Below are 72089 nucleotides of genomic sequence, written 5' to 3'. Positions count from 1 at the left end.
ATGTTCGAGACGTACTACGACATATTACGTTCACACTACGGCCACAACATCTCGCTTCTCTACACGGACACGGACAGCTTGGTGTACCACGTTCGCACAGCCGACGCATACGGGGATATAGCCACAGCTCCATTTTTGGTTAAACTCTTCGACACCTCGGGCTATCCCCAGCCGAACCAGTACGATATCCTGGCCCACAACAAGAAGGTTCCTGGCAAACTCAAAGACGAAAAGGACGGAGACGTGATTCTCGAATTTGCAGGTCTTCGCGCCAAGGCCTATACCATCAAAGCCGAGGGCAGCGTTACCAAGAAGGCGAAGGGTGTGGGCAGACAGGTGGTTCGGGAGCATCTCACATTCGAGGACTTCGTCGATTGCCTCAAAACCAGGTCGTCGATTCTAAGAGCAGAACAGCGCATCCAGAGCATCGACCATGTGTTGACCACCAACAAGGTGAGGAAGATTGCCCTGGATCCCAACGACGACAAGAGGTACGTCCTCGAGTGTGGAATCCACACACTGCCGTGGGGGCACTATCGCTTAGCAGAAAGCAAAACCTGCAACATATGCCCATCTTCAACAGAAGATTCATAAAAACAAAACAAAAAAAAAAAAAAAAAAAAATCATTTTGTTAGTCATTACAAAAAAAAAACACTGACTGTCATTACAAAAAATTTTGACCGTATTTTAAATAACCAGCATACCTATGAATCTTTTTGGTTTCCGAAAACAAACCAACATGGAGACTGTACACCACGCGACGACAGATCATGAATTTCTACCTTCCATGTTAACTAAACTCAACGGTCTACTGATTGTTCACCTTAACAGCATTTGGACGAAATTGGATGACGATGTAGGCAAGATGTTTTATGTCTTTAACAACAATTTACATTTTTACAAAATTCCGATTGATGGAAAACTTCAAATTGCCGTGAATCCGGAAAACGTAGGCGAAATCAAAATATCTACCGGCAAGAACATTTTTCGAATCAAGCACGACAAGATGCTTTCTAACATTACGTACGATGTTTCTGCAGGAGATTGTTTATACGTGGAACTCCTAGGAGATTACGACAAACTCATTCCTCTCTTCGTAGAATTACGAATCGTCTATCCTATTATAAATAACCGTTAACCAAAATGCCTAACGATATTTTCGGCAACACCAAGCGTGTAGACCACGCAGAAGAGATTCTCATGTTGGACGTCCGAATTAAAAAGTTGAGGAGCGATTTGATTGCTTTGCAGGAGACCTTAAACAAAAGTTTAGAGTCCGAGATTGCTACGCTCCAAACGCAATGTCTGGACCCCATTCTGAAAATCGATTCCGAACTGAAAACGCTCATAAAAAATTATGTCGACGTACCTTCTTACGACAACGTTCAAAATATACAGTTGAGCGTGGATAAGCTTCAAAATGATTTGGCCAAATTACAACAATTTCAATCGAAAAATGAAGATTTGGAAAAATTGAAACTCGAAATCGAAGAACGAACTTCCGCAATCGAAAAGAATTTCTCTGAACTTCAAACCGTCGTGAAGGATATTGATGTAGAACGCTTGCATGTTGTTGTTTCCAAATTACAAGAAGAATTCGCCAGCACGTTGGAAGAAATTAAATCCAAGTTACAGACTTTGGAAGATACCATGACGAACCTACCATCGTCAGACGAACTGCAGGTCATCGGCAAAAGCGTCGCGAACATAAAAATTCAATTGGAGGCTTATCAAGATTTCGAACACATTCAAACCACCATCGCTACGCTTCAGGCATCTCTGGAGTTGATCAACGAAGAAATTAAAAATATTCACGCTGAAGCAAACGCGTTGACGAGCATACAAGACACGTTGAGCACGGTTCAGCAGAAGATCGAATATTTAGAAAATTTGAACGTCGAAACGAACCTTGCTCATTTTCATCACGTACTGGACAACATACAGGGTGACTTGGAATCGTTACGGACGAGCGTACCTTCGAGCGAAGATTTGGAAAAATTGAAAACGGCGGTGACGGCACTATCCGATTCGAGCAACATCAAAAGTTCGTTGAGCGATCTCGAGAGTAGGGTTGCCAATCTCCCCACCTCCAAAGAATTGCACGCTTTGAAAAGAAGCATATCACGTATGCTGAAACGACTGGAAACGGAAACGGCAAACGTGGAACAGATTCGAGACGAACTTGCTTCGTTGGTGTCGACGCTGCCCACTTCGCAGAGCGTCGCCGACCTTCACACGCAGTTTACCGAGATGCGAAGCATCGTGAACGATCTCACCGAGAAGAGCTCGAAATTAAATCAAGTCGAGAACCTTCAGAGTATCGTCGTCAACATCAGAGATCAAGTTGGAGTGCTGGAATCCACGCAGGAATCGACGCTGGCCTCTTTCGGTGCCAAGTTGCAAGAACTCAACGAAAACTTCAAGCAGTTGAACGTGGAAGTGAAAATCAAACCGTCATTTTCAACAGTAACGGATACCATAGTCGAATATTTGTTGCCCGTACAAAATACACTGGGACAGCTTCACAGCAACCTCGTTAGCGTCGATACTAAATTCGCTAAACTGCATTCTCTGCAAGCCATCGAAATCAACAGCGTACCCAATCAACAGAGAATCTCCACGTTCGTTGAAGGTAACAAACTGTACATGTTGCATCCTTATCATCCGTACTACAAGTTTCTCCTCGATGGCACGATTCAGATAAACGAATTTTCGTACTGGTCTCACGGCAGAAAAGCTAGCGTTCCCACCATGACCTTGATATCGAATCGTGGTGTCCAGAAAGCAGGAAATATTCCTCTGGCACGTTGGAACGAAACGCGCAACATATATGAAATACACGAAGACGAAGATCTCACCGTTTTTGACGTGAGTGCCGGCGATAAGCTGATCATTCAAAACACGAGCGAAGTACCACCCTCTTTGAATCCCATCACGCTGGTACTTCTCTTCAAACGTAATCTCTAAAAAATGTCTAGGCAAGCCATCGTCGAAGAATTGCATAAACCTGCACGCCGCAACTACGAACGTTTGGCGGTGGTGACCAAGGGCATCGACGACCTCTGGCAAAGTGACCTCGTGGAGATGAGTAGCGGCAATCTAAAAAATGTGCATAAATTGAACAAGGGCAACAAGTATCTCCTCACCGTCATAGACACGTTTTCAAAATTCGCATGGGCTCTACCTTTGAAAGCCAAAACAGGAACGTGCGTCACGGAAGCATTCAAGACAATTTTTCGCGAAAGCAACAGACGACCTCGGTTTTTGCAAACAGACAATGGTAAAGAATTTTACAATACCGTATTCCAAAAGTTTATTCGGAAACACGACATTCGACATTATTCAACCTTCAGTCACATCAAAGCCAGCATCGTGGAAAGATTTAATCGAACCTTGAAAACACACATGTGGAAACGATTCACGCTTCGAGGAAATTACAAATGGGTCGACATACTGCCGGAACTCGTCGACACCTATAATAATACGGTACACAGAACGATAGGCATGAAGCCAGCTGACGTTACGAAATCTGACGAGCAGCGTTTAATTTCTACAGTTTACTGTCCAAAGTACACTCCCACGACTACCAAGAAATCAAAATTCAAAATTGGAGACCAGGTGAGGATCAGCAAATTCAAACACACCTTCGAGAAGGGGTTCACAAAAAATTGGAGCACGGAACTTTTTACGGTGGTTCGAGTTTTACCCGGAAACCGACACACGTATATAATAAAAGATAGTAGCGGTGAGATTTTGAAAGGAAGATTTTACGAAGAGGAACTCTCTAAAACAAAACATCCCGACACGTACCTCATCGAGAAAGTATTGCGTAGAAAAGGCGACAAACTGTTTGTCAAATGGCTGGGACTTCCGGAAAAGAGTTGGATCGATTCGAACGAAGTGATCTTGTAAGTACGTGGAACGTGGTGAAACGTCTACCGGATTCGGAAAGTCAAACAAAAAAAAAGAACGGCGAGTTGCTTCCCGACAGCATTCGCTGTCTGATCGTAGGTCCTTCAGAGTGTGGGAAAACAACACTGCTCGTGGACAATTTTCTCCTCGCACCGAATTGGTTAGATTGGAAGAACAGGCACCTCTACGTATTTTCGAAAAGTCTCGAACAAGCGAAATACAAGCAACTGATGAAACTGTACGATGGTCTGGACATTGCAACGTTCGCTTCGGAAATAAAACCCCTCCACGATTGTCGTGAAAATTCAGTCGTTGTGTTCGACGATGTCATCCTGGAAAATCAAAATGAAATTCGCAATTTTTTCACGCAAGGTCGTCACAAAGGAATAGATTGCTTCTTCCTAGCTCAAACGTTTTCCAAAATTCCAAAACAGTTAGTACGCGACAACGCTAATTTCATATGTTTGTTTCGTCAAGATCACACCAACCTCAAGCACGCGTACGATGACTACGTAGGCGGAGACATGAACTACAATCAATTTTTGGAACGCTGCTGCTCCCACTGTTGGAACAGTGACGATTTCGGATTCGCAACGATCGACATGACGAGGAAACCCAACAACGGAAAATACAGAAACAAAATCAACGACTTTCTAAACGTTGCAACGTTGTGAGAAACAACGTGTATAAATAACGCTATGACGAAACGAAAAATCGAAGACGAAAATCTCAAGTTGCGAAACTACCTCGCGAAACGCTTCAAAGGTTGGAAATCCGAGAATCGCGGATTCTACGAAGAGAAGAAACGTCAAGATCAACCTGTGATCGACGCCATCAGCGATCTAGGTAAAGAAATTAAAGGCGTCACGGAACAAAATAAAAATTTGATCAACGAACTCGTACCACTTGCAGCTAAAAGTTACACCGTACCCACGCCTATTTCGAGCATTCCTTCGACGCCGTTCGAACTAAGAGACGTACCGCCAGGACGTCGAGCCATAAGCAGCACGTCGTCGTCTTTGGATAAGATCGAGTTAGGACCTTTGGCACGAGACTACCTGAGCACGGGCAAGTTCGACAAGGATGAAGTGTTCGGATTGTATCCGAGCATGGAGAGTAACGAAGGCGGCGGTGTGGTATGGAAGATTGGGAAATCGAAGGTGACTTTTGAAGGCAACGACATTAAAGTTAATTTAGGCGATAAGAATAGCTGGAACAGGTATCCGGGTACGGTGGGACTGTGGGAACTCGTTGCCAAAAAGCAGCCGAAGGATTACACCGAAGAAGATTACCAGAGTTACAAGGAAATTCTGATCATGACGGACGCCTTGTACCAGAACAACGACGCTACGCAGAATAGGGTGAAATCGAGCAGCGGCGAAAAATACAGGAATCTCATCAAGCCGATATGGAACCAGGTGAAAACAGGCAGCGGCGTCAAACTCTACAACACGTTACCCAAAGAATTCGTTTGGGTGGACGACGTGCGCAAGCTCATAGACCGATTGTTGGTTATTGCAGGAGAGGAGAATGCAGGCAATCGTAATTTCTACAACGAGAAGGTTGGCATCGTGGACATGATCAGCACAAAACTTTCCAACTTCATCGTAAACGACGACAAGGGCATAGGGTACCTCATTAAAATCATCAACACGCTGCCTCCGAGATTCTGGAACGTGGCCGAAGGAAAGGGTCTCGTGAACGACATCATCAACAAGTTACCTTTCGAGATGCATTTACCTGGCTACCAGTACTGCGGACCGGGTACCAAACTCGAGAAAAGATTAAATAGAGGAGACAAGGGTGTAAATCCGTTGGACGCAGCATGCAAAAATCACGACATCGCCTACAACACCACTCGCACCGATCTGGATGCACGTCACGAAGCAGACAGAAAGTTAGAGCACGCAGCTTTCGAAAGATTCGTTAGCAGAGACGCTTCGCTGGGAGAAAGAGTTGCAGCACTGGGCACCACCATCGCCATGAACACAAAACAAAAACTTGGGTGGGGTATATAAATAACATACAGTAAAAAAAAAAAAAACATGTTTGGTATAACCGTCTTGCCACACGAACTGTTGTGTAAAATTTTTAAACACGCAGTAAACGGAGATGTTAATAAACTTTTAATCATAGCGAGATCAACACCGGAATTTCGCATCCCTTGTGAAATGGCTGTTAAGGATTATCTTCGGGGGATCAGTAGCATGAGGTGGGGTGATCTCGACACTCTTCTTTCGGCTGCAGGGGAAAAATTAAACAATAGGTTAGATGATCTGCACGAGGCGAGGAAGGGAAGAAGACGATACACTGATGATTGGCATAAGTCTAAACAAGAGACGGAAGATATCATCACGCACATCATTGCGTTTTCCGAAGCACGAACTTTCTTCCTCTAACGCACACACACAAAAAAAATCTTCGATGCAAATCGTGAAAAAAATATATATAAATAACACACATTGTAAAAAAATCTTTGGTATATATAAATAACACACATCGTGAAAAAAATTAAATTTCTCTAACACACACACTAAAAATTTCTCTTCTTCGATATGACGACTGAAAAAATAAGTGACCTCCAAGCATTAAAACAAATGCTAAATTTGTCAGTCGAATATGTAAAAATTCAGGAATTGGAAGTCGACAAACCTTACACGATAACTTCCGGTTCAATTGTTTCTACCCAGTATGGTCCCAAGGCGCGTCTGTTGCTCAATGCACAATACAGTTTATTTTTACCAGATCGATACGCTAACATGTTATCCGACGAGAAGCTAGCTATTTTAATCGAGAACAAAACTCAAATCGTGTACAAGGGTACAAAGGAACTTCTTGGTAAGAAAACAAAGCACGTAATAGAATTTGTGTAACGGCTCTGCACAGAGTATATTCTTGAAAAAAAAATTACACGGAACAAAAAAAATCTCAGAACATTTATATATAAATAACATACCGAAAAATATTACACAACAAAAAAAAATCTCAGAACATATATATAAATAACATACCGTGAAGATAACATATAGAGCATCAACATGAAGCCCAAAGGTGTCGTGTACCAGATACCATACTCCAATCTGAAAAATCTAGGTGCCCTCGATGGGTTACTTACCAAGAAACAACGCGAGAAGAAACGTTCTTGCTTGACGAAAGGACACGGAATGAAATTACTTCTCAGCACACCTCAATTAAGACGCTTGCAGCGTTCGCGGAAACAGCAAAAAATCGGAGGTTTCATATTCAGCATCCCAGCCATCCTGGCAGCATTGGGGGCCGTAGGAAGTTTGGCCGGCGGAAGTGCCGCCATCGCAAAAACCGTCATCGACTCGAAGAAGAACAAGGCCGAATTGGAAGAACAGAAACGTCACAACCTGGCTATGGAGAAGAAGGGGAAAGGTATAACCAAAAAACAAAAAAGCAACCTCGATGCTTTGAAGAAATATAAAAAAAAGAAGAAGCCCTGTCCAACTTCGATATTGAATCTCTAATCGAACTGTTGGGAATAAAAAACTTCAGGGGTGTTTTCATGTCCGATTCTCTACCCTCTGCTGTGAAGAAAAAAAAGTATGGCGTGGTCAACCTGGACAGTTACAAAAATCCTGGTACACATTGGATATGCTACCTCAAAATTGACGATGACAAAGCATTTGTTTTCGATTCGTTCGGTGGCACACCGCCTGCCAGGCTGGTGAAGTATCTCAGTGTTGCCAACCTCTACTACAATGACAAACGCATCCAGGGTTTCACCGATGTTAACTGCGGCCACCTATGCCTTTCCGTTCTCGCATACATGTCTAAAATAAATAACCCGTCGGTGGAACATTTTCAGAAAGCATTGTGGAATCTTAAATACGATGGGCGTGTTCCATCTTACGAGCGAATCTTCGATCCTGAAACTCACGCTGCACGACGACATCGTCTATCCTAAATCCGTAGCTCTGCGTGCATTCTACAGCATGTACCTCATACCTAACGTCACGCATCACAACAACAAAATTAGCGTCGGAAACGAACACATCGTCGTCACGCCAGGCCAATACAATCTTTCCACTTTGCAAGCTCAATTACCCAAAGGCACGTACCTTTCTCAAAATTCGGTCACGCACAGAGTGGAAATTGTGTCGGCGACGGAAACCATAAACCTGGGCACCATGGGAGAACTTTTAGGTTTCGAGAACGACACAAAACTCGAAGCTGGCATCAAGCACACGGCAACCAACATTCCTAAATTTCTGGCCATAGAGACTCTAAACGTTCACTGTAATGTGGCGGAAGGAATGATCACGAAATCCTCGGACGGGGGGTTGCTGGGAAGTCACAAGCAGACAGGAATCATAGCCACATTCAAACCCAGTTCCGAATTCATGGAACCGATCATCTACACGCCCTCTTCGCCGATCTATTTTCCAGTATGCCGCAACCGCATAGACGACATAGAGTTGGTGGTGACGAACGAGAAAGGAGAGGTGGTGGATTTCGCAGGTGCCACTACGACGGCCATCGTGGAGATCAACATATAATAAATAACACGCATAGTAAAAATGGAACAAATCGAAAGTTACGAATTGCAATCTTTCCCTCCCAACCGTCGCACGTTCGCCAATCTCAACGAAGCGAACAGGGAGATCGAATACGACGTGGACGTAGGCGATGGGTTCGTTCATCCTCACAGAGCGGACCTCTACCTTCAATTCGACGTGGTGAAGAAAGAAAGCGGAGAAGCGTTTCCACCCAATGCAAATTTGAAACTCGTGGACAACTTCGTGCCTCACCTATTCTCGCAGGTGGAGGTGAGGAAACACAACACCGTCATCGACAGAATAGACTATCCAGGTATCACGTCGACGGCAGTGGGAACATTGAAATTATCCAAAACGGACGCAACATACTATCAAGCGGGAGGATTCGAAGCGGGAACAAAAATATCGACTAAAAGTCACACGGTGCTCTTTCCCATGCGTCTGCTGCCGGGATTCTTCTCCGACTACAAAGAGATCATGTGGAAGGGAGGATTGCGCGTCACGTTTCGAAGAGCAGCCAACGACAACGACGCACTGATGCGATACACCAACTTGAACGCCGACGGCACACCGATAGCCAACACATTACCCGAAGCAGCCAAGTGCGTCATCCGAAGCATGGAATTGAGAATGCCGATCGTGGAATACGAAACAAACTACGCCCTCAAGTACAAAGCAGAGATCTTGAAGAGTCCGCAGGTACCGATTCACTTTCACGGTTACCAGTGCGTACAGAAGATGGCGTCGGGAAGTCACATGGAATTCGACGTGACGACACAGTTCAACAACATACAGTTCGACATGCCAGATTTCGTCGTGGTGCTCTTTCAGACCGGGCGCGATAACAATCAGGAAAAAGATTCCAGCAAATTCGACGACTGCAAGATCAAGAACGTTTATCTGAAGAATGGACGCAACGAAGTCTTCCCGCGCGAGAATTACAACCTCGACATGACCAAAGATGATTACCTCAAACTTTACGAAGCTTACACGGCTTACAAACGCGTAACCGAGGGAAGCGTGGACATGTACTACACTCCCAGCGAATTCAAAATCCGCAGGCCGATGTTCGTCATCAACACGACGAAGAGGAAGCAGGTGGTGGTCAACGATCGCACCAACATCAAGGTCGTCTGCGAGTTCCACGAAGCCTTGCCCGATGATACCGTGTGCAGCGTCATCCTGATTGCAGAGAAGTCTTTCGCGTACGACGTGAAGAACGAGAGGGTCACAGAGCAGTTTTAACAGGTTTAACATCTTTTTCTTGCACAAATAATAAGAGGCGCCAGCGCGCGCATGTGTGGCACATCGTTCCCGAGAGAGGTTTACAAAAAACCGTGTCCGGATTGGCAAGCGCTCCATCCTGTTCTCTCCCGTTGCTCTCGCGTGCACTCGAAGTCGCGTCCAAGTCGTCCGAATCTGCATGTCCCCTTGTAGTACGGCTGTCACTTTTCCCGCCAGGTGTCAGCCCGAACTTCACCCACCGCGCTCTGGGGCGCAAACAAACATGACAATGATTTCCACCTAACTACTCACATTAAAAATATAACACGCTATTTCATCATTTACGTTTTCTGCATTCAGTATTATCGATAAAATATTAAAATATAACTGAGTTTTACATCCTCTAATCAGTAAATATTGTCTGTACAAAGTGAAAGTTAGAATATGGCTGCCAAGCGCAGCGTCACAGCGAGTTCAAGCGTGCATCTGTCGCGCCTCCCTCCGACTCCACGTCTACCGCAAATTCGGACAACAGAGATTGGCTGAGTCCCGGATGGAACAGCGCTCTAGGTGACATCTGCTGCTGATTCGGACGCAGCCCTGGCCACTTCTATTAGTCAGTGTTGCCAACTCCCATTTGTAGGTTAGCTTCGCCTGTAAAATATCACATGGTGAAATATTCTTCAGGTAAGTTGGCAACATTGAATCGCAATTGATGTTACCAGTGTTGTCAACTTCTATTTGTAGGTTAGCTTCGCCTGTAAAATATCACATGGTGAAATATTCTTGAGGTGAGTTGGCAACACTGGCAACATCAATTGATGGCACTCAACCCGTGCACCTCCACTAGTCAGTGTTGCCAACTCCCATTCGTAGGTTATCTTTGCTTGTAAAATATCATATGGTGAAATATTCTTGGGGTGAGTTGGCAACACTGATCGCCAATTGATGGCACTCAACTGAGCTGATTACACTAATCAGTGTTGCTAACTCCCATTCGTAGGTTAGCTTCGCTTGTAAAATATCACATGGTGAAATATTCTTGGGGTGAGTTGGCAACACTGATCGCCAATTAATGCTGGTGAACCCGGCTACCTCCACTAATCCGTGTTGCCAACTCCCATTCGTAGGTTAGCTTCGCCTGTCAAATATCACATGGTGAAATATTCTTGAGGTAAGTTGGCAACACTGCGAGAAAACCTCAAGCGTTGCCAGCTCCTTGCTTGAGGTTAGGTTATACCCAAAAACAACCTTGGTGATTTTTTCGAGTGAGGAGTTGGCAACACTGTCGGTTGTTTAACTCGTCCTCCTCTCTCACTCTCTCTCTCTCTCTCCTTTTTTTGTAATAGGGTAAAAAATAGCTTAAAAAGTGATGCCAGAGCTTTTTCTGTCCATTTTTTCTTTCATTGTAGGTTAGTTTAGTGCGTAAAACGTCGTAAAATAAAAAGTAGGTCAAAGGACCCAGCCAGAACGAAGCATTCCACCTACTACTGTAAGTTAGCTTCGCCTGTAAAATATCACATGGTGAAATATTCTTGGGGTGAGCTGGCAACACTGCGAGAAAATGAGGCTCATGCCTTACGAGAGAAATCCATTAAGGCGAGCCTCACCGAGCCTCATTTTCGGGCGTGGAACCGGCACCACTGTACTACTGACGTCATTTCCTGCGGCGAAACAGCGCACGGCAGAGTTACAAGGAACACACAAATTTTGTGAAAATGACAAACTACCAACCACATCATTAGCTGTAAAACGAAGAGAGATACGCGTCGAGTAGACCGAACATCATAGCCTACCAGCCAAAAGATCAGCAGTCTTCTCAGGGGAAGGGGGAAGTGAACCAACGATATGAGAAATGGTAAAAATGTATTCAAAATGAAGTGTCAATATCGGATTTTATCTCACCCTACATGTCAAATATCAACAACAGTAAATTTTATTGGACTTACAGCTTACATGTGGCTGTTTACGCCGAGTTACATGTCAAATATTTGCAAATCTCGTTGCAAGGTTGATATTTACAGGTTTGTACCCAGATGCCTTGTGGTACTTTGTGCTGATAACGGAAGGTTCAAGTTGTTACATTACGGCTAAAACACGTGCAACCACAGTAACAATCTAATTATGAATCAATAGCGAATATACTGTCCTGTTCACAGTTGCAAACTATTACATGTGTATCCGGTGCGTAGATAAACACAGTCGTTGGGGAGCTTGTCAGGGCTCATAATGTCCTGAATATACATTATATTATGTGTTGCTTACCTTTGGAATTTTGAGTTCTTTCTTTTCTATTTTGTCATCTGTTCAGTGTGTCACAGACAACTAGTATCAGAAGGGCGAAATGGATAGACTAAATAGTAGATGCAAACTTGGTAACTAGATTATCAAATATTTGACATGTAAGCTGAGACAAAATTCGATATGACCACTTCCACTTGAATTCTATTTTCTTTCTACCATTTTTCGTATCGTTTGTTTACTTCCTGTTAGGTTACAGAACAAGTTTTCTCGTTTTGTTTTACGGTACATATTGTGGCTGATTGTAGCTATGTAATTTTACACAGAATATGTGTGTTTCTGGCAACTCTGGAACGCATCACTTCACGACGGGATATGACGTCACAAATGCAATCAAATTTTTTGTGTGGTTGTCAGTATTCAGGCGGTAAAACGTGATTCTTTGAACGACTGTAGAGCCGAAATGATGCACCAACGAGACAAAAGTTACTGAGAAAAGTTGTTTGTTGTGATGTCCTCTATACGAATCTGTGGTCCGTGGGCATCATGCATATATATACAGGGTGTCTCAAAAGTATAGCGCAAACTGACACAGGTGAAAGTACACGATAATAGAAGCAAAAAAGTCTCAGTAAACATCGGTCTGCAAACGAGCCGTTTTTGAGATAATCGTGAATGTGTGATTACAAGCCGCCACTGACTCCATTGTTTGTAAACGTCGTCCTAGTTGGTAAAATGCTAATTATGTGTGCGAAAGTGTGGGTACAACCCGTCACTGACTTCAGTTTTTGTAAACTTCGTCCTAGTTGGTAAAATACCAATAATACAGTATGAAAAATCAGGAGATCTCATTGCTTTTATTGAACATTCTACTTACTTTAACAAGGAATACAGCACTACTTTAGTATGTTCTGCGTTACAATTACTGTACACTCGTACCTGTTAAAGGAGGTGTTCAAAGTGTCGCCCTTGCATCTGGATGCAATACTGTACGCAATTCCGCATTGAGTTTCGAATTCTTTTCAACATCCCCGGATCATTTCAGAACTGGTCACAAGCATGTATTCTTTTGAGGTGACCCAAGACACAAAAATCGAAAGGATTTAGATCCGGTGACTTGGAGGCCACGTTACAGGCCCGCCTCGACTTATCCAGCTGTGATGATATCTGCGTGTTAGATGTCGTCTCACAGCATCAAAATGTGCCGGTGCTCCATCATACATGTACTTACCACATACTCTGACGTGGAACAAGGGAACATACTCAAGCAATCCTGGAAGATCATGCCGCAAAAAACGAAGGTACCTCTATCCATTGAGTCTTCTTGGAAGAATGTGTGGTCCAGTGAGACGACCACCTAGTACCCCTAACCACACATTCAATGAGAAACGTTGCTGATGTGGTGCCTCGTGAACAGCATGTGGGTTTAGTACACTCCAAACATGAGAATTATGAAAATTAAAATTACCATAGCGTGTGAACCCCGATTCGTCTGTAAATAAAATGTTACTTGCAAAATGGGGGTTGAGTACAACCTGTTGTAGCATCCACTGACAAAACGTCACTCTAGGAACACAATCCGTACCACCGAGACACAGAACCCGTTGGAGGTGGTAAGGGTAGAGTGAATTGCGATGTAAAATTCTCCATACACTACAGCGGCTTACTGGCACTTGTGCGGCAATTCTCCTCGTCGAGGTTCCTGGAGAGTGTTCTACTGCTTCCAACACCATATCCTCAACTTCAGGCGTAATGCGTGCAGGTCTACCTGCTCTCCTACCATGTTCGAAGCTCCCATGTTCTTTGAGGCGCTGATGTACCCTAGTAAATGTGCGACTCTCGGGGTGCCTTCGAGCAGGATATTTTTCTTGGTACAAGCGTCCAGCCTCCCGTGCATTGCCGTTAGCCAAACCATACACAAAAGGCACATCGGCATATTCTTCGTTGCTGTAAGGTTCCATTTTCACTGCGCAGTCCAGCACAACTGACTGACGATTAGACGGTATACTGATTGTATCCATACAACGTCACCTCTTGGAAATGTTCTGTTTGATTTCAACGCCACTCTTGGAAATGTTCTGTTTGATTTCAACGCCACCTCTCGGAAATGTTCTGTTTGATTACAACGCCACTCTTGGAAATGTTCTGTTTGATTTGAACGCCACTCTTGGAAATGTTCTGTTTGATTTCAACGCCACCTCTCGGAAATGTTCTGTTTGATTACAACGCCACTCTTGGAAATGTTCTGTTTGATTGCAACGCCACCTCTCCGAAATGTCCTGTTTGATTACAATGCCACCTCTCGGCAGGAGCGCCAACTTGTCAAAATTATTGGGGGGGGGGGGGCTCTGATCACTGAAATAAATTAATGAATGACTCACTCTCTCTCTCTTTTAAGTTTTGGCCTCAGTGTTCGGAATCTCATAAAAGCTCATGAATTCCTCAAAAATATCAAAATTTTTATTCACACTTGGAATGCAAAATATTAATTGTCCACGGATGGATATGTCACAAGTTTCGTCAACAATAATAGCGAAATGTTCCCGACTTTCAATATCTGATACCACGGAGCGCAAAACAGATCTCCCTAATATACCAATGATCTCGTTCTGAATGTCATGTGAGAGCCATTTGTAGCCTAAACGTCCCATCCACTCTCTTAGTTCATGCACATCGTCTTTTGAAACTCTTTTAGTAAAAAATTTAACAATACTCATAATTATATACTTAGTATACAGTAATAAGCCATGTGTTTTGCTGTCTCTGGTCATAGCCCCCCCACAAAGTTGATGGTTTAGCGGTCTCAGCCCCCCGCCCAAAGGCGATGGTCTAGTCTAGAACATTTCTAATGTGTATTTAAAGTTAAGTTCATGTGGCACAATTCAGAGTAAACTTTACAAGAGAAGGAAAATAATACATTAGATCCTCTAAAGCAAAATTATGTGGGGGCTCTTCCGCCACATCATTAACACTGAGGGAGCTCGAGCGCCCCAAGCCCCATTGAGTCGGCGCCTATTCCTCTCGGAAATGTTCTGTTTGATTACAACGCCACCTGTCGGAAATGTTCTGTTTTGTAAACAAAGAGCAAGCCTCGGATCGCGCAAGGAGTAAAGCACTCGGTGTTTACAAAATGCAATCAGTGACGGCTTCTAACCACACATTCGCACACATTAGCATTTTACCAACTAGGACGACGTTTACAAACAATGAAGTCAGTGGCGGCTTGTGATCACACATTCGCGATTATCTCGAAAACGGCTCGTTTGCAGACCCATGTTTACTGAGACTTTTTTGCTTCTGTTATCGTGTACTTTCAACTGTGTCAGTTTGCGCTATTTAAATCTAAATAATTGCTTGAATTTTCAACGTAGCATGCAATGTTGAGGCTGTACACTGCTACAAATTTCAATAGCACCGTCTAATTCGCTGCACTTCTTGACTCTCTCTGCACCCACGCGTCCAGTTGGGTGATTTCCAATGAGTTGGCAACCTGATTCCTTATGAGTTGGCAACCTGATTTCCTATGAGTTGGCAACCTTATTTCCTATGAGTTGTCAACGTGATTTCCTATGAGTTGGCAACCTGATTTACTATGAGTTGGCAACCTGATTTCTTAGGAGTTGGCAAACTTATTTCTATTCATAGCCTAGGACCACGTGACATAGTGAGATAGCCCAGATATTGGACTCAGTATACGCCACAGTTGGTACAGTCACCAACAGTAAAAATGTGGCACCGAGAACCTGAAAATTCGCTTAGTGCAAGGCGTTATGTGTGTTGTCTAACTCTACGCCGTTGGTAGAAGTTGCCATTGTAAATTTGGCATTAAAATCCACTTATCGCCGTACAGTTAGGCAACACACATGACTCCTTTGCATCGATCCAGGTGTCCAATTTCTATTGCCGGTGACTGTACCTTTGGGTGGCGTCTATAATTTTCTGCTATTAATGAGGAATGGAAGGATGTCAGTCACCTGAGTAAGGTGTAGCCAAATTGTCATTTGTGCGTGTTTAGCATTTTCTCGTGGCCTGGTGAGGGGTGTTCACGTCTTTTACTTGGGATGAAGCATGGGACAATATGGCATTTTCGACTATCATTGAAGCTTGTACCAGTGCACAGCCTCAAAGATTGAAATCTTTGAAGCATTTTAGACTGAGAACCAACTTTTCCCCTCATTTTCTTTCCCTATGTGCACTAATAACAGAGTTGTCCTATAGGATCGCAATTTTGAATCACCCTATGTCTGTTTGTGTGTGTGTGTGTTTGTGATCGACTCTCACAAACCGGGTTGAAGTCCCTACACTGTATGAAACTTCCTATTGTGAGTGTACATTCATTAATTTAATTAATCAGCATTAACTCTCATCATACCGATTAGCCGAAAGTGGTAGAAAAGTGATGAAAAATACAGCCACGAATTCTTCCAGCTTTCCCGCCTTTTACTCTGAAGAAAATTGTCAAGTTTTCTCCTCTTCCTTGGCACTCGTAAATGGTAAAATGAGAAGCATTTGCTTCAAAACTCAACAAACAAACTCTACGTACATTGAATTGATGGCAACAGGCTCTTGTTATCCAAGAATTTACGTTAGATTTCACTTTCAGTTTCGTTGCAAGCGACTCGGAGCGGTTCGTCCACAGTCGGGGAGTTCCGACCACGTCCCCAGGTGTTCAGGTGAGAGTGTTTTGGCCGGCTCGTCACGGCTCGGCTGAGTCCCACTCGGTAATATGTAGGTTAGTATAAAACCTGACTGGATAACCGGGCGCAACCCCACTCAAGATTTTTAAACCACAACGGCAGCGTGCAACGGGATCTGTGCAACTTGTGCGAAACCGGAAGTGATGAGGATGCAACTTTTAACGTGAGTGAAATGTGCCTGTTACTTAATTATCTGTAAATATCCGTAGGGTGGAATATCAACTGACTTCTGTTGGTAATTTCTATAGCGATGAGATGTTTTTCTTGCCAAGAAACAACAGGATAGCTGTGCCATGTTTGGAAGTGTAAGCTTGATATGTTAGTGTTGCGTGCGTATCTTTAATTTCTGTTTGTTTATACTTGTTCTGTCAGCCCTAATTGCGAAGTGATAGCGTAACGTCCAACGGCTTCTTGGTTCGACTCCTTGACAAGGCTGTGTTTGTGTTTGTGTCATTTCACATCGTTTGTTCTTCTCTTTTGGCTAATTGCATTGTCGAGGATGAATGAGATGATGAAGGAAGACTCATAAAGGAACGCATATGCACACACCAGGATTCGAACCTAGAACCGTCGAGATCGTGAGTTCACCACCTAACGCGGACGGCTGACGAAAAGAATGGAATTATTGTTCTGTTGTATATGTCACCAATACACCTTATGTTCCGTGTTCGAGTCCCGGTGTGTGCATGCATGTTCCATTTTTAAGTGTATTTATAACTTCCGCCATTAATTTATTACATAAAGGTTAGTACATCAACTTCTTCTGAAATTTAATAGGAGTTCATTAAATTACGTCATAATGTTTCATTTATTGGAACAATGAACTCTACTCTTTTTTTCATAACATATCCTTTAATTTACAATCTTTAATTTTTAACCTTATACATTTTCTATTTCTTTCTTTTATAAATGTTGTACTAAATTTATCAAGATACGGAGGCCGTAACACACTTAACTACAGAAGTGAAAAGGGGAGTTAAAGAAAATAAATGTATTACAAATACAATTAGTATTTGTTCCGAAATGTTAGGTAAGCAAATTATGATTGTGTAACTGATTCAAAAACGTGAGATAAACAATTCCATTTTCTGCACAGTATAAATCCGTCATATTTTATATTTAATCAATCTATTTATTCCTATAGATAATTATTCCCATCTTGTTTCGTGTAGTAAGGAATCACAGCTTCGATTCCCACACGAGTGTATCCAACGCATTTGAGTCAAGATTAGTCTTCCTGCAAAAAGTGAATTTCGAGACCATTGGGTTATTTAAACATTGACCTTTGGTTAAAACTGTTAATCTAATGTGCCGATAACATGGACAGGAGCAACCAGAAAACTATTGATGGAGATTTCAACAATTAAGTGTAATTATGAATGGAGCGAAATAACGAATTATATTACCCTGTTCTTCAAGAAAATTAAGTTCAAACTGGGAGGTTTGACCTCCGTTACCATCCCTTATCAGTGCTTCAATGTTGATTGACAGTCAATCATTTGGGGTTGTAAAGGGTTACCATCTCCACGTATCTTCCACGTAGTACACCCTGGACTGCATTTCGCAAACTAACGAGGCTCTGGCGTCAGGACTTACAGCCAGTATAATCCTGTGCATTGTATATATATGTTTGGGTTTGTCCATTCATCCTCACCGTCGCGATTATCCCAAAAGTAAGAGCAAGGCGAAGTAAAATATTATAACTCAATCAATCAATGATTTATTATATAGCAATAACTTCTCTAGTTCCTGGGAGAACTACCAACATTCTTCTCTGTGAACAATGACACCTGTAGAAGCAAAGAGAAATACAGGGTGTCCGAATTGAAACGCCCTAATTTCAACTGTCTGTAACTCCACATTTATTTGATGTATCCAAATGAATTATACATTAACGAATATACATAGTCCTGAAGTTTCTGTGAGCAAAGTAGTAATTAGTTCATTTATTCTAGTGCATTTCTACAGGCGCCTGAAATTACCTCTCTCGATTTGCTCTGTGGTGTCAAGGACATGTTGTATTCAACCAAAGTGACATCTATGGAACAGCTTCGTGAAAGGATTACAGTTGCCATTGGGATAACTACACACGCTACTGGTAACCAGGCGGGAAACAGATCGGCTGGACATCCTCCCTACGACTCGTGGGGTGCATGTAGAAATGTACTAAATGTACTCTTTGCTCGCAGAAACTTTAGGACTATATATATTCATTAATATATAATTCATTTGGATGCATCAAATATATGTCGAGTTACAGACAGTTGAAATTAGGGCGTTTCAATTCGGACACCCTGTATATTTCCTTGGACAAATATTATATATTTTCTTCCTTCAGTGTTCATTGTTCGTGCTTTGCATATATTTTTACTTTCTTACATATCTTATTCTCCTTAATTTTAGTCCATCTTTTTGCCTTCTGTTTTTTTGTCTTCTTTCTGCATTTTAGTCTTCTTTCTCACTATCTCTTTCTTCCATTCTCATTATCTCTTTTCATTCTCACTATTTTTTCCTTTCTCATTATCTCTTTTTCTGTCTCACTATCCCTTTCTTACTTTGTCACTATCTCCTTTCTTTCTCACTATTTCTTCTTTTCTAGCTATCTCTTTTTTCTTTCTTTGTTGTTATCCATTTCTTTCTTTCTCGCTATCTCTTTCTCCCCCTTCTCGCTATCTCTTCCTTTCTCGTTATCTCTCTCTATCTTTTTCCTTTCTCATAATTTTGTTCATGGTTTCGATCCTCACCTTGTCCTTCACTTTGTCTTACATTTTCATTCCTTTCTCGCTTCTTTCTTTGCCAATCTTAAATTTTAACTTTCTGAGTACCCTTTCTTCTCTATCCCTCAACTGTTTTTCGCCTCATGTTTTATAGCACACAGTAAACAACTGACTGGAGAGAAATTCTATCACCATCTATTTCCGCGGCCATTTACCGTAAAATAATTACCATGACCGTTTTTTAAGTTTTAATTGCTATTACAAGTTAACCTTAATTAACATTGCAATATGCAATAAATGTACCACAGAAAAAAACCTCAATGCATTAGTTCAAACAAAAAAAATGCATAAAGTCTGTAGCTTAGATGATTGTTTAAGTGCATCATCGAGAAAGATGCAGGAAGGTGCATCAATTTGCTGCATTGAAGTACATGTGAACATTGGGCCTTACCTTTACAAACGATACAAGATGCATCAAACTCCAAACCTGATTCTTGGCAAAAGTCAAAAGGCACACTTTAGTGCTTCAATCGATGCGTTTCTGGTGCATCAAACAGTCTTGATGCATTTTTTTGTGTGTGTAGGTGGATAGATTATCGCTTGTAAACGTTAATTATTCAACAGTTAAATAACACACGGTGTGTTATGCAATAATGAAGATTCGTGTAACATGCTAGTATTTTATTTATCTACAGAGCAAAAGGTGTGTGCAAATCCTTGATTACAACTCGTTCATAGAGTGCGCAAGTCCAGCGCGAATTTTGATGTTTAGCGGACACGCTTCAACATCTCAACCTTTTTAATGACGGTATGTGGGTAGATGACAGTCTGGATTTACCTTGACAAGTCTCCTTGTTCCATATTGGCTATCCTTAGACAATCTTAAAACCCAATGGCAAGAGATTTGTTAGACGTATTAGGAGATGCCCTGATTTATATATTATACGAGGTATCTGCATGTGTTTTTGGTAATAGTTTCTGTAAAGCTCCTTGTACGTACAGTTAGGATAAATAAGTTCCATGTTGCTTATTGATGATATAGACCCTAACCAAATAAGCTACATTTAGTACTGGTGACCGGGTATTAGAGAGGTATAGATTTTTTGAAACGACATTGATTTCTCACTGTTTGCTGTTCGACATTCTGGTTATGGTGAGAAAAGTACTACTCGTACCAGAAAAATCTTCAGTAAAATCCACCTTTAAGATATCAACGGCTCGGAGCACTAGTGACGTAACTCCATTCAAGACAGTTTTGAGAAAATGACATATTTAGATAGCTTAGTACTATACTTGGCTATGGTGCCTCTATGAGCAAGAATTCGAAACTTCAGAGACACTTATAGCACTGAAATGTTGATGCTTCTCAGTTCTAAGTTACACATGTAACTCAATTTTCATGAAATTTGGTGTTACTCCACTTGAGCCTGAACCCCTCATACGTATTTCAAGACTCCTTAAGCTTTCACCTACAGTTATACCATTGCACAGTATTTTACATCGTTTGAGACACCACACAGACAATTTACAAAACACATTTCCTTAAAATTTGATAAGCTTCTGTTCGAAGGTAGTTCACATTTGATTTTTCAAAAAAATAATAATAATCTGTGCACTAACTTTACCGAATTTCGCTTATTCCATTGTTTATAGTTATTTTTTTATATTTGCTCCTACGAAAATCCTACACCTCACAAGAAGCAATAGCCATGACATTTCTACTTTTGTCCTTTACATTCAGCGCATTCCATTGCCGAAGCGTGGCTATGACGTCATGTGATCTGATTGCACTTTCCTTTGCAACTTACGCAAGTGTGCTCTAGGGCAAGAAATCGCGTTAAAACAAAAACATCATTAACATTGATTTCAAAGTAAAGTTTAAGCATGTTTTACTCCTCTGCGGTTCAAATATACGTATATTACTATTTTATAATTTTTAACATGAATGTCAAATGATGTATTATAATTGGAGTTTTCGGTACTGATGTATTTATGTGGATGAGACCTTACAATTTCACAGCATATGTGATTTTCGGGGGAGAATATTTGGATACATAGCTAAATATATTGTTTATATTATAAATTATATGTTGTTTTGCATATATTAATAATATTAATTAAATATGTCAAGTTTACCCTTAGATATTCTAACCGTTTACATTTCAACTTTTTTCACCGGTTTGGTCAATGTTGTTGATCGAAAATAGACCAACATCTTTAGAATAAATAAAGGGTCAACTAGACACTGAATATTGTTCAGATAATGTAAAGTAAATATACAGTCACAATGTACATCTTAAGATGCCTTGAACACATATTAGGGAGAGGAATGTAAAGATTGGGTTCTAAACATTCAAAATCCTCGCCATGTATATAAGTGGTGTAATCAACAGCACACTCCAGCCGTCTTTACACCTCCTCCTCACACGTACGTATTTATTAGAGGCTGGGTAATCCCCAAAGCCAATCTATACAGGGACATTACTTAATTCCTCCACCATGGGAATCGAATCCAGGTCTCACGCGTGTCAGTCAGACTCCCTAGCGACAGAACTATCGCAGCTCAGGTCTGATAACAGTTTATACTAATTAAAGAACCAATGTCACCATGACACCAATAATATTTGATGAAATAAACAATTAGTTATTCCTAAGGCTGAGTGTTGGTCCTTTTTCCATGTAAATAACAAAGAAAAGTGGTCCTGCTTCGTGTAAATAACGAAATTAATTAATCTGAAAATGATTAGTGTTTTCAATTGCTTTAAGGTTTAAATGTTTGTGAATGCATATAATTAGCGTATTTCACCAACAAAAATTACTAGTAGCTACCTGCAGCCTATATTCTTCACAGACAAATGACGTCAAATTTTTCTACATTTGTAAAGCGTCACACACGTAACGCATTTTCGTTAATGCTTTTCCTTTATTCAGGTTATGTCACCATACTCAAGTTTGTTTACATTTGTTAGCAGGCATAATGCAAATCAAACTTATATAACATTTTCCATTTTAGTTATAAAGGAATTTATTCATACCCTTTCGGTATACTCTATTCATTTTCTCTGTATCGTTTTGCTATTTCAAATGATTATTTAATTGTTGCTTTATATTGTAATCTATATCATGGTATGTTGGAATGTTTGTGAGCAATTTCATTAAACGCACTAATTACTATATGATAGAAAACGTCGAAATCAGTAATCAAAATAAAAACCATGGAATGATGGAGTAGCATATTATTATGGAGCTTTAGTTCAGGACAATATGGGTACGTATCATAAATTTGCTTTCACATCAATAATTAAAAAGCATTCATTACTTTAGCGCAATATCAGGTGGTATCAGAAATTCGAATTCATAAGAATAAGATGCGTTTTCATTAGTCCGTCTAGTCTATATTGATATCTCTGCAAATCACAACGATATCGAGATGTAATACACACAGAGCCATCTGTTGAGGACTTTTGTTATTATTATAAATTATAATCATTTTCAAACTTATCAAAATAAAATAAGAGGTTAATATCCCCTTTTCATTCCTTATGGGTTCAATTTCAGAAAAATCCTTTCTTAGTGTGTGCTTACGTCATAAGAGGAAGTCACTCCTAAACTTTCAGTTCTCTAGGTCCAGAGATTTGCGTTGATGAGTTAGTGAGTGAGGACAAACTATTGTTAAACCGTCAAGCCCATGGCTCTATGCAGGCATGTACAGACAAAATGTATTGCGTTCAGTGTAACCCCACTATGACTAATAATACATTAATCATAATTATGAGTAATAATTTAACCTTTAGATTCTTTTATATTATAGAGAAGAGAATAGTTTGTAGGAAACAGTAACATGCATTATCATCAACGGAAGGGTTGAAAACGTATTACTAAATTGCTTATAAAGGTGTTCCAGGTTCGATACCCGGTGGAGGCACATAGTGGTTCCGATCCCACCTTAAACTGTAGGTCCAGTCCCGGTTAGCCTTACTGTGCACAAAGTGTACTTAAAACACCAAATCAATCAATCAATAAATAAATTGCTTATACTGACGGAGGAAAAAGTCATTTCTAAATTTCTGATTAATAGGAAGCCACTATTAAAAATATTTATATATTACAAACATTCACGAAAATCCTCCAATATGGACTTTCATGCTAAATTATTATAGATATATATGAATGACTCAATTAAATAAAAATATGTAAAGAATAATACAACAGTTCTATTAATACAATCCTTTAAAATTTTAGGTTTATATGATACTAAATGCTTTAGACTAAAATATGTAATCATGTAATCCCAACTCCAATAATTATTTATTCCTTTACACATTCTTCATCTTAAATTTTTTAAATTTTTCTGAAGTAATCTTTCAGAGCCTTGAAACAAGGAAAGCTGTATCTACTGTGACTTGTTCTTGATCGCGCGCGTTGAAGAAAACACTGCACTTAGACTCATTGGATTACTTTTAACATTAATGACCCTTCAGAAACAGGTTTTCACAACGTTTAACTACACGATAAATTAAAACCGCGCCATAAAATATAAAACGTTAATGGGGAAATGATACCATGATTGTGCTGTCTGAAAAGTGAGGTATACGTTCTGATATTTACTTAAAACAATTTATTCAACAAGGACAATGGAATTAAGAAAGATGCCTGCTTAATATCTAAAATTTGTAAACGAACCTCATGTGTATTACATGTTACTTATAAGATTGCAGTAATATGAATAGCTTTTACTAACTAACTAACTCTCTAGCCTTCCTAAACCCGAAGGTTCATGGCTGCAGCAACACAGGCCTTCCATCTGTCCCTATCTTGAGCAAGATCTATATACTCTTTTCCATCCCTACCAATTTCCTTTAGGTCCATCTCAACGTTGTCCCTTCATCTTCGTTTTGGCCTTCCTACAGGTCTCTTACCATCAGGTTTCCCAACAAGAATCCTGTAAATTCTATTTTACTCTCCCATTTGTGCCACATGGCCTGCCCACCTAAGTCTTCTTGATTTAATTATTCTAATAATATCTGGACATGAATACAAATTATGCAGTTCTAAATTATGTAACCTTCTCCACTCACCTGTCTCCTCATCCCTTTTAGGTTCAAATATTTTCCTAATGATATTATTTTCAAATACTCTCAATTTATGTTCTTCTTTCAATGTAAGGGACCAAGTTTCACACCCATATAATACTACAGGCAAAATTACTGTTTTGTATATTTTAACTTGTAGTTTATTAAATATTAAACAAAAAGATAAAATTTTATGAAGAGAGAAGTAACATGCATTTCCTGAATTAAACCTACTTTTTATTTCCTCTTTAATATAATTTTCATTTGTTAATATTACTCCTAAGTATTTGAATTTGGAAACTGGTTCAAACGAGTTGTTATCAATAATTAGATTTTGATTATTACCTAACACTTGGTTTCGGCCTGTAAGCAAGTATATTCAACATTAGTAACCGACAAATGTCAATAATCTATGTAAGCAAATTATAGTCTCCTATGTTCCTCCCATTGTCGTGGAATATATTTCTGGATTTGTATGAGTAACCATGTGCATGGACGTCCGCAGGATTTTTCCAAGGAAGTGTCAAGGAAGGTATTTTTTTCCAGGGTTTGCAAACAAGGCACATTTTCCCCCATGTTGTTCCCTCAAAAAACATTGCTTAAATTTGAATTTATCATATTCATGCAATAATTAACACATATTATTGTGGTTGAAATGAAATTATATGTGTCAAATATATATTTTTTGGTTGACTTTCATTTTCCACGGCCCCCTTGCCCCCCTTCCGGACGCCCATGACTATGTGTGCGAATACATATTATGGTTTTCTAGAAGCATATTTGTTTCAGTTCATGCAAATCCTGAGACATATTTTGCCTATAAACATTTTAGGCACATATTAGATACCTGTGTAAGTATACATATTCTGTGCTACAAGAAACATATTTCACTCAGCTGATACAAATCCTGAAACCAGTGGCGTGCCCAAGAGGGTGGGGGGTTGTTGGAAATCATAACGCTCCCTTCGGCCCAGCTTTTCTTTAAAGGAAAAAGAACGTCAAAAGCAGGAAAATATTGCAAAATGAGGACTGACCAGTAAAAACGTATACGTAATCCCCCGCCTCCCTCTTTCGAAATTCATGAGCACGCCACTGCCCGAAACTTATTGTGCCTGAATTTATTTTAGAAACGTTGGATTTGTATGAGAAGCACGTGTAAGCATACATATCTGTCCTTCCAGAATCATATTTACAAAGCATACAAATCATGGGACATAAATTGTGTCTAGAAAGATTATTAGATACGTAGAATGTGTGTGAAGAAACTTGTGTAAGGGCATACATATATTCTGTGCTTTACTAGAAGCATATTTATTCCAGTTTGTAAAAAAGCCCCAACACCGATTTCTTCTAGAACTTTTTTTTTTTCCAAAGCGTATTTAAAGTCCATTTAATGATCAGATGGGCTAATCAGGACGACCTACGGATCCGAGCCCTTTTGCAATTTGCCTCCACCGGAGATCGAACCGTGCTACGATGCCAGGGGTGCCGTGTTTGAATCCCGGCCTCATCACTCATCCCCATCTTCGCAAATTAGCCAAAAGTGGCACAAGAAACGAAGTAAAATAAAGCAAAGCAATCAATCAATCAATCAAACCTCCTGCTGCTGACGAAATGAAGGTTGGACGTTTATCTGTGGTGGTACTTTCGACATTCGGTCTTGAATCTTCCTTTCTACATACACTTATCCTAACTTGTATGCAACCATTTTAACTGTTTTGTGTCGTTTGTTGCGTTGTAGACAGTTATGTGCATCTACGGCTAAACAACGATAGCCTACGTCTAGACTTTTTTATATCGTAATCTATGTAAACAACATGGCATAAGGCGCTAGCTTAACCAAGGGTACTATAGCAGTATAACAATTATACAACGTACCAATTACTGAAGTGTGAAAAGTAACATGTGTACTCTTCGTTACAATTACAAACAATTTATGGATGACGAAAAGCACAACGGAACATATTATAGTGTTGTGTGGAAAAAAATCTTAATTTTGCCTCACGACTGCCATCTGTTGTTTGAATACAATTTAGCTTTTCACTACAGTTGATAATAGGGAATGAAAATAATTTTTGTTGTTGTAAATAAGATTCTTGTCAACTCGATGGGAACAAATATGATTGTAAATTCCACTTCCCTTTCACAAAAGCCCTGGAAATTAATTTTTAGTGTAGTTTATATTTTCTACGTAGTCTATGTAAACTACAGCCAATGTAATCTACGCGTAAATTACATGTAGAGGTAAACGTATAGTTTACGGCACATCACTGGTTGTAACTGATGAATGAAACATACTCAATTTTGGATAGCTCGACAATGGGATATTGTGCCACATTAAAAAATGGACATTTGACAAATATACGTGTTTGAAAAGTAGATTCCTTATTTGTTCTTATTAATTTTTTTTAAAGTAATGTATGAATTTAATACTTTCCTAAATCAATACGCCTATTCACAGCATTATACGTATATGGTTTATCAATATGCATCTTCTATCTTGCTTCAGAGTATCTTGTGTGACACATGTTACCTTATTTAGCATGTGTCAATACAATAAACATACAGAATAATGTGATTATTTGCCATACAAATGTTGATTGTCCTTACTGTGAAAGGTATGTTCACTAGTCTCAATGTACTGCTAGTTTAAACGCGATTGGCTAGTGTTCCTGGGTTCAAATCCTGACTAAGAAATGGATGTAGTTTGTTCTTAATCGTTCTGCCATTTCGACATTCACTATTTGTCCTCCCAGTTTCTATAATCCTACGAAGGTATGTGAAGGGATTGAAATAAATACAACAAACGAAAAGCGAATGACCACTGCATTAACTAAATCATTTCAGACGGAAGAGACAAAATAGTCTTGTAGTAACATTTTGTTTATTATTGTGTTTGTTCATTATTATTAAGCATATTTAAATGTTTTCCCGACAGTATAAGCCGTATTTTAGACTTACTAAAGTATAAACCAGTGCAACTTTTCAAATTTGATTAACAGAGAGATGTGTATCTAGTTCACCAATAGGCATATGAAGTATATTGGATATATGTCAAGACCTTCTTATCTATATACTGCTTACATTATTGCTACAAGATTTATTTAAATTAACCAATTTGCAGTGGCGTCGCGTGCGGTTCACATACGAGTGTTCACAATAATGTTTTTGTACTGAATGCAGATTTACTCCTCTCCCTTGCAACTTCATATTCAATTGAAAAGGTGAGAATAACAGTTCAATTTATTTTCAACAATTTTCCCCCAAAATCACGCTATATTTGAAGTAATATAAGAAGGACCTAGGGGAAATTGTCCCTCTCTCCCTTAAAACTCGCCAGGTTTAGTAAATTCTCGCTAAAGTTTGCAACTATGTAGCGCAGACAGTTTCGAGTCCCCCTAGACATGCTTTGTATATGCTGCACTCTGGTGCCGTAAGAAGTATTACCGCTTGCATCAGTGTTCGCACAGCAAAGTGAACATCTTCGGGATATAGTGGCCAACAGCCCGTTAGCTGCCAGCTCTATGCAACACGCACAGCAATTGTGTTCAACGCCCTCCGTGGAACACCGTAGAAGTCAGTGTTACCAACTATCTAGAAAAGTAATCGGACGGAAAGAAGTCGTGTCAGAGTAAATTGTGTGTAAATACTCGTACCACAAACAAAATATTCTTTCGAATAAATATACGCGCGCGCGCGCGTGTGTGTGTGTGTGCATTTCATATGTACGTAATTCAAGACATTCTACATGAGTGTTCACGTGCTCATGCGAACATTATCATGCGACGCGCCTGCCAATTTGATGAAATTGATGAAGGAACACTCACAAAGAACAACCATGCCCTGGCCGGGATTCGAACCCGTAAACCCTAGCGTCGTAGTACGCTGTGATAACCACTTCGCCACGGAGGTTGGCAAGAGGTTAAGGGAATAAACAACAACAACAATCTTCTCCAGAACTCTTTCTTCGTAATAAGTTTATAAATTCAATCCCCATAGAAGCATTTATCATTTACGCATACTGAAAAGCATACCCCATTGTTGCATGTCATCGCGTCCAATACCTCAAGTGACTGTAAGCTAGTTTTTGCTCCATTCAAGATCCAGTGTTCTGTTTACACGGAAGTGAGTGTAGCCGCAAACACTTGCGAGTGGGCGAAGGCAAGAGAAAGCGCTGGCGCCGACGGTGGACAGCTCGGTTTCAATGCAAGGAAACAGCCAAAAAAAAAGTGCGGGACTCCCGGGAACTTCAAGGCTAGAGGAATAATCTCATCGAAAGCATTGTCAACAAAACCTCTTTGTACGGGAAATTTTCCATATTGTTGGTAATCAGGATTTCGAGTATAGTGTGATACGTTCCAAGAAAGATGACCAGTTACTCATCTTGCAAACTAATTGTTTATATGGAAACGTACTTTCCTTGTAATCAAGATCTCTCGGCTTCGATACCCGGTGGAGGTTCATAGTGGTTCCGATTCCACTTTAAACTAGACTGTAGGTCTAGTCCCCACTAGCCCTTTTGTGCATAAAGTGGACTTTCAACAAAAACTCAAGATTTCGTCCACTGAGAATATAAATGTTCAATGTCCAACTTTTCATTTTTTCAGAAAAGCCCTTTAAAATTTGACATGATATATTTCTTGGAACTTTGTCACCATCGCGTTGAAAGTTTGGTTTGTGTCATTGCAAACGCTGATATATTGAAGCCCCTCAAAAAATAATTAATTATTGAACAATTGCAAGCAACACCCGCTTTGATTTGAGAGCGCCAGTGTTCTGTCTACCAGATTTAACACTGCATTCTGGAAACGAGATGGAGATGAAACAATTTCATTACAAATTTTCCATTCGGTAAAGTAAAAATAAATAATTCATATTTTTGGAAATCAATCAACTACTTTGATACCACTTATACAAAATGTTGTCTGTTAATAACAAAAGAAAGAACCAAAGACCACAACTATTGCTAAGCAGCTCCCACAAAGACTGAGGTTAGAATGAAAGTGGAATATCTCACACTCGGGTTGCGCTTGTGGTTGGTTGAGGAAATTGTGGTAAGGTTTCATTGGCTGTTCTAGTTTGCACTCTTGTGGCTGCTTCCAAATTCTACTGTACACATGGGTCAAAAAGACTCTCAATATATCAATATTTGTTGTATGTAGGCATCTGACAATTGCAGAGATGAAACAATTACATCCTAAATAGGCCACAACGAAAATATCTTGATTTGTTTAGAATTTGGAGATAGAACATTTACATTCTCAATGGACGATATGTTTATCTTATTTATTAGTCTAAATATTGACGTTATTTGTGTAAATAGGTTCATTAGGGGTTAAGTGGTGGAGCCTCCCCGATGGCGCAGTGGTAGCGTCGTCACCATCTAATCAAGAATCCCGGATTCGATTCCCGGTGGAGGTACATAGTGGTTCGGATCCCACTTTAAACTGTAGGTCCAGTCCCGATGTGGCCGCGGTGGCTCACTCGGAAACGCGTCTGACTACCATGCTAAAGGTTCCGGGTTTTATCCCCTGCCGGTTCAAATCCGGGAACTATTTTAACTTTGGAAGCGCCCCCGGCGCCCACCCAGCGTCGAATGACATGGGTACCTGGGGGAAACACTGGGGGTTAAACGCGGTCAGGGGCGTGATGCTGATCACATCAGCCCGCACTCACGACTGGATCAAGAAAGTGTGGGGCGTTACCCCCACACCCCCTATACGACTTCATGGCGTGGTGCTAAGCACAGGGGAGCACTTTACCTTTCTTTACCAGTCCCGATTAACCTTACTGTGCATAAAGTGGACTTAAAACACCAAATCAATCAATCAATCAAGTAAGCGGCGACATGGGCATTCCACAAGCTCCATACTCTTGTCAACTACAAATACAGCCTTAGATTACATTAAAATTACATGCTTTTGAACTAAAAATTTCTCTCCTTCCCTCCCGTACTCCCTCTCTCTCTCTCTCTTCCTCTCTCCAAGTATGATCAAAAATCCATTTTTTAAAGTTATCCGTAGCGGTATAGGACGGCTCCAAGATTAAAGAGTGGTGTGTTCCGTGAAGTTCACTAAGCAATGATCCGCATTTCTATTACTTTCAATCATAACTAACCTCTTAAAAGTCATATATTCAGTTAGTTCGACAGTAGCATCCAAAAGTTAAATATTAAACAAGGAGGCGTTCATCACTAATTTTCCCATGAACGAAAAATGTTGTCGCATTTTCCAGTTTCGAAACCAGCTAAAACTTATGAAGAAATTTTGATATATTGACTCAGAACTAGCGCTAAGTCCTTGAAACTCATATAATCTGTCATTTCCGTAATGTGATAACAAATTTCATTTTTATACAAGATTTTATAATTTCTCACTGAATGAAGAAATTTCTCAGAACATTGATCACATTCCATGTCAAGAAATGGGGTGTATTTAAGGGGAAACCTTCTGGGAAGGCACCCTGCCAGTCCAACAAGACTGTGTATCCTCTTTGGTGTTTTTTTTTCCCTTTGTCTTTATGTATATTGATTGCCTCTTTACAGCCTCAGCTAGTAATTGGTTATGGAGTTTTTTTGCCCCTCAGAGGCAGTATAGCTTTAGTAATTGATAAAAATTTATGACAGTATTGTTTTAGTGTCTGCGGGTCCAATCAAATGCCACCTGGCTCGGCCTCTCACACATAGAGGTCATGCAAATGACAGAGCAAGAAAGGAGAGGAACCAATGAATAAATGTGATGGCCAACCACTTTTTTCCTCTCCGCGTGCCATTGCGAATGGAAGAGCCTTCTGGCGAACAACCTTGTGAGCGATTGATACTTTTGGCAACCTGCCTGTCCCGACGGCTATGGGTGTATCTGCGTGTTAGGTCCGCCAACTTGTCTGTCCAGATGGGGCAGTACACGGACAATAAACTTGTTACATGGGAAGGGACGAATCAATTCACGAATTCCAAAAATGCAACGCGGCAACCTTGAAAACTTTCGAATACTCGTTGTGCTGTAACAAATATGTCGGACTTCGATCCCCCACTTTCGTTTCGAAAGGTTCCTGCGATTTGCGAAGATATGCTCGCAAATCCCGTCACTTCCGTGAATATTTTGAAGCCATTCACTCGTGAAACTGAAATTGCTGTATGTGTGAGGATTTCCATAACGGAAACTGACGTCACATTCACGGTATCTTGTATTATTATGTGACGTATTTGCAATTCCATTTCAATTGGGATAAGATTTATTTCCAATAAATGCAAATTTGTGTGTGTGCCAACCCACAAAGTATGCGGTTTCATTTCAGTTGCATCTGCTATCTTAGTTGTTATTTTTAGTTTTGGATGCTTTGAAATATTTACGTAGAATTCGGAAAATCGGCAATGTACCTTTAATTCCTATTTCTGTATGTTTAAGTTCACTCACGTCCCGCACCGTGGCGTTGCGGTCTAAGGTGTCGTTCCGGATACGTGACACGCGCAAGCTCGAGTCTCCTGAGGGAAGCGTAACAGCTTTTCTCCCAAGATTTCGGCCTGTGTATGGAACTGGTGGACATCCACCATCGTGAGGAAATTTGAGAGCTACGAATGAGTAGCGTAACCGGTCACGGAAACCTGCAACAGCGACTGGGGATTCATCGTGCTGACCACACGTCACCACCCCGGAACTGGTTTGTTGATCTCCCACCTTTGGGATTGAGTTAGTAGAATCAGGCGTTAGTGAGACTGGCAGTCGGTAGGAAGTAAGGCCCTGATCGTCAATGGGCTCTCACGCCACTGGTTATTATATTAAGTCTACTCACCCATAATCTATATACTGAAGGTTCCAGTTCGAGTCATAGTATCTTTGAGTATCCTTTCATCAATTTAATTTAATCATGACACTACGCAACAAATTATTTTTGTTAATCTGATTTTCTTTTTTTTAATTTTGTGCCTACTAATAGCGTATATAATATTGATATTGCTTTATTGTCAAAATTTACCACGTGAGGGAATTTTCTCGAAATGATGATCTGTGAAATATCCATGTGAATAATGTATGTGCATCAGTGCATTCTATGCCCTACATGTGAATGAGCATAAAATATCATAGTATTTAAAATTGAGATGGACTATTGGACACATTACCACCTAGTTTCATAGTGCTTCGTTCTCTTGGTAGAGATTTGCCAGAAGTGACCAAAAAATCGAAGTAAGAAAATCCGTTTTCTCCTCAATCTTAAAACCCTTTGCCTTACTTTTGTAATTTATAAGAAACTTTTCTAGCGTAACGCAACTCCCATGCTGCGTTTGGGATCGAACCAAGAACCTCTAGATTGAATTGGGTGATGTTGTTATTTCTCATTCATCTCTCAGATGGTTATCACTCGCTTGGCCTAAATGTGATAAATGCAAGAGGTTACATTTAAAGGAATGGCGATATAAATTAACTTAGGTTAGATATGGGTTTTATACTCTCCATGACTGAACCGATATGGATTGGTTAAGAAAAGGATATTACTTGCCTTACAAATAAATGAAGATTGTCATGTGCCAGTTTCGATGACACAATGAAAGTTGCAAGGAGGAATGGTTTCTCTGAATCGACGAGAGATGACAGCACGCTATATAAAGAGGAGCAAAGGAAATTATAAAAAACTTAGAGCGGAGAAGAGGGATTATATATATTATAGTAAATTGAGAAATATATAAAAGAAGAGTTCAAATACTATAAAAGAAATAAATAGAATGTTGTATATAGTAAATTAAAATAATTAAGAATATGGCCGTATATGAAACGTTTAGGAAAGTTATTAAGTAAGCGAACGAATTCAGAAATTATCTCTTTTTGATTCTCTGGCGAGGAGAACGTCGCTAGGTTTTGGTTGCTTGTTCTCGGTGGCGCTGTTGTCAAATTAGACGCCCCGAAGCACTTTACGGTTGCGCTCTTTATTAGTCGCACTGGGCCATCGGCAGCGCTTGTTATTAGCAATCCTGGTTATTTCCCTAGGTTGTTGTTTTAGGAGGAGGCGCTATTGTCAGATTAGACGCTCCTAAAAAATCCTCTATAGCTTTGGTTCAATTCTCTACAAGGAATGCAGCATAATGATTTGTCTATATTGTTGAGAAGAGATATGGTAAAGAGAAATATTTGCGATAAATGAGAGAAATAAGACTTTTTCCAGTGGCAAAGAAGAATAAAAGAAATAAGAATTTGCTGTGGAAAGAATAAATAGAAGAATTTATCGAGAATATCTCATCCGAATATAGAAGATAATAAGAATTGCTGCTGAAAGAAGAAATAAGAATTGATATGAATAGAGGAAATAAGAAACAGCGATGAATAAAAGGGGATGACTATTTTTTGTAAATAGAAGAAAGAGATTGTCATAAAAGGTAGAAGAAAGAAAAAGAAGATTGTCCTTTTACCAAAGAAAAGAAGTGGAAATTGAAGAAAGAAGAAGCCTTTATTTCCTATAGAAGAAATTGATGAAAGAAGAACGAGCCTTTCCATATGTTATCATAAAAGAAATAGTAAAAGAAGAAGAAGCCTTTTAAAAGAAGAAGAAGCCTTTTGATGATAAAAGAAGAAGAAGCCTTTTCGATAATAAAAGAAGAAGAAGCCCTTTAAAAGAAGAAGAAGCCTTTTGACAATAAAAGAAGAAGAAGCCTTTTCTATAATCAAGGAAGAAGAAGCCTTTTTCCTATAGAAGAAATAGATACAAGAAAAGAATACCTTTTCGAATATATATATATTCTCTGTATTTTGTATTGATTATCAGAATATAGATCCGCATTTAACCATATCCTCTTGGCTATAAAACGCTTTCTTATTTGGAATACTCGAATAAAGAACCTATCCCCTGAGATTAAGATATCTGTAGCCGTGGTAAATAACATGTAAGTACGTACCCCCAAGGTGCGTAGCATTAGTGGCGCCCATAACGTGGAGCCTTGCCTTACCTTAACTTACCCACGAATGAGAGGGACGTAGCAAGATTGTTCCAACACTTGTCCTCTCAAGTGTCACTTGTCTGATCTCCCTGTCAGACATCGATTCAATCACACACCATCGTCCAATAATCGTTCTCCACTTTGCTTCTCTCCCCGATGGCGTAGTGGTAACGTCATCGCCTTGTAGTTAAGGTGTCCCGGGTTCAATACCCGGTGGAGACACATAGTGGTTCAGTTCGAACTTTAAATTTTAAGTCGAGTCCCAGTTAGCCTATCTGTGCATAAAAGTGGACTTCAAACAAAATTCAAACATTCGTTACTTAGTGTCGTTTTTCTGCTACTTTTAGCTAATCGTGCCGATGAGGATGATTGATGATTAGATAAAATTAATGAAGGGACATTCACAAAGGACACTCGTGTTCATACAGGGATTCGAACCCGGAAATTTAAGTGGTGGGGTCGAAAGTCTACCACCTAGCATGATGGGCCACCGAAGCGACGAGCTGATGATTTGAAATCATGCATTGCACGGGATTCGAACCCAGGTCTCCTGATTTTTCTTGAACTTCAATTAAATGAAAATAAATCTTTGTCTAACTCTGTAACGAAACATTAATAATAAATAGTTAACCATTGACGATTCCTTTGTAACAAATGCGTCGCGACCGGGGGTCGAGCTGGTCAGTTGCCCTCTACCATGTCTCCGGAAAATCGCATCGTTTTTTCTTTCTTAATTAGAAAAATGAAAGCAAAGCTTATTATTTCTAGAGCCAATAGTAGAAATAAAGTCCAGTTAAAAGTTTTCCAGCAGATTATTGAAAATAGAAATTAGCCACTTCGAAAAATTTACTGTGAAATGCAGAAATCCTGTCAAAAGTACATATTTTTCACATTCTATCACTTAATCCAAAGAATTTATTGTTCTATGAGTTTTCAAAATTCCAAGAATGAGATATTTATGCGACAAATAACACAACCCTACATTTCATAACTAAAGTTTTAGTCTCTCTCTCTCTCTCTCTCTCTCTCCTACAAAAGTAGGACCCCCGTTTAGTTTTTCATCCCTGGTGTCATTATGGCATATTATTTCTATTAGAAATTTAATAAAATGGGTTCTTTGATATGTTTGCTAACGTTTTGAGTAACTTAATCCACCTTAAAGCGCATGATGCTTTGCCAGTAAGCATTTCTGTAAAAAGGGACGAAAAGTAACAACGGAGAAAAAGTGGCCAAAGTCGGACACCTCCTTTAACAAGTTCCAAAAATTGGAAAAGACGCAAAGAAATGTAATTATATGATATGTAGTAAATGAATTACATTTATTGAGCTTGCATAAAGAATATGGATGTACAGAAGTAATATAATACATACTACCAATATCCTAACTTCATCAATCACCCTTTCCATTTTTTGGACATCCCACCTGCATTGCCTTTTCCCTTGAACATCTGAAACAATATGTAAAAGGACTTTACTAACGAGTAACGACCCTTTGCTTCAATTACAATTGAAATGTTAGGCATTCATTGAGGGGTCCTACTTAGGGCATTTTACTCGTGGAGTCTTCTTGTTTATACAATAAAACCACACGTAACTTCAAACAAAACATTACCATAATTTCAAAGTACAATACTTACAAGTGTTTAAATTGTAACAAGATTGCTCTTAATTAGCAAAATTCCCACTGTTGTGCACCGATGTACAAACTTTCATTCACACAAATACAAGTCATGGCGGACTACAGCACCTGATACTTGCACGTTACTGCTGATACCTTCCCTACACAATCTTTTCGTTATTCTTGACGTGTTTCGCCCATTGCCACCACTTGGCAGCACCAACTTACGGAAACAGGAAGGGGGTCCAGGGAGTGGGGTCCAGGTTTGGTCATTTTCCTCTCTCTCTCTCTCTCTCTCTCTCTCTCTCTCTCTCTCTCTCTCTATATATATACATATATATATATATATATATATATATATATATATATATATATACTATATGCGTGTGTGTGTACCAGAAATGTACATAAAAGGCATGCAATTCATTATTACTGGTAATTTCTTTGCAAGGTCATTTCCATCAGAAAGTTACTGCAAAAAGAACTTACAATTGCTTTTCAAGGTCTAGTAACTGTGGCTCAGTTACGTTTAAAAAGTAACTATAGAATGATAACAAAAATGTTTAAGAAAACAGAACTGAAAATCGGTATCACAAGGAGTTCGATCGTAAGTAATATTATTTCCAGACAGTTTCATCTTCATAGTCTTCTCTATCAATGGTATTTACCTCCACACCCATCCCCCCTCAAAGTTACATGGCGAGGCAAACATGTGGATGTCTGGGATCTTCGTTTCATATCGACCTGTGCCCATGGCAATTGGCTTGTGATGTTTTGTTCTTCCGTGAGGCCGTTGGCTGGAGATTGTCCCAGGGAAAGTCTAAAGGTTCAAGGTTTTTTCGGAAGGCTGTGTTGTGCAGACACGAACGTCTGGAAGGGAAAAGGAAAGTCCCTTTGCCTAAATTGCTCTCTTTGTCTTCTGGAACATCCATGAATACCGAAAAAACTTTGTAAGGGAGGGAGGGGTCAGGCCGTTGATAAAACTTTAATATATATATATATATATATATACGTATATATATAACAATAATAATTATTATACATTAATAACTATTGTAAGCTAATAACAATAAACCCATTTGATTCCAATTTATTATTATTACTAATGTTTTATTATTATTTCCTTGACGAGATTTCTCAAACTCAATAACCTTCATCCTAATTAGTATTCAAAATGCAGAGGTTGCGCGAAACGTAGTAGAAAAAAGAACAAATGTATTTCACCTTAAGATTTGCATTAATCTCCCTCTAAAACTAACGGGATGTAACGCAACAGGTCTTTATATGGGAAGATCCGGGCATGTGAAAGCAAAGCGTCAATGGCAAAGTTATTAGTCAACCGGCTTCTTGCGATGCACTTCAGGAACATTAGTCCTTCAAGGCAGTGTTGCAACATGATGGGAAATTTCCCATTTGCAAGGAAATTTAAACAGATTTTTAAACCAAAAGGGGAAAGGAAAATTCTATGGAAAGTACCAAAATTTTAGGTGAGTATACTCATATATATTATATTTATATATCAGTGGCGTATACTGGGTCCAATATGGGCTATCTCACTATGTCACGTGGTCCTAGGCTATGGGTAGAAATAACTTTACCAACTCCTAAGAAATCAGGTTGTTAACTCGTAAGAAATCAGGTTGCCAACTCGTAGGAAGTCAGGTTGCCAACTCATGGGAAATCAGGTTGCCAACTCAAAGGAAATCAGGTTGCCAACTCTTAGGAAATCAGGTTGCCAACTCGTAGGAAGTCAGGTTGCCAACTCAAAGGAAATCAGGTTGCCAACTCATAGGAAATCAGGTTGCCAACTCAAAGGAAATCAGGTTGCCAACTCATAGGAAATCAGGTTGCCAACTCATAGGAAATCAGGTTGCCAACTCACAGGAAATCAGTTTGCCAACTCCAGGATCACCATCATCATTTCACTGATATGAATAATAATATTTACAATTTCTGTTCGATTTTCCTCCTGTATTTTGTTCTCTAGACTACAGGCTTCGCTGATTGCCTAGCTATCATAGAATATACGCTCCTGTTATATATTGTTTATTTTAAGTCACTTTGCTACATTGCAACGATAAGGATGAAAGAAGAACTTAAGAAATGGGTAATGTGCCTGACCAGGATTAAAGCCTGAGAGACCTTGCCCATGTGAATAATGTTTAACATTTTCGGTGTATGAAACATGGGCCAACGAAAGACAGCTCCTGTTACTGCTATTACTACTATTACCACTACTTTATTAGCTTAAATATTATTATTATAAGAGCCGTGGCAGTGTAGTGGTAGGGTGTCTGACTGCCACACGGGAGACCCTGGTTCCATTCCCGGGATGGCGATGTAAGTTCGGAATTTTTCCGGTCTTGTCCAAGCTAAAAGCGGCTCTGGGACTCACCCAGCCTACAATCAATAGGCACCTGGTGCAACTGTGGTGGGTAAAGGCGGCCGGAGCGTGGTGCTGGTCACATCACCTCCAAGATCGAGATCGAGAATGTGCCTTCATGACAGGGTGCTATATGCAAGGCGAACTTTGCCTTTTATCTTATTATCATCATTTAATGATTTCTTATGTGTGGGGAGAAACTGGGCGATAAAGGAGAAATTTCCCTTTGCAAATTATGTGCTGCATTTCTGGGAACACTGCTTCAAGGCCAGAATGCATCGAACGCTGCACCTGCAAAAAAAAGCTGCAGTCCCCGAGCGGCTGTTCATCATTGAGGGTACTTTCTCTCGGACGGCTGGAAATATGACATTCCAGCAGGGAATTGTTGTTCCTTGTAGTTATATGTTAATCAACAGGTTGGAGTGCTACGTGAAGCACCACAAAGGACTTCCTAGGCGGCGAAAGCTACTGCATTTTCTTCCACGCAGCAATACTCATTGAATTTAATAAGACTTAGGGCCGCATTTCCTTTAACATTTTTTCTAGCGCTTCCAAAAATGTTATAGCATTCTTTATTACCAGGGAACGGATTTTAAGGTGCAAACTTATGGTCGAGAGAGGTGAAAAAAAAGATTCTGAAAATGTTTTCCAAAAGGTGCACAAAAAAAAAGTGCTGGTAAAATATCTTTATTCAAGTCTAAACCAGTTACATTAACATTATTTATTCAACACCGTAGCAAATAATATAATATACTGTAAACATGGTTCAATTTATATAACACCATTTTAGCGCTCTTGTTCTGCTCTACAAAATGAGAGTATAGGATTTTATGTAGCTGCTCAAGAAGAGTGAAAATCACCTATTTTTCTATCCAATTTTTTAACAAAACATGAAAGAAAGGAAGGAAATGGTGCTGAAGCGTTAAAGAGGGGTTAAGAAGGGGATAAATGTGCTAATCTCATGAAAAGGTGCAACAAAGTGTGTTCATTTTACTTGATTCCATGTCCTAAAATACATATCTCAAACGATCGATATAAAAACAGCCATATTTTTTGTTAAGGTGCTGTACTTTAAAATCCGTTCCCTATTTGAAACTGACAATACATTACACGATAGCATTTCATGTAAGATTCATGTTAGGGCCTCCCCGATGCTGCAGTGGTACCGTCGTCGCCTTGTAATCAAGGGATCCCGGGTTCGATACCCGGTGGAGGCACATAGTGGCTCGGATCCCACTTTAAATTGTAGGTCCAGTCCCGATTAGCCTTTATGTGCATAAAGTGGACTTAAGACACCAAATCAAGCAACCATCCAAGATTCCTGTTAGAGATATGAAGCGTGGGAAGCAACATTAGGTATAGCATACAGCACACAATTTCTGCCCTGCGGCAGTGTCCGGCGTTTACAATTGTAACAACTAATGTATTCATACAACAGCTCTTGAGGACCAGGCCTACTACATATACACCGAATGTCGGCCTCACTCCCACATGCCTTAGCAGAGGTGGGCGGAAATCCAACCAATTACGAGGTGACGTGCGGTAAGCACAACGAACCCCCAGTCGTTGTAGGTTTCCATGGCCGGTTTACGCCACTCATTCGGAGCTCCCTAATTTCCTCACGATGGTGGGTGGCCCATAGACAAATAACCAAGGGGTGGCCACCGGTCCCGAAATCTCAGGAGAAAGGATTTACGCTTCCCCCATGTGCAAGTCCTATAACCGGTGTCCAACGGCCCAAATACAAACGTGCATATACGGACGTAAATCCGCTGCAAGTACTTTACGTCAGATTGCCGAGACATACACTGCGACTTATATATTTATCCGTAAACCCTTTCCTTGGAGCTCAGTTCTTTCAAGCACAAGCTATACCTGTTTTCTATAAGGGGGGTCCATCGACAGTCGAACTAATTTCGGGAACATGTCTCAGAAATTAAAGGACGCAGTGAATGATCACGGGATGCTGTTCCGACGGTCTTAGTAAAAACGACGATTTCATTGGGCCATGGATACACGTTATCCACCAAAACCTACAGTTTTTGGAAATAATTTTCAAGACAAGGACAGTATGTGTTAGGAACTTATACAGAGAGTGCCCACCAAGATTTCTTACAGATAGTGTTGCCCACGAGACGAGACTTTGGACTGTCTCGTCTCGTGGAGTCTCGTGGAATTGCTGTCTCGTCTCGAAAATATTCGTTTGTCTTATGACACATGGTCAATCTCGTCTCGTCTCGAATTTTTGGAAGCCTGTCCCGTCTCGTCCCGTGGGCAACACTACTTACAGAACAGTGTGCGACGAGGCTCAAATAAGATAGTGTGCGCCAACATTTTTTTAGAGACAAGTGTGTGAAAAGAGACACGATGGAGGAGAAGGTTGAAGCCGCAATACAGTTCAGAATGTGAGATAATACACCGTGTCACGATACGGTTCGAACCCTGAACAGTGTGGTATTGTACTATGTTATATACAGTCGTGTGTGGCAAAAGGTGCCAGTTGTGTTAAGAAAATTGAAAGAATTAGAGACAGAAGCAAGTTTCGGTTTGCATGTGTGTTACAAGTGTATCCGTTTTGTGTAAATATGTTAGGCTTATTTCTTTGTTTATTTAACACTAAAACCCCATCATTTGTTTCCATCATGTAGAAGAAGTAGAGGCTTAGAAACTGGTCATTGGTAATTGCAACGGGTCAGCAAGACCAGGTGCAGTTAGGTCAAGCCCGAGGCTTATAATTCTCCTAACTTCAGTGGCCGAATCCTGGAACAAACCGTTCAAATCTGTTGTAACCCTAATTGAAGAAGGTCCCACGGTTGTAATTCAAATATGGAGGCTTTATGGGTGACAGTACCTTATCATCCGCTTTGATATCACACCAAGACTGACGAGAAAGAATTTCCTCTTTATAGCTGGTTAACGAAAGGATGTCTTTCTTTATAGTGGTCAGATCAGGCTGCAAGTCACAAAATACAGGGAACCTCTCCCGGTATACTTGAGTCCAAGGCACGTTATCGGACAGCGGTCCGGCGGTTGAGAAACACTGCCTTTATACTGCACGGCTACGGTGCAGGACGTTTTACTTCTATTTCATATAATTAACCTAAATAGTTTGTATAATAATTTATGCATTGAAGAATCTTGGGTTTTTGTTAGAAGGGTATTGAATATTGAACACTGAAAGTTTGTATTATTCATACGTAAGATCAGAACTTTAATATTCATCTGTTATATGGAATATAACAGATACGGAAAAGTACACAGAATTAGTCCAATCAAGGTTTCTTAGATTTTAAAATATAAAGTTAAGGAAAGTTTACCCCACATTTGAACACTATGACAACCTAATACGTGATGAAAGTCGGTTTACAAAGCTGTGTCATGGGAGAACGTTACGGGAAATAATGTTCTTATGGAAATTGTTAAATCATGAAGTACCGGTAGATGCTGAACATTGATTTTCGAATCCCGTCTATAAAAAGTTGACGCAAGTACGCACATTTTCTTCTCAAGTATGCTAGATCGGAAATTAAAAAGAAATCTACATTGTGGAGAATGTACACCAGTTACAATAATTTGCTAATCAACAATAACACCATTGACATATTTTCTACGAGGGTCACTATTTATATTTTGAGCCTTGGCAACACTGATTGAAGTTACGCGCTATTTGACGTTTGCACGGAATCGTCTGGCATTATTGACCATAACGTACTTAAAATGTTTTGTCAATAGCTTCATTTGTGTTGTTTATGTTGCTTTGGAGATTGCGCGACAACAATAAAATGGAATTAACTCGTGAACATTTTCGTGCGATGATTTTTTACGATTTTCGACGTGGATTATCAAGACAAGAGTGCATCGATCAACTTACTTCCACATTTGGCGACGAAGCCCCATCCTTTGCCACTGTGAAACGCTGGCATAACAAATTTAATCGTGGCCGCCATTCGCTCACCGACGAGATTCGCGAAGGTCGTCCAAAATCAGTTGTTGTTCAAGAAAACATTGATGCTGTGCAAAACCTAATACTGCAAGATCGTCATGTGACATACTGTGAGATTGAGGCAACCATAGGCATTAGTTCCACCAGCATACATAAAATATTACTTGATCATTTAGCTGTGAGAAAGGTATATTCTCGTTGGATCCCACACAATTTGACAAAAACTCAAAAAGACGCTCGCGTCAATTGATGCAAACAAATGCTCAATAAATACAATCGTGGTGCTTCAAAAGACGTATATAAGATTGTAACAGGTGACGAATCATGGATATATGCATATGAGCTGGAACGTAAAAAGCAATCGACTGTATGGGTGTTTCAAGATTAACCCAATCCAACAAAAGTTGTTCGCGCTCGAAGCACATCGAAACAAATGGTCGCCTGTTTTTTCTGGAAAACTGGTTATGTGGCAACTGTGCCTTTAGAGGAACGTAGAACGGTCAACTCTGAATGGTGCACAACAATTTCTTTGCCAGAGGTCTTCGGTCAAATACGGAAAACAAACAAATGCCGTCGGATCATTCTTCATCAAGACAATGCCAGCTGTCACACATCTCGTCTAACAACCGACTTTATGAACAGTCAAAAAATCGAATTGATGGGTCATCCGCCGTACAGTCCTGATTTGGCACCCAATGACTTCTTCTTGTTCCCGAATGTCAAGAATAAATTGCGTGGACAACGATTTTCGTCGGCGGAAGACGCCGTTGATGCGTTCAAAAACCATATTATGGAGGTGTCTAAAGAAGATTGGAAAAACTGCTTTGACAAATGGTTCGAACGAATGCAAAAGTGTATTGACCATAAAGGAGAATACTTCGAAAAACAATAAAGCAGTTTTCAATGCCAAATTCCTGTTTTACCATTGTTAGGCTCAAAATATAAATAGTGACCCTCGTATGAACTTAAGGCTACTCAGTAAAGCCACCATTAACACACTCACCTTAAACACATAATCTGTTTATTAAATTGTATACTAAAAGTACAAACATATTGCACAAAATACATGTATCTGCCTTCACTATATAGATATATGGACTCTGTAATTAGATATATATCTGTTGAGTTTAATAAATAATAATTTAAAAAAATATTCAATACAGATAATTGTTGCAGGAAACCAAGCCAAATTTTCAGGATATGCCACTGTCGTGTACAGTATTTTTCCAGTTAAATTTCAATTCTGTTGGAAGGTAGTTTTCCTTATTCTGGGAGAAACAGTGTAGAATATTGTTTACTATTTAGTAATTTGACTTGTGACAGAAAAGAGTAAAAGTTGGCAACCGGACCTTCGCAGCAGAATCGTGCAAGTGCCCTGGGGTTAAACTTTCGATGCGACATTTCCACGTGCTGGAGTTACTCAACAGATATTTGCGATGACCCAATTCCGCCGGCCGCATCCACGGCAGACATTCCCTCCGCCTCGATAGCAACGCCACCTGCCGAGGAAAGCGGCGACACCCAGTCCTTCACCTTTCCTCCTGTAGGGTCAAAGTTTCGTCGCCCTCTGTCCCTTTCGATGTTCCTGCTCTGAGCGGAAGAAGTCGAAGGCTCTTCCGGTGTCCAGACCTTTCTAACTGCATTTTGCATTCACGTGCAGTAAAGCTGCCTCGTTTCCTTCCACTGCAGTTATGTTCCTGACCCAGAAGGAAATTTCCCTGTTGTATTCCAGAAATGTCCCTTTTCGACCTTAAAATTCCATGTTTAACAAAGTAAATAAATACCGCGTGATCCGTTTGAGATGTCAGAAAAGTAAACCATACCATACCATACCATACGACATATTGTGTGCGCTGTTGTGACGTGATCACCATCTTTGTTACCATGCCCATTAGCGCCGCCATGTGGCTGAAGTCTGTAAACCTCCACTCATTCGAAACTTACATCCTTTCTGCTTATATTACAACAAGCTGCTCGGAGATACGTTCATTAACCTCTTGTGTGTAAAGGTTTGCTTTTCTGACATCTCAAACGGATCACCCGGTAAATAAAAACTTATTAAGCCTAACCACAGACAAATTCAAGGGAGGTGCCTGCTAAGCCCACCACATCTTCTTTTTCGATTTTTCAACATTTATTAAAAAAATGAAAATAATTACATTTCTCCCTAAGGCGTTCCCAATCTTTCTGCATTACTTTTGTTTATAAAATCATAGAGGCAAACTTCACACGGTGGGCACTGGACGGTGTGTGTTCCGTTATGACACTCATGCCTGTAACAATTGGTTGGCAATGACGCTAATTTTTGTAAGTACTACATAACTGCAAGCCTGTAAACAAAAAAAGCAATGATGGAACATTATTTTTTTGTTTTAGGTTTTGTGAATGGTAAGGTATGTGTGACACTCATGCAATAATTGGTTCTTATTTTTTTATAAATGATGGTAATTCTTGTAATTATTATATAACTGCGCCTAACAACAAAGGAAGCGGTGATTCAATATCAAAATGGTTTATTTAATTTTAAAGATTTATGTGGACCTCATTCCGTTAAGTTTAAAGGTTTATACCGAGATTTCGATCTAGGAGGATGCATGAGCTATCTGTATTTTAGGAGGTGTGAAAGCTAATTTAGCATCAAATCAGGACTTTTGAACAATTTTATGAGTGCGTGTTACAAAATTTGAATTGAGATGTTGATTGTGGGGTAAATAAATATTGTACTTGTATTATGTATTTGATTTGTCTCCTTTTTATTAGGCATTAAATTTCCAAAATTTGTTTTACCTTGAATCTTCAGTATGATTGAAATTTTTAACTTGAAAGTTTTTACACTTTTCATCACAATAAATAAGTTCAGTTTAGATACGATAAGAGATACGATATTTCAGACTCTTATGCTAGGGTCAATAGGTAAGAATTTGCGGCTTCCTTTGATTTCAGTTTCATGACATCAGAATCCACCAATATATATATATAGAGTATAACACATCTTTAAAATCTTTTGTGAATCTAAAAATGTTATTTTTTTTTTAAGTTTGTCATCAGGTAACCCTACTTATACCGCAATAGGAGAGGAAAAAGAGAAGCAACCCTGAACTAATATCTCCTTTCTGTAATTTTCGGCTTCAAAATGACCCGTTTCTGGGAGAATTCTCTGCTAGGAATATCAGTAGGAAACGGATTTTAAGGTGCATCACCTTTCCAAAAATATAGCTGTTTTTATTCCGACCGTTTGAGATATTTATTTTAGGCCATGAAATCAAGTAAAATGAACACACTTTGTTGCACCTGTTTGTTAGATTAGCACATTTATTCCTCTTTTTACCCCTCTTTAATGCTTCAGCACCTTTTTCCTTCCTTTTCTTTCATGTTTTGTTAAAAAATTGGAAAGAAAAATAAATTATTTTCACTCTTCTTGAGCAGCTACATAAAATCCTATAGTCTCATTTTGTAGAGCAGAAGGTGTAATATATTCATTGCAGCCCCAATAGTTCCCAAGATATTAAGAGTAAGAACTTCTAGACTAACAGGAGTAAGTACTTCCAAACAATAAAATAGAGCATTAATTGTAAGGGTGTAGCAAAACCCGCGAGAGAAAACACAAACTTCAACAAAACCTATTCGGCAGAACCACAGCTCTCTCAGCGGTCCGCGCGCAACCACAGTTCTCTATGCGGTCCGCGCGCATTATAGTATGCAGAAGGTGCAGAAAAATAGAGCATTGTTTACTGACAGTAACTAATTCGTAATTATGTTATTTGCTACAGTGTGGAATAAAGAATGTTAATGTGTTTAGATCTGAATAAAGGCATTTTATTAGCACCTTTTTGAAAACATTTTTCAGAACCTTTTCCTTCCTTTTTCGACTATAATTTTGCTCCTTAAAATGTTTTAGCGGAAGGAGATAGTTGTGCAATGCCAACGGATAGACACGCACCGGGCGCACTCATATGGTATGACCGGAGATGTTCCGAAAATAAGCTAACACTCCTGACAATATCATTACTATCTTGAGCGTACTTGGTTGAATTATCCCTTGATTGGAAAAAGAAACGCTTGGATTCGCGCATTTGAACTATTAAAGAGATTATGATAACTGATTGTTCCAAAAGTATTTGAATATCAAATTCTGAATTATTTATCTGAATATCGAATCCTTCATTCATTATCAAATTTCGAATCCTGAATACTTTATCAGAATCTGGAATCCTAGATTTATTATCCGAATCTAGAATGCTGAATTCCTTATCTCAATATCATATTCCAGATTGATTTTCCAAATCTCGAATCTGGAGAAATTCTGAAATCTTTATTCGAATCTCGAATGTTTCCTTATGTGAATCTCAAATCCTGGACTTATAGGAATTTCGATTCCTGAATTCCTAGAAGAATTCCACTTATCATAAACGTTAATGACCGAATCACACAGAACTGGGTATCCAGTTAGTTGGCGCTGAACTATCTACCTGCCCGGATGTGATGGCTGCCTGGCTGGCTGCTTGACTGGCTTGGAGGAGTAGGACATGCTCTAATTGCTACTGGATTTCCTCGACTGGATTCTGTGGAAAAGCCAATGAGAGCAAAGTTTAGCCATGTGAAGATAATCTGTGAGTTTGCAAAGGAGAGGTTTTTGTCTGTGGTTTCCGAGTGTTGGATGTTTTTGTTAGTATCTCGATAAAGAAAAGTAATGAGATGACGTGCAGTGTATTCGTGTTGAGTTCATTAATATTTAGGTATTTATGAAAAGAGATGAAATGTGTACGTGACAAATATGATTAGCCGAAAATGAAAATCAAGTGTATTAAATGTATTATATATTATTATTATTATTATTATTATTATTTTGTGAATGAATCCTGAGAATCTCAGGTATGCATACCAGAGTTCATTAAAAACCTTGTTCGGTACGCATTGATTACCATACTTTTTCCGCGCCAATCTCTAGTCCATGCTTTACTTCTTTAATTTGTAATAAAAGCACAAAGCAGTAATTCTCCTACAACATTCTTCAAATTGCTCGTCCATCTTTACAGATTGTCTGCTCTGCGCAATGTCTTATGGGAACAAAAGCCTATCGACAATTACGGTAACAAGCAAATGGGTAGCCAGTCCAGAGCCAACTAAGACATTCCAACTGGAACTCCAGTTCCGTGTGATTCGGGCTTAACATTTATATTCTTCACTGGAAAATGCGTAGCGAATTCTGATCTATAAATCTAGAGGAACGTGCTGTGAGTGCTAATCACACGGCAACTTCACAATCCACTAGACATAGTAGCGGCATTTGAGTGTTTTTTGCTCACAAATCCAGGAGTTGCCTTGGCGATCTTTGCGGCAACAAAAAGAGGCAGAAACGCAATTAGGAACTTGTCACCTGTTCCAAGGTCACGCCACTGTTCCTGCGCCTCGCTTAGCCCCGGTAGCCTTCATCAATCACAGAAACAAGTTGGTCACGTGCCTCGTGTTCGGAAGTACACCTGGATGCCCTGGAAAGCATGCAACTTACAATATAAATGCAGGAAAAAGATATGCATCACTCTTCTCCCTTTCCCAACAGGAGAGAAATTTTGAATTGAAGCTCTCTTTATTGCAGAAGAAATAAGTATTTTAGCTAATGTATTGTCTTTACTCTCTTGAATTCTCTTGGCACGTTGATTGATTTTTAAATTATGACCACATCAGCACATAGGCTATTGCAGTGGCGTATACTGAATCCGAGATCTGGCCTATCTCACAATGTCCCGTGGTCCTAGGCTATGAATAGAAAAAAAATCAACTCCTAAGAAATCAGGTTGCCAACTCATAGGAAATCAGGTTGCCAACTTATAGAAAATCAGGTTGCCAACTCATAGAAATGGTTGTCAACTCATAGGAAATGAGGTTGCCAACTCATAGGAAATGAGGTTGCCAACTCATAAGAAATCAGGTTGCCAACTCATAAGAAATCAGGTTGCCAACTCCAGGATCAGCATCATCTCACTGATATGAATAATATTATTTACAATTTGTGACATGAATACAAATTATGTAGTTCTAAATTATGTAACCTTCTCCACTCACCTGTCTCCTCATCCCTTTTAGGTCCAAAGATTTTCCTAAGGATCTTATTTTCAAATACTCTCAATTTATGTTCCTCTTTCAATGTAAGTGACCAAGTTTCACATCCATATAATACTACAGGCAAAATTACTGTTTTGTATATTTTAACTTTTAGTTTCTTAGATATTAAACGAGAAGACAAAAGTTTATGAAGAGAGAAGTAACATGCATTTCCTGAATTAAGCCTACTTTTTATTTCCTCTTTAATATAATTTTTATTTGTTAATATTACTCCTAAGTATTTGAATTTGGAAACTGGTTCAAACGAGTTGTTATCAATAATTAGATTTTGATTATTACCTAACACTTGGTTTCGGCCTGTAAGCATATATTTAGTTTTCTCTTTGTTAACTTCCAAACCTATCTCTTTAGCAGTTTTGAAAAATATTTTAGCATTATTCTTAATTGTATTCACATCATCCCCCAGTAAGACTACGTCATCTGCATATGCTAACAACTGAGTCACACCATTTAATTTTAGTCATTCGTTAGTTTCTTTTACCTTCCTAACAGCATATTCTAAGGCAAAATTAAAGAGCAATGGAGATAAAGCCTTATGTCCGGCGTCCGGGAGGAATTTGAAAAATATCAGAGATGCCCTACATTTTGAGCGTCACATAATATCAATTAGGAAAATACGTGTTTCAGTTAAGTAACCCTATAGCCCTACAGCCCAACATTGGGCCCTGGCTTACCTACCGACTGCTGGCAATGTCTGCTTTTCTTACAGTCTTGTCAAGTTCAGAGCAGTAGTAGCTAGGGGGTTCCGAGAGTCGTCCCTCCATGTCGAACGATTGAATGAGAAACATTGTAAACGAGAATACCATGGCATCCCATTAATTTTTTGCGCGCTATTAAATGAATACTGTCTTAAATTTATATAAATTTGGATCGAAAAATTTCCTTGCTCGCTTCGCTCGCAATTTCTTTCTTTTCTGTAATGCATTGTGAATTGCCAGAGGGACAAGTAAGAACAACTAAGTACTTACTTCAGACAGTTGCTGCTATAAGAGCAACAAACAACAAAATAAATTTATGCAAGGGAAATTTCGGTTGTTTACAAACCAATAGGTGATTCTGGAAGTATTTTGAATGCTGATCACAGAAATTACATAGATTTTCCCTAGGTCAGGATTTCTCTTCACGTCACCAAGTTCAATAAACCCACAATATTATAACATTGAATTTTGAACATTTTGTGAAAGTAATTTTATGAGGGTACATAATCAAGGTCCATTAAATTTCCATGCCAATGTGTCTTGTAATGGTAGAAGATGGATTAAATACTTACAATTCTATATGCATTTGTAGTTCAAAGTTGGATGTTTCGCATTGCAAAAAACAATACTTTACCATCTATTGGAAAAAAAATTCAAACTACACATTTTATCGTGAAATTAAGGTAGTTAATATATTGCTGTTTTCTGAAAAACTAGACTTGATGGGTAAAAATGGATTTAATTTTTTGGAATCAGTATGCTGAAATTATTCAAAGACAACAGTCATCTGCGAGGCATCCAAACCCATGTCGACCGTGCCTCTGTTATTCCTGTAGTTGCTAACATATCGAACTCCTTGAATCTGGGTTGGTCTTCTCGATTTTTTTTAGATGAGCTCATAGACTTATTGGAGGGAGGGACTTTAGTCCCCCTAGCCCCTATCAAACCACGCTCATGCTAATCTTTTACGGTAGCCTATTAAAAGTGCAACACACATATCTTTGCCGTTGCGCACATACCAATTTTCGTTTCGTCTCCCTTTCTCTTAGCATCACGTGTTCTACGCTGCTGGCCAACCTTCGCCATTGTTGTCATATTGTCATTCCATTCCTGGACACACTCGTGCAAACATCATCGAAAACAATTGAATAGCGCTCCAGCTCGCGGTTCACACCGTTTGGCAGGGACGGTAATGTGGCAATATAGCACGGCGTAGTGGTTGCTTCTTTTATGCAGTGCATGTTCATTGGCTAGCTACTAAATAGTGTTGCCAACTGTAATAATGAAGCACTATTTCTGTCACTGAAGGAGAAAGGCAGTTAAAGTGACGGTGAATTTTGTTGGATTGGAAGCACCATATTTTTATTTTATACTAAGTATTTGACCGCTTTGATGTTGTGTGCGTGTATTGCGTGTGTGTTTGTTAATGAACGTTAAATTCCATAATGCCTCCAGTTCTGTCAAAGTTGAAATCCAAACCTTGCATAGCCAAACTCGGGAGACTCACAAATTGTTCATATTTCATAATTTTGGAATTGTTCAAAAGAAATAAATTATGTGGCTCCATAAGCATTTCAACTCTTGACTTCGGCACGTGTTCATGTAGAAATTGTATAGAGAAGGCTGTCATTTTTGCTGCTTAATGCCATGCATATTGTTTTCTGGGTTAAAATTGCCATGCTTTGATGGGTGACAAGTTCTTAGCAAAAAAAAGAAAAAAAAGCCGGCCAGCTTATCGTCTAGTGGCAGTATATGTACTTGTTATTGTTGTGGAAGCCGGCATCCTTTGTAAATGTACAACAAAGGCAACTGACTGTCGCCGATCACAGAGAGGCAATAATACTGCTTGAGGGGGAGTGTTATGGTCCAATTGTGGCGGTTTAACACGTTCGCATGTTATTAGTTCTCAAAGCAGTGGTAGTGTCGGTCGTGTATTATCTGTCGTTGCAGTTCCGTACCAGTGTAGACGGGTTTTGGGAGTGAATAAATGCAATGGAAAATAATAAAGTGTTTATTTTGTTTGAAATCACTCAAATAAGGAATCACTATTAAGAAGTCTTCTTTGCAGCATTTTTGGTAATTTTACGTATGTGTTAGTCCATATTTTGCGAATTTTTAGTCCATATGTATGTAGCTACATACTAAGCCACTTGATAGTACATATTAATCCTAGTCCTGGTAAAATGCATGACGTTTAAAACTCAAAACGTTAGATAGACCTGAATTCTCTAATTTTCTTGTACGTAACAGCTGTGAATCGGCGGACTGCAGATTTTTCTATCTGCTCCATTAGCAACACTGGTTCTTGAGTTGTGTCGCGCATCGCACGGCAGAAATATATGTGTTGGGCTCTACTACTAGTAGTGGCGGCAATTAGGGGGGCAAGTGGAGGCAACATAGCCCTGTCTACCAAGAGAGAGTAAACTGTCCTTTTCCCCTCAGTTTTGGCATCCAACTGACCGATAGTCAAACGAATGAAGTTTTAGTGTAGAAATTACGGTGAGAACCCGTTATAGAACAGAAATTGCATACTTGTGTTTTTGTGAGTGTATTCTCATCAATTTTATCATATCATCACTCATCCTCGTCGTCGCGATTAGCCAAAAATGGCAGAAAAAGTTACGTTAAATAACAAATGTTCGCGATTAGAACAGGGTTACCACACCCTGCACATGCACAGTGGTCCGAATTCCACTTTAAACTGTAGGTTCAGTCTCGATTAGCCTATCTGTGCATAAAGTGGACTTCAAACAACAATTGAAGTAATTGAAATAGTGGGTGCTACACCATTACGTCAGAAGGAAGAAGGCATTCAGTACCTTTCTTCCCTGCTTGCCGCTTTCAGTTGTTGAACCGTAAAGGCAGCACAGGATGTAATCTGGGAGAATGTCCGAACTATGTTTAATAGTAATCGACGCACAACACCGGAAAAAACAAGCAATTTTCACGCTTTAATTAACGCTTGAAGAGTGCAACATCCTTCCTAGCAGGAAGACGGACTGCATCCACTCCGTATCGAAGAGCGAGTGCCAAGGTTCCTCCACTCGGCGTTATGCAACGGCCCTTCCGGTTTTTCTAAGGCGTCCGGTAGAAAGCTGCCAGAGGTAAAAGACCGCAATCCGACTGGGTAATTGAGCTGCTAATTGCTGCAACTGGGCCGCCTAGATTCTAGATCAACTTAGAATAACAGGAATAATTTCTTCAGCGGGTTTTTCCTCAACTAATGGTTTAATTCGTTTTTCTCTCTCTTCAAAGCACAAATTGCAATGAAGTTAACACTATGTAATTGACAGTGGTAGGAACGTTTTGTTCTGGATGTCCATTTTTGGATATCACTATTTTTGTCTATGTCCAAAATGTACTACATCAATCCCCAAAACATTGTAGGAGGATATTCATTCTTAACGAGTTAGAGGATTTATGTTATACTTTGTCTATCTGTATGGGCAAAATAATTGCACACTGCACTTGAAAGGCCCGAAAGCTCCTGCTCTCTGTGAAAATCAATACTGTGCAATTACTTTGCAGTAAAACGTTACGTATTGGATATGTATAAACATAAGTGATGAATACAGTTATGTTAGTGCCGAATTTGGTCCTCCCGGAAAATATTATTAAAGCCCCCCCCCCTTTCCTATATAAAATACACGGACTTGTGAAAAGAAATGACAAAGCTTTGGTGTTATTCAGTTTCGTCAGTGTATTTACACCCACACACATCTCTGGAAAGATTTGATTTTTGTTAGCGTTGCTTTTCTTCCACTTATGTCTAATCGCAACGATGAGAATGAGTGATGGCAGGATGAAATTGATGAAGGGGCACTCACAAGAAACACCCTTGCCCAGGCCGGGATTCCAACCCCTGGCGTCGTAGCGAGCTGAGATAGCCACTTCGTCACTGACGTCGGTATACCTCTGCAAAATCATATCAGATGAAACTTACAAAACTTACCCACAAAAAGCTTAAATATTTCATCCGTACATTATGAATATTTTCATATTTAATATATAGGTGGTCTTCTCTGGTCTGCGGTGCTGGACAAAATTACTGCATTTATTGCTTTACGTACATATATTTGAGTATGTTAAGGGAGTGGCAAGGGCCACCTAAAGGCTTGTTCATCTCCGCCTCTCCCCCTCTCCCCCCCACACTGCGGGATTTTGCGGTTTATAACATTTGCGGATTCAAGCATTAGGAATTAAAAAAAAAAGTTGTAGCTTCGTAACAAGATATTCGTGCTCTTCCATTGTACATGCACCGCATGCGATATTCAACACGAAAGCAGCCAGGCATAGAAAGTAAGATGCAGGAATTGTCGTCCAAGTGCTAGCCTATAAATAAGAACGTGTCAAGCATTTACTTTGCAGAAAAAGGAATGCTAATAAAAGACTCAGAGGAAACCTGTTTCAAAGGTTGCAATTTCTGTCGCATGTCGCAATTAGGTGGGTGTTCTCCATTTCGTGACACAACTAATTTGCCACAGTTTTGGTGCTAACGTGTACTTGTTTGCGGAACGCGCATTACACTGCAACATCCGTGATCACAAAATATAAATATTATTATCAGTATCCAAGTAAAGACCATGATAATTGGAAGGCACTGTAATAAAGGCTTTAAGTTCATTAATTAGTTTTAACTAAGAAGGTAATATTTACAATTTGTTCTAATAAAAAGCCTGAAATGTAAATTCATGTCAGGTAGAAGTGATTAGAAATAACTAGAGGTATTTGGATCCGACACAACGCGACGCTACACGTGACATGACGAGTTACAACGCCACACGACACGATGCGGCAAGATGAGTAAATTTGTTGGCTAAAATCTGAAGGCAGATATTCGTTCATGTACGCAGTAGGTCTAGCCCTGTCTTTTATAATTTGGGAAACGGATAACTATCATAGCAGTATAACCACAGATTAGTATAACAGTATATGTTATAAGTATAAGTATATGTTCACAACTTTAGAAGTGGGAGATCCACCATACAAACTTAGAGTTAAATATCTTGCGAGCAAATGTTTACTTAAGAAAATTGCCAACACGACATCTCCAATCATAACAAAACTTCAATTGTTAGACTCTTTGATGCTCAACAGACGTACAGCAAAATATAAACCCAGATTACCTATACTGTATTATGCTTATAAGGACATTAATAAATTTCAGGCTAATATTATTCGTTTACCTAATGCACCATGCTTCATGACAGACTACTTTAATATGATATCCCCTATGAGGATTCATTTTCCTGCCTACCCAAATAGAGATTTCAGGAAGGCAATCCCTACAATTTCAAATAATATATATCAAGACTACATACAGTAAAAATTACAATGTGAATATCACAAATATACAGATGCTTCAAAATCAACGTCTGGAAAAACATTAGCAGCATTTTACTGTGATAATTCTGCAGAATTCAAAATTTTTCCTATGCCATCGTATCTGTCCATTTACACGCAGAAGCTTTCGCAATACGACAGGCATTGCTTTATGTACAAAAGAAGAAGTTAAATTCAGTTTTAATTGCAACCGATTCAGTCTCTGTGCTAAATTCTTTACAGTTTGCATCATGGTCATGTCATACGGAATGGTATATTGTTAACATAAGAATACTCACACTGAAGTTAACGAGATTGGGATATGATATCAACTTTATTTGGACACCTGGATATTTTTTAATAGAAGGGAACAATGTAGCAGATACTTTGCCAAAATATGCAGGGAATCAAACAATCCAACGGCCGTTTTCAATAAAGTTTCCATCCGTAGTTTTGGAATCACATACTAAAAAATACTATTTACTGACCGGCAAAGCTTGTGGACAAATACTGGCACTCAATGTGGTAAGGCGTACTATTCTATACAAGAAAGAATTCCAAAGGAATGTTGGTTGAAATAGATTCAACTCTCCCGGAGTTCCCTCACAACTATAATGCGCTGCAGGTTAAATCACACTATCGCCGAAGCTCATCTTTACAAGAAGAATTTAGTGACTTCACCAGTAAGTTTGTGCAATGAATATACTGCAACTCCGAACCACATTATATTTCATTGCAAACTTTATGAAACTTACAGAGAACAATTTTCACAGAAATTGTACAGGAGTGGACGTCAAGCGGCACTGACACTGCCTTGTTTACTGATTTCACCTTCATTCTCGGTAATCTATATTCTTACAAAATATCTAAATAAGTCGAATATAATTCTGTAAAAGTGTAATGAAATTTGGTAACTATTTATTATGAAAGGAATAATTGTGAGTAAATATTATGTGAGTACATGTATATAATATCAATTGATAAATTGTTAACTGGTGCATGGATTTTATCCACAACCAATAAATCCAATAAATATTTTATAAAAAAAAGTATAACAGTTTACAGCAGAATCAATGTATCAACTTGTATGTAGAATTGAAGTATCAATTTATATATTGTGAATTGAATATATTTCTAGTAAGTAATCGGTTAGAAAATACGATATTAACCATTTAATGCAAGATTCAAAGTACATTTAATTGCTGGCGTCATCAAGTTGCATCGTTTCCGGTATGTAATTAGAGGTCTGTGCATGAAGAGAATGGATTCGTACATGTGCAGATCATTCTGGTCTCAGGATTACTAGTAGTCACTGGCATATTACCCTAAAGTATTGTTGAAGTCCTGATTCGAACGCCAATTCGGTATCTTTGACATAACTCGAGAGGAAGCTGACCGGACTCGTATCTGGTTTCGAGCCAGCACCTGTTTTTCTAAAAAGCGCTGTTGTCACTTTTACCTGCAGTGTTTAGACATCCAACACGAACTGCGACGACGCTACACTCTCTTAAGGTCTCCACAGTGTGTATATATATATATATATAAAAAAAAGCTCAACAAAATAATACAACCTAGCAAAGTTAACCGGAACCTCACGTCATGAAATCTCTAAATAAACTGAACTGGCAACATTGCATTCACTCCAAGTAGACTTGACAAGTATTGTCAGTTCCTAAAACGGACGCTATTGGTGAGAAAGGTTCGAGGGGAGGATATACCTGGGCTCCACATTGTTACGTTCCCGGTTAATACTCAGCGGACCTACTTACTATTAATCCACTACGGTGAAGATGAGATTTACCAGTCTACTATGAAGCCCTCAGGTTGTGGGAAACAAGTACGGGTATGTTTACGTAAAATTTACTAACTCACACACACTAAAATACCTTTAAATGTCATTTGATGTTAATATCCCACACTTGCACTCGAAATTAAACCTCTTGTTACAAAGAAAACTGTATTAAGATCAAAATTGTTCTTCGAGTACACAAATTACATATTCACTTTTCAAAATCACTTACATCAACCCCCCACATTTATAATATATCTCTCCTAGCAACCCACACTCAAATGTAACAGACTACCAAATTGAACTAAACAAATTATGACGTCATAGGCATTTAACATATTAAACTCTGAAATTGATACATTAAGTGGGTGCATATCAACATGGACTTGGAATATGGCTGTCCGAGGGAAACTGATATTTCGGAACGTTCTTTGAAGTAAAGTGGCGTTCGAATCAGGACTTCAACTTTATCTCTAGTGTATCTTGGAAGAAGCAGATGAAAGAATGCCGGAAACTGGTTCTGATGTCGCCTGTAAATTGTACACCTCATTTGACAGATGATTCTGGTGACGAAAATACTCCGTTAACTGACGATGTCCCAGCAAATGAACGATTGTGTGTAACATCGAGTGGCGGCAGCTGAATACGTGTTGCCGTGCTATAGCAGGTTACTCAATTTGCTATTATGAAAAGAAAGGGACAAATTTCATATATTTAAGAAGTTCAGAAAAACACTGAAGTGAAATGAAACTTCTCACGTCAAGAGGCTGAAAAATTTGTTTCCGCACGCTGTTAATCTAAATCGAATACGGGGCTATTGGCTTCATAGCACGATTATGCCACCTCGCGGCGCGCCAAATTGGTTGCAACTTGGTTCTTGCGGGGGAGGTTGGGTCTCAGCTCGGAAAAACTGTCTGCTAGCGTGCTACACAGATCCACAGCTCCGTAAGTGTTGCAATCTCAGTATAAGAAGAAACTTTACGGATAGCTTTACAGATTCAGACACGATTGTTTTCGTGCGGTTCGAAGCGCGTAGCATGTAAAGCAGTAATTGTGAAGGCTCAGTTGCGCTTTCTTGTTCCAAGCAGTTGCGTGCACGAGGTTGGGGTGGGGGAGTTCATGGGGGCCACATCCCATCTCAAAATTTTTAGTTTCGGATGAAAGCAGTAAGGAACTCGAAAAAAAAACAGTGTTAAATGCAAACAATCCTTAGAATGATCTCCGATTACCATTTTCTTCTTTTAAAATGAAAGTTTAAAGCGGTGATTACAAAATATTTTATAGATTATTCCGCTCGTAACTAGAAAGCATAGGGTTTAAGTGAAACACCATCTCTTATGCCTTTAGAATCAGTTTCGAAGGGGGATGTGCTGTTCGCATTAATCCAAGGTTAGTCAAGCAGACAAACTGTTAAGAATAAGGCCCAGTACACTAACAATGGCAGTGAGCATGCACAATGAGTGTCACAAGAATCATTAAAAACATTCTATGTTCGTGTATGGCTGATGAGTGGTTAATGTCTTACCTTAATTCAACACCGTGAGTCCAATATTACAAAAGTGGTGCAAAATGAGGAAATTATCAATAAGTTTACTGCAACAACTTTGCAACGTCAGAAGTTATTATCATTTATGTAAAATGTTATCTCAATCAATTACAAAGTAATATGCAATATTCATGTACATGTCTATATTGTAAACAATACCTAAAGTAAATAATTGGGGATATAGGGGGTGTTTAACCTTTTTGGGGGGGACTGCGTCATAGGCCTTGAGGGGGGGGGATGGGCACCCATGACCGGTAGCACGTATCTTTGAAAAGTCACGAGCAGCCACTGGTAACATCTGAAATACGGTTAAGATCTTGAAATACTCTCTTTCGTGCAAGGTGTTATGTGTGTAGCCTAACTTTACGGCGTTGGAAGAAATTACCATTGAAAATTTGCTATTAAAGTCCACTTATCGCAGTACAGTTAGCCAACACACATAACACCTTGCAGCGAAGTGAGTATTTTAGGAACTAAGTGTACCATTTCTATTGCCGCTGACTGTACACGGTAAACTACAAGGAGGGTACATCGTTGGAATAATTCGATTTACGGTTGCCAGTTGCGGTAAACCTTAAAATTTTTAGTTTACGCCACTGTTAATGACAAAGAAATAAACTAATTATGATACCACCATGGGTGTCGCCAAAAATTTTGTTTGGCCCACCACCTCTATACCCTGTCCCAGCTAACTGTGGAGCAAGGCCGCGTCAGAGAAGCTGGGGAAATCAATTGGCCAGAGCGAAGCTGTACACGCTGCTGAAAGGCTGTAAACTTCAGTCACTTTCCCCTCCTTCACACAACACCGTTCCCTCTCGCGTGTTCATTGCTGGAGCCGTCTCCTCGCGTCGCTACTTGCGCAGAGACTTATTTAGGTTCACTTACTCCACAGTTAGCTAGGACAGAGTGTAGGTTTGAGATTTTTGTGATTTTTTTTTAAAAAAATGAAAAAAAATTATAATGTTCCCTAGAGTTACCCTACATAGGGGGCAAAATTCACTTCATGGACCTCTCAGGCACCACCTTTTGGATACCTGTTATTTCAGACATCCATGCCAGTGACTGTGTGCAATTGGTTGGTAATGAATAATGATGGTAATTTTCGTAATTATTATAATTAATATTAACTGCAGTTATATAAACAAAAAGCATTCATGAAAAAATACTGGTTTTTTCTGAGTTTCAGTGAATCATTAAATATGTGTGTGACACTCGTGCAATAATTGGTTATAATTTTTGATTACTGATGATAATGTTTGTAATTGCACTTATAAAAAGCAAGGGAAACAGGGATTTAATAACAAAACGCCATGTTGAATTTTAGTGATAAAAAAGTATACTGTAACTTTCTCGTACGGCACTTCGACTTTTTTTTACTTTGAAATGAACGTAGGGTGGTGAACCCGCCTCCCGACGCCCCTGATCACCACAGAAAAGTAATAACTGCAACACCATTGGAAAATCCGCTAGTCATTCTTCTTGGGCAACGAATAAATCTATTTTCGTTACACAACATAGTTCGACGTCGTGCTTCACATAGTCTTATTTGCATTCTTTCAGAGTACAGTTTTTTCTTAGGCAAGGCAACCCGTTAGAAAATTGGTGGGAGTCCCATTTTTCGCGTGAGCATTTTGGGCGTTGCTTCCACCGGTGCCCGCAGGCGGGCTGTCAATGGCGCCCGACAGAAACCTGTCTCAAACACACCTGTTATTGTTTCTCAAATTGACACGCTGCGATCGGCCTTACCCCAGGACAGGTTCTGCCAAGAATGCAGGCAGCGAGAGATAAATGCTAACGAGGGATACGAAGAGCAATTCACCCATTACGGCACGGTTACCGCATTTCCTTTTATTTATCTCATATTTTTTCTCGCTTTCTCAACATTTCTTGGTTTAAGAAACCGAAGGGAGGGTCAAGGGGAGCCCACTTGATCACTCCATGGAGTAAGGAAAAACACTTATTCATTTTTCCCTTCTACTTTTTGTTCCCAACCCTTTTACCCTAACAAACTATGTTGTTTTACCCTTCATGTTCGTCTTAGCACTGTTCTTCTTACATTGTTGATCATTTTCTTTTTCTATCTTCCTTCTTTTAGTTATCTCCTTAACTCTTTCTCTGTCTTGTCTCTTTTATTTCTCTCACTCTATCTACTGTTTCCTTTATATCTCTCATTCTCTCTATAAATATTTTAATTTCTCATACTCACATGTTTCTTCTATTTATTACTTTCTTTTCTGCTCTTTTATCTCTCTCTCTCTCTCCCTGTTTCTTTTATTTATATCTCTTTTGTTTCTTTTATTTTCTTAGTTTTTCTAACGCTCTTTCTCTGTCTATCTCTCTTGTTTCTTTTATTTATCTCTCTCTTGTCTCTTTTATTTTCTTAGTTTCTCTAACGCTCTCTCTCTCTCTCTCTCTCTCTCTCTCTCTCTATATATATATATATATATATATATATATATATATATATATATATATATATATATATATATATCTTGTTTTTTATTTATCTCACTCCTCTCTCTCTCTCTCTCTGTAAACTTTCTCTTTTCATTTTCAACTCTCTTTCTTCTTGTTTCATTATTTCTCGTTTCTCTTTTTTGTTTATTTTATTTCTCCCTACCCTACTTTGTGAACCTGGATTCCATTAAACATGAGAAATATGTTTCAAATCACTAATATCATTCATGTATATGTTAGTAATAAATCAATACATGTTGAATGATTTCTTACAATATAATTTTATGTAATTTTATGTACTCTCCTCCTACACTCTGCCCCCACACGGAAATATTCTGGATTTGCCAATGGCAAGTCGAATAAACTTAAAATTCGTTTCGTTGTTGCATCAATAGATTTTTATATTATTTTCGAAATTCTTGTCGCTATACTTGTATTAACCCGTAAGAGAAACTTTCTTGTCCGAGAGGGGAACCTCACTGACCCAGAATTTTTTTTATCACTAAAATTCTAAAATTCAAGAAAAAAACATTTTGTTATTTTTGTTGTTTACATATGTGCAATTATATAATAATTGTCATAATTATAGACATTACAATCATTAATAAAAATAAGAACCGATTGTCACACACATATTTTATCATTCACTAAATATCAGAAAAAACATATTAATGTTGCAAGAATGCTTTTTCTTGTTTATGTGCCTGCAGTTATTAGCAATTATAATAATTCCAATAATTACCATCCTTACCAACCAATTGTATATACTGTTACAGGCCCAAGTGTCATGGTAGAACATACATCTCGAAGGGAGCTGATAGGCACAACATGTGAATTTTCATCCAAAGTGGTTTATGGTTTTATGAACAAAAGTATTCACGGTTGAAAAATCGAAAAACTAGAGTTGGTTGATCTGACAGCCCCCCCCTACCCACCCACCTCGGGTAAGCTAAAGTTAAAATAACGATATGGAACAGCAAAGTGTTTTAGAATGTTTGCTGTTTCGACAGTTTTCAGAAGGAAACTAACTATACATGCATAGATGTAAGTTTTTTTTATGTATATGTTCATTTATTGTCTTCCTTGAGGTGGGCAATTGACAGAGGAATTGGTAGGTACGCTGTTGGCCTTCCTTGTGTGTTCTTGGTGTCCTGGTTGATTGTTGACCTTAATAACATACAACATTGATTCCCTTGCATGTTCTCTTGGTAGCCATGGGGCAGTATAATTACTTGTGTCATGTTCATCTATCACTTCTAGTCAACTTTGCTGCTCTTGCCATATGTCACAACTTTCCCAGTCCCTCTTGCCAGAAGCTCTGTAATGGAGTGAATTAATCTCTGTCAAGCATATAGGCGTAATTACATACGCGCATTTTAACAAGTTTCATTTTTATTGAGTTGCTTCTGCAAAAACTTAAATATAAAATTGGCATGCTGCGTTAGCATAAGTGATGTGATTAGATGCGTATGTATGCATCATATGTGGCGTATCATTTATACGGCTCCTGGATATTATATTTTTAATGTGACATTGATTGATTGAAATAAACATTTTGAATTCGTCAGCACTTACCTACGTTAAAAGCTATGGCTGTAAAGGAGTACTCAGCACATATATGGAGAAAACACAACCCTACAGATGGTTACAGTGGTCGTAGTCCTAGGCGCCAGAGCTTCGTTGACCTGCAACATTTTGGTTGCACGCGTAAATGTGACATTGACTTCCTCTCAGATCCTTACAGTATATTTTGAGCCCTCCCAGAAAAAAAAATTCTCGGTCCTTCTATACCTAACTATACAAGGTGTGGCAGAATTCATTAGACAGTTTGAAATTAGCGCCATTCACGTCTGCCGATAGATAGCGCGCTGTTTCACTCGTTATTTAGTGAAGCAGCACAAAGCCTTCAGTATGGTTCCAACAAGATGGAGCCACAGCGCACACAGCGCTTGTCTCAATGGAGAAATGTTTCCGGAGAGAATCATGTCACGTAATGGTTACTGCACATGGCCTTCACGCTCGCCAGACTTATCTCCATGCGATTTTTTTCTTTTGGGGATATTTAAAACAAAAAGGTGTTGGCTACGTGATTCGACCCCACACTACCGAAGAGCTGAAGGAATCCGTAAGAGCTGAAATTCAGAACATTCCACTGGAGATGGATGGAATCTGTTATGCAGCGTGCAGAGATATGTTTGCTGAACAATGGAGCTCATCTTCCTGACACTATTTTCAAATCGTAAACCCTAAATGAAATGCCTTTGTATGTACCTTGCAGCAATACAAGTGTTGGATCATCAGTTTATATTACAATACATAGTTTTGGAATTTCAAACTGTCTAATGAATTCTGCCGCACCTTGTACGTGAGGGATACATGAATGTCACATTGGAAATACAATGTGCAGATTTTCCTACACATTAAAGGATGCAATTCAAGAGGAAATATTGTGCGTTCTCAGGCATTAGTTTTGGAAAGGCAACTTGAAGTCAACATGCTTCAATGGTATATTTATCAAGAGTATCCAAGAACTCGCCTCATATTATAAAGTTTCGTTTTCAGGCAAATATCATCTGCAAACACTGTATATTTCAGGCTAGAGCAACTTGCTTGCACTTGTGGAAGCCAGCCCATGCTCTCCATGGAGTATGAGCTCTCCACCTGCACCTCAAGGCCAGTAAGCAACATTTTCACGGAACCACATCCTGTTTCTTCTCCCATGATTGCAATGCCACAGTGCGCTGTTACTCGCGAATCAGATGAGAGGATTCCCAATGCACGAACGCAACCGACGATGCCTCCTGCCCCCCCTTCTCTCCCTCTTTTCTGCTACCCTTACAACGCCACAGCGACTCTGCTTGCTCTGCAGTACACGCATGCATAGGAGAGCGCTCTTGCACAAACACGGCACTTGATCAAGCCTGGTGTATTGTGCTATACCTTGCAAGTTATACGACAAGGGGTCGGGCCTCCCCAATGGCGCAGCGGTAGCGCCCTCGTCTTGTAATCAAGGGGTCCCTGATTCGACACCCGGTGGAGGCACATCGTGGTGCGAATCCCACTTTAAAAACTGTAGGTTCAGTCCCAATTAGCCTTACTGTGCATAAAGTGGACTTAAAACACCAAATCAATTAATCAACAACGAGGAGTAAACCGAAAACTTTAAAGTCAGACAAAAATGAGTTCCGAGGACTGAAAGTATGCATGAGCTATCAACGGTCATTTACAAAACAACCACAAGGTTACATAGGGTGACCAACGTACTCATATTTCCCGGGATCTCACGTATTAGAGCTATTTTTCTTTTTATCTCCTGGCTCCCGCACAGACATTCTATTTCTTCCGTATTTTTCATTAACAACAAAAATCCCGAAATTTCGACTCCAAGCCATACAAAACTTCAAGTCGACTGCAAGAAGTGACATCATATATTGCAGTACAGTTGACTGATGCAGCAGCCGTGGATAAATACATACGAGTTAGGACTAAGAAACATGCATATTTGTAAATTTTTATTCTCTATTTTGATCTGTATATTATATAAAATGTAAATGAATTATTTCATTTAATATTATTCATTCCATAAACAATTGCTAAAGTTACGCCGCGCTGCTAAAATTGAGCAAAATTTCTGGCGACTAAATCTCTCCAATTCTCCCGTAAACTGCAACGCTGTTTAAATTAGCTTCAAAATGCTATTTTTGTCATTTTAAAGACAGCGCCTCTTCCACACACTTACACCACTCAAGAGCATTGGTTTCTTGTCCTCTGGATGCCTAAAACGTAAAGAAATTCTCCGTCAAATTAAAATTGAATATCTCTATGCATGCTTACTATATCAGCAGCTTACGAATTGAGAAGGAAGTTCAACAATGGCCTTGTGCAACCCTACGTGCAGTAAACTGTTAGATAAAAAACAGATTCGATAACAGTTTGAAAATATTTTAGAATGTGCCTAACTCACGATGTGTTACTCACACTCATTTGTTTTTATTTTTATGGAATGTAATTTTCCTTTCTTCAGACAAACTTTGAACGTTACCAACTGTTTATCATCCATGCTGGGAGAGACAGTGTTTCAACAAATATTTTTAGCTTTTTGAGAAGAGCGAGTCTTAATGTGGTGTCCCTTTACAGCATTGCACTTTAACCATTCTCAAGGGGCTCTTTACTAACCTTACTTTAAGGTAAGGGTTTTAGATAAGATGATATTTTCTCGTATACTTTGAAACGTAACGCCATTAAAGCCTTGTTACCATGTTTACGAACACACTAAAATGCTGGCCAAGGAAGAACTTATTGTTTAATAATGCACTATAAATATAACGCTTCCACTCTCTCTAACAAGGTCTTCTTCAGACAAAGATTTACAATAAAAAATAATTTTAGTTTGTAGGGTGTACGAATGCAGACGTACCCAAAGAATTTAATTAAGTCATTCATAATTTTCTAAAGCATGAATGCAAAGTAATATTGTCATTTATTTATTATTGTTGTTGCAGATTGGTGTTCCTCTCCTTGGCTATCCTTGCAACGGCGCTGCCTAACAAGCAGGAGGACTACGAGTATGATGAAGAGGTAGAAGAGGAGCCAGCCCCCCAGCCCCCGGCGAGGTCTTCACCCGGGCGGAACCCCCTGCTGAACCGACGAGCGCCCCTTCCGAGGAAGCCCCTCCCGAAGAAGGCCCCCGAGGAGCCGGCCCCGGTCTTCGAAGAGGAAGATCCCGTGGACGAGGATTACGCCGACGAGGGTAAGCACGAGGAGCAAGATGCCGCCACCACCACCCAGCCACCGCCCAAGAAGCTGGTCCGCGGAGGCCTGAGGCCCTTCAGGAGCAACGCCGACCTTTTGGCGGCCCTGAAAAGACGTCGCCAGCAGCAACAGAACCAAGTGTCGTCCTCTGCACCCAACCACGACGGCAACGGACCCACCGAGGTCACCCCTAATGCCAAGACGAACTCTTTCAGGGGGCGCAGCCGGCCCCGCGTCAACCACGAACCTACTGAAGGACCTTCAACAAGCGGCAGCAACTCTTTCTCCAGCAGACGCCGCTTCTCGTCACCTCCGAGATCCACAAACGAGCCGACCGAGTCCAAAAAGAGCGTCGAGAGCTTTCTCGAGAAACGACGACCCGGCTCCGGGTATCCCAGAAGGTTTCCGGGCCGCGGAAGACCCACGGAAGCCCCGGAAGAAGCCGAGATCGAAGAACCAACGGTGAAGCCCCAGGAAGACGACAGCCGTTCCAGATCGAGGTTCCACAGCAGGAGAAGGTTTTGATCGAAAGTGTGTGAAAGTAAGACTTGAGTGACGATGCAAGTATCTCTTTTCATGTGACACTGTGCACAATTTTGATACGAAACTCCGGTGACAAACGGTGGTGATATTCTGACATAAGTGATTCCAAAATGAGTTTTCTCTTTCTGTAATTTTCTGTGCGCGGTGAAAGTAGTTCCATAAAGAGATATCCAACATCCAATCTACAACCTGTAGTTGTTGCACACGGTACTGAATAGCAATTTCGTCTTCTTTTTTCTATTAAGATTCTTCCAGTCATCCAACTTCATTGGTACGGAAACTATTGTATTTTCACAAGAGCAACAGTTAACCAAATTAGATTATTTTTGAACATATCAAAATTACTCTAGCTTGAAACTCGAAAATATTTTCTAAGCAATTTCGTAGCTCAATTTGCAAACTTTTTGTCTTCCTGTGAATGTTAGTAGTGAAAGTTTTAATGGAACACCATTACCAAAGTTTCTGTACCCTTACCAAAAATTACAAAATTTACACTGAATACTTCTTTATATACACACTGAATGTAACCGTTCTTCCAACAAAATAACAGTGTTAATACTTATTTCATATTATTTTTTATTAACTCTGAATGTTATTCAGGTGCTTGCAAATGTTTCCATTCTGAGAAAAAACAAAATGAATTTTCTTTCAACTATGCTTTCAAATGTATCACTACTAATTTGTTACCGAACTTACCTTTGTAACAATAATCAAAATTGTGCACTAGAATAATTACAGTGTTGCACAGAAGCTACAGACTGAATGAAGTGTATTGCCACAAAACAAAATGTAACATACTTATATTTTTTGAACATACTGTAAGATTAATTTTGTACAGCAGATATATATTTAGTAGCAAGTCATAAATACATATTTGAAAACAGATTATTGAATAAGTTCTACAATTTACGTAATGAACATAGTTTCAACTTTCAAACAAACTAAACTACTATTACGAAATTAATTTTGTGTATTTATGCGACAAGATTTTATTATCAGTGTCAAAGACATCTATTGTAAACAGATATACATAAAAATGTTACAAATTAATAAATACATACTTTAAATATTTACCTCGAATACATATTTGCATGCAAATAAACTATAATAGTCAGTGAGATCCAGGATGTTCTAAATTCAAGTTTCAGCACTTTATTAACAAACTGAGATTATCAGATGTATTTATTGATTGAGCATACAACACAGATTGATAACAGTCATAAACAACATTTCAAAACATTAATTAGTCTTTAAGTCAAAATACGTAGAATTATAGTAGATACTTGTACACCACTAGTCAAGATGAGAAATCAAGTTAAATTTATGTTATTTTAATTAGTAATATTGCTGATTCAGTTTTGACATTATAAATATTAATTATTTAAAATGATATAAATTTTAAAAAGAATAAGCCTTAAATGTGCCAATATCCGCTACAATTTTGAAAGAAACTATTTACTAATGCCAAGATAATATGAAGGTAAAATGTGTATCTAGCATAATAGTGTTGTAAATGTATGTTCTTGTTACAGATCACTGAACCATAGTAAGTCTAGGAAATTCAATATATTTTATTGCATGAATTGCCAACTGTACACTTTCTGACAGACAAGTGAAAGTCCACAATTCAAAATCTTGTGTAAAGACTTACTCTTCTGAAACTAAACAATATAATAAGTTGGTATTTAACGAAAAAGAAGAATTTACTATAATGGCAGTTAGGATAAACTGCTAGAAATTAAAATATTAAAATTGATTGATTGATTTGTTGTTTTAAGTCCAATTTATGCACATTAATGTTAATCGGGACTGGACCTACAGTTTAAAGTGGGATCCGAACCACAATGGGCCTCCACCGTGTATCGAACCCGAGACCCCTTGATTACAAGGCGGCGCCGTTTCCACTGCGCCATCGGGGAGGCCACAATATCAAAATGATGCAACATGTTGATGTGAGTACGAATATTTTGTCAACTAGTTATGGCTTGTATTCAAAAGTTCTACTTTTAATACATTACTATTGAAACACTCGTCTAAACATACCAATACAGTCATAATGTAAGAGTTGTTCTTTGGCTTCTTATGTAATATAATTCCGAAATTCCTTTCCAAAAGTAAATTTTGAATTTTGGAATTTATTATCTTCAATGATATTACTATAAACTACTTTTACGTACATTTAATGCCGAAATAGGCTAATCGGGATTGGATCTACAATTTAAAAGGGAGGATCCGAACCACTATATATATGCCTTCATCGGGTAACGAGTTCGGAACCCTTTTAATTGCAGGGCAAATATATCACCATTATGACATCGGGGAGGCCCTATAAACTAAATGTATATATATATATATACATATATATATATATATATATATATATCTCGCTCGGCTTTTACGTTTCAATTTTGAAAGTTTCATCAAATTCATCGCAATGTAAACAAAAGACAAAATGCTTAGACGTGGCCATCTTCTGTTAATATTCTTCAACATCGTAACGTAAATAATTGTTAACATAGAAATGATCTTAAAGTTTTTCGATAATATCGGATAATATAAAACATTTGTAAAAAATATTACCTTCCTAATGTTTTCACGCTTCTCGTCCACATATCGACGCAATCGAGAATTCCTAGGAATACGTTTTAATCAACTGAGATGTTCTGTGTTTTAAACACATTAGAAATGCGATTGTACTAGTATCTTTGCAACCTGCAAAAATGTTATGACTTTGTTAGGGATCTGCATAATAAGATTTCGCAGCAGTGTATTTGCACTTACACATTATTACAACAAAATAATTAGTTTCGTTAACGTTAGAGAAATACAAGTACGATGAATCATATTTAAGTGAATTATATCCTGTTTAGTGACTTTTCAAAGTAGCTATCTCGAACTCTGTAACTTTTTAAACGATGTTTTTTTCTTATTTATAATTGTCCAATCTTGATTATTATATGTCTGTGTTCTATTTGTCTAGATCAATCGAGACAATGTGTGTGGATGATGTCAAAAGTAATTATTAATGTTTGCATTACATCCACTTCCTGCTCACATAGACTAATATGGAATAGATCTGTAGTTTATATTGACATCCGAACCGTTACAATGTACCTTATTGTGGAATCGAATCGAGAACCCCTATCATTATGAACTTCGCTAGCAGGAAGTTCTCAGGATCAATAATGAACTTATAAAGTAAGTGATGGAACAGGAATAATGACAAGGTCATTCAATAACCAGGATTCCAACGTAGGAAGTTTGACAGTGAAGCGTATTGCTCTAACATTCTTGAACGTAGTCTCGCCACTGGACCTCCTAATTCATTGACATGAAATCTAATCTGCTCAGGGCACATAAATCATTCTGTGAATTAAGCTGTTTGCTTCGGGGGAATATCCACTCAGTGTATATTTGTGATTTCATTTTGGGAGGTAGTTTTGTTGAGTATGCAGCAGCCGGTAAACTAAATTATTACCTTGAGGTTCTAAGTACCGTAGACATTGATTCTAACCTAGGGCTTTAAATCTTATGATAACATTACACGTAATTTAGAAACAGTAAATTTACATCCTTGGAAAACCCAAAAATATACACGAAAAGAGCTATCGAACTAATGACATCGAAAACTTGACCAAATTTTAATTGCAAAGTTCAAACGTACCATCTAACCCATCTGCAAGTTCCTTGTGAACACTTTAATGCATGTGAAATATCAGCACTATGAAGATGATGGATGCGGAAAGACTACCAATAAGACCTTACCATGCACAAGGAGTGGGAATAAGGCCAAGGGGGAGACCAAGATGTCGGTGGAAAGAGCAGACAGTGGAGAGTGTTAGGAGAAGAGGACAAGATTGGAACAGCGTGGAAAGAGAGGAGTGGTGGAAGACCAGGAAAAAATGGAGAGGATTGACTTCCATGTCGACCCAGTCAGAGGCAGGATGATTTATTTATTTATTTATTTACCAGAGAATTCCAAATACAGCTTTGGCCATTTTACATTGGAAGTAACAATAAAAAATAATAACATAAACTAAAATACATATATGTGATAAAGTAAATTACACGTTGTTACACAGTAGCTTTTTTAAAAATTGCCTGGTTTTCAAAAATGTGAACTCGGTTTGGTAGAGTGTTGTATTGGCCGGGTAGTCTGTGGAAGAGAGAACGCTGTATTAGGCTTAATCTTGGTTTCTGATATGTGAAAAGCTGAGTGCTCCTTGTGGTGCGGGACGGTACTCGAAAGTGAATTTCTTGAAGAATTCGATCACTTCTATGTTCCCATTGGTTATTTTATGGAGGAAAATATGGTCTGCAAGTTTGTGTCGATCATGGGGGGTATGGATATTTAGCATTTTCAGACGATGGACGAAGAAATTTAGAACAGAATTTAGTCTATCTAATTTTGAGGGGCATGCCATAGACCGGATCGGTGAATAGTATTCGAGTTTTGGTGAAACGAAAGATTTGTAAAAAGTGCCGAGAGCAGACAGGTTGTTTATTTCAGTAAAACGATAGAGGAGACCCAGTGGTCAGAAAAGGAGAGTTTCTCATCAAATATGACTCCTACATGAGCTGATGTTCTCTCGGCTCTGTGAGGTTGATCCGTTTCAGAATGGTGTCCTTCTTCAATGCACAAGGCTGCATACTTTTCGGCAGGGAAATATTTGATAGCTGGGCCATTAATGGACACGAATGATTTTTCAATTATGTTTGTTACACAGTTAAGAAATGGTAAACGATATGCTTTCAATTCAATTTTCTTTGAAGGGGATAAACACATCCCTGTCAGTGAAAAAAATACTTTTCTGCCTGTGATATTTTTTTTTGTGGGAAATCCCAGGCATCTTCCTCAGTTAATTCGAACACCGCACACAATACAATTGGAAAAGGTCAGCAATTATGAATAAATCGTAGTCCAAAGATATGAAGAATAACGGAAAGCACTAATAGAATAGTAAACGCTCCGTCCGTATACGGAAGCTGTCCTCTTCTGGCATTGACGATTACCGCCACGCCTTCGACGCAAATTCCACGGCTGCCAACAATTAATCGTCTCTTAACCTTGGATGATTCTACACATCGTCCATTACCTTGAGCCTTTTTTAAAAACAGCTAAAGAGATAGGTTTGGAAGTTAGCAAAGAGAAAACTAAATATATGTTTACAGACCAAAATCAAATGTTAGGTAATAGTCAAAATGTTATTATTGATAACAATTCGTATGAATTGACGTACTTAGCACTAATACTAACAAATGAAAATGATATTAAAGAGGAAATAAAAAGTGGACTTAATTCAGGAAATGCATGTACCATTTCTCTCATAAACTTTTATCTTCTCGTATAATATCTAAGAAACTGAAAGTTAAAATATACAAAACAGTAATATTGACTGTAGTATTACATGGGTGCGAAACTTGGTCCCTTACATTGAAAGTGTTTGATAATAAAATCCTTAGAAAAATATTTGGACCTAAAGGGGATGAGGAGACAGGTGAGTGGAGAAGGTTACATAATTTAGAACTGCATAATTTGTATTCCTGTCCAGATATTATTAGAATGATTAAATCAAGAAGACTTAGGTGGGCATGCAATGTGGTATGAATGAGAGAGGAAAGAAGAGTTTACAGGATTCTTGTTGGGAGACCTGATGGTAAGAGACCTGTAGGAAGGCCAAGATGAAGATGGAGGGAGAACGTTGAGATGGACCTAAAGGATATAGGTAAGGATGGAAAAGATTGGATTCATCTTGCCCAGGATAGGGACAGATGGAAGGGTTGAGTTGCTGCGGCCATGAACCTTCGGGATTAAGAATGCTAGAGTGTGAGTGAGTATACACCGCGCGTAATACTACTGGGTGACATTTAACATATTCAAATGTTAATATTGGTGTAAAAGGTGTTCCTTTTAGAAGATACCCTTCCACATAGTACACCTTTGACAACGTTTGAGAGATTTACGGCCAATATAATCCTCTGTGGTGCTTGTGTTGTGTCGTCCATATGAGTTTGTAATTGTTCCTTCGTCCATTTCATCTTATCATTATTCCCCCCGATCCTAGCCAAAAGAGCCAGAAATGTGACGTTAAATAAACTAAAACAAACAATGAATCAATCAAAGGTTAATAAGCGTGGCTAGCTGTTTATACGAACGGCTAGCGACAGAGCAACATGGAGATATACAGGGTGGCTCATTAAGTCACTTACCACCCCCAGTACAAGGCCACTGCGGCATGGAACGTGAAAATGGCGATGACCAATCGTTGCCTGGCCAAGGGGGAACCACATTGACGCCACCCGCGTGGTCGGCGGCCATCTTGATGTCCGCCATCTTGAATTCAACTTCAGAATTTAAAATGGTAAGGGGGTGATATGATATATCAAATCAGGCTAGAATTTTACGAGAAATGCAATGGTGAAGGTTTTTTTTATGTATCTTTAACCAGTAAAAAGTTATGACTGAATTCTTGTATCAATTTGCTCCTTTTCGAGGTGTTAGAAAAATGCTTTAAAATTTGTTTAGCACATCGGTAATGCATCGAGATCAAAGTGATGTCTAGGGAGAGAAGTTCGCATGCCATTGCACACGATTTTAATCGG

The 72089-nt window shown here is 39.1% G+C and overlaps 1 protein-coding gene across 1 annotated transcript; it reads left to right on the top strand.

Annotated features, from left to right (window-relative positions):
• Positions 1-16639: 16639 nt before the first annotated feature.
• On the top strand, positions 16640-66371 carry LOC146005381 (uncharacterized). Its single transcript, XM_083144596.1, has 2 exons — positions 16640-16761; positions 64694-66371. Exons 1-2 carry the CDS (start codon positions 16742-16744, stop codon positions 65466-65468), a joined length of 795 nt encoding a protein of 264 aa, XP_083000722.1. The 5' UTR covers positions 16640-16741; the 3' UTR covers positions 65469-66371.
• Positions 66372-72089: the final 5718 nt, after the last annotated feature.

Source organism: Lepisma saccharinum, chromosome 23, assembly GCF_977018435.1.
Source record: "Lepisma saccharinum chromosome 23, izLepSacc3.1, whole genome shotgun sequence".
Lineage (NCBI taxonomy): Eukaryota > Metazoa > Arthropoda > Insecta > Zygentoma > Lepismatidae > Lepisma > Lepisma saccharinum.
Note: the sequence above shows the minus strand (reverse complement) of the source record. Positions and strands in the feature narration are given on the sequence as shown.

Excerpts from the sequence above, each read along its gene's own strand:
- LOC146005381 (XM_083144596.1), top strand. The coding sequence starts at position 16,742 with ATGAGGATGCAACTTTTAAC. Across the intron at positions 16,762-64,693 it reads ATGAGGATGCAACTTTTAAC|ATTGGTGTTCCTCTCCTTGG; the intron begins GTGAGTGAAATG and ends TTGTTGTTGCAG.